The sequence below is a fragment of the Dama dama genome, chromosome X (genome assembly GCF_033118175.1).
Source record: "Dama dama isolate Ldn47 chromosome X, ASM3311817v1, whole genome shotgun sequence".
Classification (NCBI taxonomy): domain Eukaryota; kingdom Metazoa; phylum Chordata; class Mammalia; order Artiodactyla; family Cervidae; genus Dama; species Dama dama.
The window spans coordinates 102,121,180-102,192,393 of NC_083714.1; the positions used below are offsets into that span (position 1 = coordinate 102,121,180).

Here is a 71,214-nt window from a genome sequence, read left to right on the forward strand (position 1 = left end):
AGTTTAGTTACCAATGACCAATCATCTAATCAATTGTACTCTGTGCTGGAACCTCCATAAAACCCCAAAGGAACAGGTTCTGAGGGCTTCTGGGTTGATGAACACGTGAAGATTCCAGGAGAGTGTCATGCTCAGAGAGCTTGGAATCTCCTTGTTCTCTTCCATTTGGCTGTTCCTGAGTTATATCCTTTTATAATAAACCAATAATCTAGTAAGTAAAATGTTTCTTTGAGTTCTGTGAAACAGTCTAGTGAGGTGAGGGTCATTGGGACTCTGATCTGTGGGCCTGGGCCTGTGGGTCAGAAGCACAGGTGACAACCTGAACTTGGGAATCTGTCTGTAGTGTGGGGGCAGGGGTGGTGGAGAGGGTGCGGAGAGAGGCAATCAGGTGACTGAGCCCTTAACCTGTGGGATCTTCTGTGATCTGGCATTATCTCCAGGCTTCCCTGGTGGCTCAGACAGTAAAGAGTCTGCCTGCTGGGTTCGATCCCTGAGTCAGGAAGATTCCCCTGGAGAAGGGAATGTTTACCCACTCTAGTATTTTTGCCTGGGAAATCCCATGGACAGAGCAGCCTGGTGAGCTACAGTCCATGGGGTCACAAAGAATCGGACACAACTGAGCTATTTTCACTTTCTTTCTTTCCAGGTTGATAGTATTGTTGCAGAAACCAGTAATCGAGAAACCAAGCACCGCACTCGGAGAGTTGGAGAATTCAGGTTTATTATGCCGATGAGCCCAGAGGAGTTAACACTCTAAGCTCTGAGCCCCAAACAAAGGTGTTACAGAATTTTTATGGACCTACTATAGTGGGCAACACTAGCTGCTAATAGGCTGGTTTAAACTAAGGAGTTTCACGCACACGGGAACAGAAGTCAAGATGGGGAGGGGGATGCCTGACCTTTACATGGACAGGCATGATTAAGCAGGTTGGCAGGGGCTGGACAACTGCAAAGAGCAGGACAAGGGTGAGTGAGATAAACTTCAGTTCCTAGTATTGTAAGTCCCCACTTTCTGAGACTTCGTGACCTACGCGATCCAGACTTTGCAAGGAGCAAGCTGAGTTACAGAGGCAGAATGAGCAGGAGGTTATGTAAAATTTTAACTTTTCCTCTTCAGTATCAGAATTGAGTTGAATTGTAGGACACCCAGCTGATGTTGAAGAATTGCTTGGTGATGTGGAAAACCCAAGACACATACACTGCAACTGGTGACTAGAATCTTACCTACTATATGTACGTTTGAGGCTCTGGGAAGTCACTCGAAAGTGGGAAGTCACTCAGAAGTGCTTAACCTCAGTTTCTCCATTTGGGCCTCTTTGAAGTCAATTTAAGTTGGTGAGTCTGCAGGAATGAGTCTCTAGAGCCCCGTAGGAGTTGATGCCTCCTGAGATGATCTGTCTGGGAGTGCTCATGATTGTCATCACACATCACATTGTTTTCTGCTTCTGTTTTTTTGTATAGTTTCCTCAGCATTAAAGGCTGTTTCTTTTAGAAACACACTCCTATCCTCATCTACACAAACTTTATCACCTGGCAAAATTCCACTCAAACTTTGAGGTATTATCTCTCAGAGGCTTACCATAATCCCCAAGGCTGGATCAGGAACCCCCTCTGCTGGACTCACATGGGCCCCCGTGCTCCTTTCTCCTCTAGCATTGCACAGAGATGGACTTATCATAGAACTAATAAAATTAAAGCCTCTTCTCCTCACACTTGCAAAGACCACATTCAAGTCCTTGGTTGTTGAGCACTGTAAATTTGAAAAGTACTTAAGACTTGTCACTGTACAACAACAATCAAAATATAATGGAATTTTACACCTCACATGTAAAAAAAAACTATATAGAAGTTTTCCCAAATATAACAGTCTCAAATTTTGTATTACTAATAATGAACTGTGAAGTTGAAATTTTCCTAAACTACCAATAACAAAATATTTTGATCAGTTAAATGGAATTTAATTAAATTGAATTCTTTTTATTCTTTCTTGAAAATGTTATTATAAAATAATTGTTCTTTGCTTACAGAAGGATATCAAAGTGCACCCAAAAAAGAAAAAAAGGAAACATTAGTAGAGACATGAGTTAGGCAATTAATAACAATATTTTATTTTTCTAGTTTTGAGGATGTTTTGTGGCACTTTTCAGTTTTTTAAATTGGAATTTGTAAATTCTAAAATTTCTTTGATAAATCTAAATTGCTTTCACTTAAATTTGTACTATTTTTCTTAAAGACAGCTTTCAAAATTCTGTCAACCTCAGGCCTTTCAAAATCTGCATTCACCCTGAGCACTGATCATAGTCTATGGTCCTGACAATCTTGCACACCAGACTGTAAGCTCCTTGAGCATCTGACCAAACCCTGTGACCCAGCAGCACTCAGCACAGGACCAGACACAGAAGCATCAGTACTGTTTGCTAACCTAGTCTAGCCCAAAGTTTGCATCCTTTGCTGTGAGAGGGAATCACATATAACACTTTTCTAAAAACAATTTTATTTAGATATTATTTATATACTATAAACTTCACCCATTTATTTTATTTTTTTGGTTTGGCATAGTTTATTAAAAATATGGAACGCTTCATGAATTTGCGTGTCATCCTTGCGCAGGGGCCATGCTAATCTTCTCTGTCTCGTTCCAATTTTAGTATATGTGCTGCCGAAGCGAGCACAACTTCACCCATTTAAAAAGTACAATTAAATGGTTTTTGGTATATTTTCAGAGTTGTGCAACTATATTTGTTTGCTAGAGCTGCCATAAGAAAATACTCCAGACTGGTGGTTTTAACAACAAAACTTTATTTTCTCAAAGTTCTAGAAGCTAGAGGTTCGAGATCAAGGTATTGCTAGGTTTGGTTTCTTATGAGGCCATTTTCCTTGGCTTGCAGATGTGTGTTCACATGGTCATCTCTCTGTGCATGCATCTGGTGTCTCTCTCTGAATCTCCTCTTTTCTTTTTTCTTGGCCTCGCCACACTTCTTGCGGGATCTTAGTTCCCTGACCAGGGATCAAACCCCACTGTGTCCCCTACAGTGGAAGCTTGGAATCCTAAATGCTGGGCCATAATCTTCTCTTCTTCTAAGGTCACCAATCATATTGGACTAGGGTTCACTGTATGACCTCATTTTACCTTAATTATCTCTTTAAAGACTCTGCCTCCAGATACAGTCACATTCTCGGGGGTAGGGCTTGAACATATCAATGGAGGGGGGCGGGCGGGGAGGACAGGACTCAGGCCCTAACAGCAGCTGTCACCACATCTAATTTCAAAACATTTTCATTTCCACTAAAAGAAACCCTATACTCCTTAGGAGTCAGGACCCATTTTCCCCCTTCCCCTATTCCTAGGCAACAATTAATCTATTTTCTGTCTCTATAGATTGGCTTATTCTGTACATTTCAGATAAATGATACCATACAATATATGCGCTTTTTTTGACTAGCTGGGAGTGATGTCACCTCTTTCATTCCTGATTTCAGTAATTTGAAATTTCTCTCTTTTTTTTACTTAGTCTAGCTAAAACTTTGTCAATTTTGTTGATCTTTCCTAAAGACACTACTTTTGGTTTTACTGATTTTCTCTATTGTTTTTCTACTTTCTGTTACATTTATTTCCTCTCCAATTTTATTATTTCCTTCCTTCCTTCTGCTTGCTTTGGGATTACTCTATTCATTTTCTAGTTTCTGAAGGTGGCAGATCAGGCTATTCATTTAAGGTTTTTCTTCTTTTTTAATAGGGACGTTTATATCTGTAAGATTCCATTTAAGCATTGCTTTAGCTGCACCTCATAAATTTTGGTGTGCTGTGCCTTAGTTTTCAAATTATTTCAAGATGTCTTCTGTCTTCCCTTATGATTTTTTTCTTTGACCCATTTGTTACTTAGAAGTGTGTTAAAATACACATATTTGTTAATTCCACAAACATCTTTCTGTTATTGAATTCTAATTTCACCCCACTGTGGTTGAAGAACAATCTTTGTATGGTTTTAATCCTTTTAAACTTATTGAGGGCTGCTTTAGAACATAACATATGGTCTGTCCTGGAACATGTTCCACTTGCACATCAGAAAAATGTGTATTCTGCTGCTGTTGGGTGGAGTGTTCTGAATACATTATTAAATGCAGATTTGTAGGCATTGCTACCTGAGGTTGCTGTCCAAGGGCCTGAAATCTACATCCTTAATAAGTTCCCCACATCTTCTCTGCGCAGTACCCCTGTGTCCCGAATTCATGAACCTAGGCGTCCTCCACTCCTGGCTTCCTTAGATTTAATTACAGGTGAGTAACAGTGTTGGTTGGTGAAGGAAATGGCAACCCACTCTAGTATCCTTGGCCTGGAAAATCTCATGGACAGCGGAGCCTGGTGGGCTGCAGTCCATGGGGTCGTGAAGAGTCGGGCACGACCGAGCGACTAACGCTGACTTAACAGTGTTGGTGTCATCGATTCCTCGACAGACTTTTCTATTGCTCTTGTCTTGCTATCAGGTCAGCGGAAAAGCGAATCTGCATCCTCAAGCTCGGCTTCCGACTCCTTCTGTCTGGGCGGTACTGCGCAGGTATTGGCCCGCCTGGGGGTCACGTGGTCCGCGGCCGAATGATGGCGGACGCTGGTGAAGATTCGCGAGCCCTCTTCGGAGCTGCAGTCCGCGCGGCGCTGGAGGCCTGGCCCGCCTTGCAGGTGAGCGGAGCCGCAGCTGGGATAAAGATTAGGGACCGGGAGAGAACAGGAGTTGGTTTAGCGAGCCGCCTGAGGCTTGGTTGGGCGGCATAAAAAGGGGAATTCTGCGCCACTGCAGGCTGGCTCCCGGACTGACGTGATGGGCTTGGGTCTGTATTCGCAGATCGCTGTGGAGAACGGCTTTGGAGGTGTGCACAGCCAAGAGAAGGCTGAGTGGCTCGGGGGTGCAGTGGAGGAGTATTTCTTCCGCAACGGTGAGTGAATGTAAGGCTCTGGGACTTGTCTCTGGGGGGGCGTGAGGAGGAGGAGGCCGCCGATTCTAGTGAGTCCGCACTTGAGCAATTGTCGGTTGGTACCTGAGGGCGAGGTGGAATGAACGCAGGCTTTGAAGTCAGAATCCTGAGTTCGAATGCCTCATGGGCCGTGCCATTGACTCAAGGTATCATGCTGGACAAGGATTATCGCCCCGCCTCGGTACTCAGTTTCCTAATTTGTAAAATGGATGTAAAAGTATCTACCAGCGCGATCCTATAGAAACATGTTAGTCGCATCATGTAATTTAAAAATTTTCAGCCGGCACGTTAATAAAGTAAAAAGAAGCAGATGAAATGAACTGCCCACCTCAATAGATCCAAAATATTTCAACATGTAGTCAGTATAAAACGCTATTAATAAGATATTTTACATCCTTTTTTAGTATTAAATTTTCAAAATCTGGTGGGTATTTTGCAGCTTTAGCACGTCTCATTGTTTTTTTTTGCCTAGCCACATTTTAAGTGCTCAGTAACCACATTTGACTATTTGGACAGCAGAGATCTACATCTTTGATGCACCTTGAGGGTCGTATAAGAACAAAGGGTCCTACAGGGAGTCTTGTACAAAATAAGGTTTTTTACAGATTTCTTCGTTTAGTTTTTTAGTCTTGGAGGTGACATTAGGCGGAGTCCTTTCTCTCAAGAAAATTTACCATCTAGTGAGAGAGCCAGATAAGTAAATAGGCATTTGCAGACAGGGTGATAGGTGTTCTAATAATGAGGAGCTCAGGATGCTTGGGTAATGTGAGCTGGAGGAAAAGGAGTCTTTTGGAGATCTTTAGGGAGTGGTGGTGATTGGGCTGAATCTTACGGGATGAGAAGGAGTTAACAAGGAGGGGAGGCAGAGAGAGCAACACTCAGAAATAAGTCCTGTGGTATGAGGAGATTATGCGTTATATTTGGAAAGTGGTAGGGAGCTCAGTGTTAGAGTAGGGATGTGTGTGTGTGTGCTTGTGGGTATGTGGAAGGGAGGAGTGGTGGAGAATGAAGATGGGAGATGGGGAGCCTCCTGGAAAAAGAGTGAGACATGGAAGGCCTTATGTGCCTTTGATTTTTGTCCTTTAGGCCAGCGTTTGCCAGAATGCATGCTTTGGAAGACTAGTTCTATCAGATGTTCAGTGAAGAAAAAACTTCTCCAGTCAAATTATATAAGGAAAGCTCTTTTCTTCAGCTCTTACTTAAGAGTCACAGTAATCATTAACATGGTAAAGGCTTGGATAAGGACAAGAACCACCGAAAAGAAACCTGTTTACCTTTGTTTCCCTTTAGTTTTCTTTGAATAACTTCCCTTAAAATCCAGGAGGCCAGTTATTTTTCAAAAGCAGAATATAAAACACTGCAGTTAGGTGATTAAAAATTCATGAGCAGGATCTAATAGGATGGGGTTTTCTGGCTAGAAAGTTCAGAAAGTAGTCAGTGCAGAGCATGGACTTCAGAGGGAAAGACTAAGGAGAGGGCTGTTTCTGTCTAGAAAATGATGAGGCCAGAACTAGGACATTAGTCATGGGAAAGAAGGGATGGCTCTAAGGAAATTGTTTGACTGTAGATGGGGAGGGAAAATGGGGCAGGTTTCTAGTTTGAGTCACTGGGTGGCTTAGTTGCCTTTCATGGACTAGAAGGACACTGGAGAATGAAAATTAGGTTTGGAGGGTAAGATGATGAATCTGGCTTTGGATATGGAGGGTCTGAAGCACCTGTGGAACAGGTGGAGCGTAGCCTGGGTTGGAGACTGATTTGGGGGGCATTAGAATGGTAGGGAAAGTGAAGGGGGTGAATGAGTTCTCCCAGAGGGAAGAGAGAGCAAGGAGCTTTGTGGAAGACTTTCTTGAGTTATTTTCTAATTCAGAAAAAGTAGAGCATGGGCCCATAAGGTAACTGAAGCTGAGAGAGGAAGTCTCAGCTAAAGTCATACAATAGGACATTGAGGTCAAGGCTGTGATTTCATCATGGCAAGTACTGAACATCCATTTCTTCTTACCTATCCCATTGGTCTGTGGCCTCCTGTGTCGGTGGAAACACAGTTGTGAAGTCTTTACAATTCAAAAACTTCAGCCCTTGAGTAATGGAAATGAACATGGATTTCTGTTATTCCAGACAAACAATGCCTGTGCTAGGCATTGTTTGGGTGACTTCTCATAACAGACCTTCAAGGAGGTTACCATTAACCTCACTTTGCAGAAGAGAAAACAGGCTTGGAGATGAGTAACTCACATGCTCAAGGTCACGTGGAGAGGAGGCTGGTTAAAATAGGCCAGCTGAAAAGGTGAGTGTGGATGGAATGCTGCAGGAATAGAGGACTTGGAAGAATGCAGGAGATTGGAAATTAGGTATTTAATGTTTGTTTCTTTTTCTTTTTAAAAATCATGTTAAAACCTGGAATGTAGAACACTTTAGCAAATAAAAGGCTCATTAAATCTTTACCCACCAATCAGATGTGGATCCACCAAGTAGGTACTTAAGAGTAGTGGGCAAGGGTGATGAAGTTGGCTGGTCTTTGACCAGAGGACTTTATCCTTTCATACTCAGCTGACTTGGAGCTAGATGAGGTGGAGGACTTCCTCGGGGAGCTAATGATGAACGAGTTTGATACAGTTGTGGAGGATGGGAGTCTGCCCCAGGTGAGCATGTCATGGATACAACTACCATCTTCCTGCCTGCAGCCTTTCTTCTCCCTGTCTGTTTTAGATGAACACTTTTGGCTGTAACCATTCTTTTCTTGAGTCCTGTGCAAGAACTTGCTATGACCTCCTGTTGCCTAAAGGAAAGTCTAGTCTTCCCAGGCCTTTCAAATCCTACCTGTATTATTTCTCTCCGTGTATCATTCTCAGTCAGGTCTGTTTGTCACCTCCATCTCAGGGGCACAACCAGGCAGGTACATTTCCAAATGTTCTGGTTAACATCACTACTCCTGCTAGGATTGCCTTCCCTTTTTACATCTTCTGTCTTTCAAACCCAGTTCTAGTACCTTCCGTGCTAGGAGGGCCTCCTTCAACACTTTAGGCCCTTAATGAGCCCTTCATATGTGGTTGCTTCATTAGTCAACTCCTTGGGGGAGGAAAGATCCCCATTCACTTCTGGAAAATTCCAGACCCCTCCCCACTCTTGCTGCAAACACGAGCTGGTTGTATTGTAGGTTCTCTAGAAAATCGAAGTTGGTTGAATGTTTTCTTGGTAGGTGAGCCAGCAGCTGCAGACCATGTTCCACCACTTCCAGAGGGGTGATAGGGCTGCTCTGAAGGAGATGGCCACTCTCATCACCCAAAGAAAGTGCAAGGTCAGAGCCACTGCACTGACGACAGCCGGAGAGACTGATGAGGACAATGATGCGAACAGCATGGAGCAGATGGAGGTGAAAGGGGTGCAACTCTTGGGTGTGGAGATGTAGATATTTTCAGTCTTCTGGGAGATTAGCTAATTTCACAGGGAACTTATGGGGGTGGTGGTTGTTGTATTATTCATAAAGGGCAGGAAATTTTCCCAAGGTCACACAGCCAGTCCTGGCAAAGCTGGGTCTCCATTGGCCATAGCTGGGGGTTTATTTAGCTCTCTCTTGTATTTCTCCTCTAGGTTGCAGCTACGAATGATGGGGCAGCTACAGATGGGGTCTGCCCCCAGCCTGAACCCTCTGGTCCAGACTCCCAGACTATTAAGGAAGAGGATATAGTGGAGGATGGCTGGACCATTGTCCGGAGAAAGAAATGAACGGGGCTGGAAATGGTCTGGGTTCTTGTATGCTAGTTGTTTGGGATTTGTTTGTAGGTTTTTTGTTGGAGGGTTGCAGACCTGTGGACTGGTTATCCCATATCCACCCTTTCCCTCATTCCCTTGTCCAGCTTCTTCTAGGGAAAGAAGAGCCCAAGTGTTCTTGGACTTGGGGTGGTCTGAATGATGAGGCCTGATTTCCCAGCAAAGTGCCTCTTGGGTGCAACCAGTGTGAAGAGGGAGGGATGAGTGGGTGTGGGAATGACTGGAGGGGAAGCTAAATGCTGGTTGATAGTAGGCAGGTGAATGTATGAAGGGAGAGAGCCAGCAGGAGAACCAATATTTCTGCTGGGTAAGGAGTGGTGAGATGAGCTTGCAAATAGAAGAGAGATTAGTTGAAGCTATGAATGAAAGTAGCTGTGGTACCTCTCCCTCCCCCGCCCCCACATAGAGCAGCTCTGTGCTCCTGAACCTCCCAGGGATGTTTCCTTCCTGCAGCCCAGGGTCCAGCCCTAGGTTCCTTCAGGATGTCTAAGACCTTGTCTAGGCAGTGAGCTCAGGGGACCTGGGCTTTGTTTTCTGTCTCATCCAACCTCTTTCCAGACACCTCATCCCATCGAAGTCACCTCAATAAATAATACCTTATTGTTTAATTTGTGGCTTGACCTGTGAGTAGTCTTGGAAGCATCCTTCTGGGAGCTGAGCTTCAGAGCTCAACAAGGGAGCAGTTTCTGGGCCTATCCTAACAACCTGGTACTTTGGACAAACAGATGCACAAATGGAGCACAGCCACGCTCTGAAAGTTTCCATAAGCTTGAAATAAACTGTATTTTTCTTTAAAAAACAAAACAGAGTATTCTTTGTCCTCCCCCGTGTTCCCCTGTCCTGCCCAGTGGCCCTGCCATGGGTCTAGACGATAAAATACTGGGTAGCCCTGGGGGCCAGGTAGAAGCTGTAAGCCATGGGAGGCAGGAGGGGTCTGGTCACCACCCCACATAGCATCATACATATGAAGACACTGGTTGAAAGGGCAGGGGTGGGCCAGAGTCATGGGGTCTGTGGCAGAGCTGGCACTTGAATCCAGATCTCCTGCCTCTGGTGCTTTGGAGGGAATTGGGTGGAGGCAGGATCTGTAGGGTATTGAGGGGTTGGGGGAAAATGGCCTAATTCAGGCAGGTCTAGCAACAGCCCCCACCCTCCCTGGGGGGACGGGGTTTAAAAAAAATTAACCACACTGTACGAATATTTTTTAAAAGCCCAGGTTTTGTGAAAAGATGAATTAAAAAAAACCCGAGACCCAGCATTCAGGATTGAAAGTGCCCATGATGGGAGTTCAAGTATTGACTGAGCTGGGAGGGTGGGAGCTGGGGCCCTTAATTGGACATGGGCAGCTAGAGTGTGGGGCAGAGGGTCCCAGTTACCCACAAACCCTCTAGGTCTTATCTCGGGTCTGAGGGGCTTCGGAGGGTTCAGCAGTGGCTGCTGAAGCTGCCACTGGCACCTCCTCCATCTCCCTGTCCTCAGAGAGTGTGGGCCCTGGGCAGAACGTGTCCCCACGGCCTGCCCGGCCAAGCACAGCCATCCAGCGCCTCTGTAGCTCCTCTGTCTCAGGACTGAAGTACCAGCTCAGGTGGCTCTGGGTGATCTTGAAGACATGCCTTCTGTCGGGCCGCTCCCCTGCCTCAGGAGGCCCCACCTCAAAGCCAATGAGGGGCAGGCTGCGCTGCGCTTTCACATCCTGGAGAATAGGGACAGAGCTAGGGTCACCTTGGGGTTGGGCTTCTCACTGGTTTTGCATCTTCTAAACCCCTTTTTTTCTTTCCCTGCTCAAGAACCTTATGTGGTTGAACTGAGAAACAGGAAAATGTCTGAACTGGGGCTAGAACTGCAGGCTGGTTCATATACCTCTTTCCTTCCACACCCCAAGCCAGCTAGGCTAGTCTTGAGCATATAATGTTTTCAGGCCTTTGGGCTGTTGCCCTCTTCTCCATCTTGCCCACTCCAAACTGGATTAAGCAGTATCTCATCTCCATTTCAGCTTCCTTCCCCTATAACTCACCCCACTTAGCCTTATGTACGTTGATCCATAATCACTCCTTGTCTCGAGCCAGTTTTTGTCTCATAAGGGTGGGGGCTTCTGATTTCCCCTTAGGTTCACACTATCCTCCAAGGCCAAGGAGAGGTGAAGGACTGAGAGGAAAGGAGAGTAGCCTGGCTTTGCCAGGTGGCTGAAAGGACCAGGAGAAGGATGCATACCTGAGGAGCTCCGTAGATGTACAGCACCAAGGGTTCGTTCTCAGGGACCACAAACCATGCCTTGTGCCAGCCTTTTCCACCCTTCTCCATGTAGTGTAGGAAGCTGCAGATGACACTGTTCTCCGCAGCCACTGAGGCCTGTTTCTGTGACCAGAGACATGAGGGGCATCAATATTGATAGGAGGCCTACCTTGGCTCCAGCACCCCCTCAGCATAGGGATTGCTATTCACATGTCTCAGGAGGATCCTGAAGCTCAGGTGGCAGGAGTGATTTGCCCACTGTCAACCCAGTGAGGGAGAAGGCAATGGCAACCCACTCCAGTACTCTCGCCTGGAAAATCCCATGGATGGAGGAGCCTGGTAGGCTGCAGTCCATGGGGTGGCTAAGAGTCAGACATGACTGAGCGACTTCACTTTCACTTTTCCTTTCATGCATTGGAGAAGGAAATTGCAACCCACTCTAGTGTTCTTGCCTGGAGAATCCCTGGGACGGGGGACCCTGGTGGGCTGCTGTCTGTGGGGTCGCACAGAGTCAGACATGACTGAAGTGACTTAGCAGCAGCAGCAACCCAGTGAGATTTGAAATTCAAAGCCAGGCTTATCTGCTGGATTCGGGCCATGGCTACTGCCTCTAAGACTTGGTGGGAGGGGTGTGTAACTCTCAGTGGGGGCCCCTAAATGTCAGTCAGGCATTCTTCCATCAGTCCATTTATTCTTCAAGTCATTTATGCATTTACACTTCATCTTTTTTTCAATCTTCCATCACATGCATTCCCTACACTCAGTGAGAAGCAACTTAGTATTGTGGTTAAGGGGTGGGTGGCTAAGGCAGTCAGGCTCAGAATCCCACCCCTAGATGGAAATACTGATATACTCACTTGGAAGGAGAGCATATAGGGCTGTTCTGAGGATTAAATTAGTTACTATATGTAAAGTGCTTAGAAGAATGCCTGGCATGAAGTTAGCTTTCTTTAAGTGTTAAATAAATACCTCAATTTAGTTACAAAGCATAAGTTTATGTATGTGCATGTATCTAGAAAGATAGGAAGCATAAGCATTAATGGTGGTAATCTCTGTGTTAAAGGAATTTGTAGTAGTAGCATAGTCACTAAGTGATGTCCGACTCTTTTGCAACCCCATGGACTGTAGCCCAACATGCTCCTCTGTCCATGGGATTTCCCAGGTGAAAATACTGGAGTGGTTTGTCATTTCCTTCTCCAGGGGATCTTCCCAACTCAGGGATTGAACCCGTGTCTCCTGCACTGGCAGGTGGATTCTTTACCACTGAGTTACCAGGGAAGCCCTGGGTTAAAGGACTATGGTGTTTTTATTATTTTTGGCTATGACGTCTAACTTTCTTCAAAGCACATATCCATTGTAATAAGAAAAGGTATTTTGTTAGTTAAAAGAAAATCCCAGCTCTGCCACGCACTGTGTAACCTGGGCCTCAGTTTCCTCCTTTGTAAAACAAGAATAGGAAAAGCATTGATAGATAAGTTACTGTGACGATTAAACATCTAAAGCACTTAAATAAAAATTACTCTTTGACTCACTTTTGTACTCATTTTACTCACACGAAGCCTGGATCACTTGGTTCAGTGCATGCATGTGGTATTACAATTTCAGAAATGCCCAGGCCTTAGTCACCACTGCGTGAGTGGCTGGGGCCCCTGTGGTCAGTTGAGGGTTGAGGGGCCTGGCTCTTACCTCCAGGATGGACCTCCGGCGCTGGGGTGTATGCTGGCTGCAGGCTGGGCTGCTCCCGGGTACCCCATGCAAAGCCACGTAGCAGTCAGTGCACACACGGTTGGAACGGTTGTTGTCATAGACAAGGCGAGCCCGGAACTCGGAGCACTTCCCACAAACCACCTGGGATGGCAAGTGGGTAAGAACAGCCTGATTCCAGTGGGTCTTCCTCTTCAGTGTACCAACTCCCACAGTGGACTTCACAGCCTCCCCCTACTTAGAGGGTGCCCTCTTAGAAGTGGGCCTTTGGGTTGCCAGCCTGTCTGCTCCATAGCTCTGCCCCTGCCTCTCAACACTTACATGTCCGCAGGCCTTGCAGTGGTGCCTGCGTTTGGTGATGGAATTGAAGGGCTCCTGGCAGCGCATGCACATGGTGACTTCCTTTTCTCGGATGGGCGTAGGTGCCCGCTTTCCAAGATCCACATTCTGGAGAGAGAGCCAGGTCTCCAGTCAGAGAGTCAAACTCAGACTCCCCAGCCCAGTCCATCCAGCCCTCGCCCAGGCTTGGATCATCACTGGTAGGCAACAGACAGATTCAGAAGACCTGCCTTTGAGTCCTGGCTCTGCTCTACTTCACTGTGCTATTGAAGACCTGTCACTTGTACCAATACTTTCCAGGCATTGGTTTCCCCAATAATTTCTCTATGACCCTACCAACAGAAGCCTGTGCTTCTGCAGTCATCTACTGCCTCTCTGGGAAGAAGAGAGGAGTATCTCAAGGTAAGTTGGCCACCTGGAGGGGATCCTGGTGCAGGAGGGGATATGGACTCTTACCGGAGAGTTGGGGGGTGTGTCTTCATCTTCCCTGTTTGTGGAGTTTAATAGCTTGAAGGTCTCCAGCGTCTGTTCATGCTTCAGGAGGGTAGAGTTGATGGCCTGGGAGAAGTGTAAGAAATAAGAGGTCAAAACACAATTATCTATTTCCACCCTTACCTCACTTTCCTATAAACTAGCTTGGAGTCAGAAAAGTTGGATTCTAGACCCAGCTCTATACCTTGCTAGACGTATGACCTTGGGTAAGTCCCTTCCCAAAATCCAGGTCTCAGTTCTTATATTTGTGAAATGGGGGAAGGGGATCAGTGGCTGAAAAACCACAGAAGGCCTTCCTGGCAAATGTCTGGGATTAAATGTTTTACAGGGCTTAACTCACTGAGGTTACACCTTCAGAGGAGCCAGCTTTCTAAAGAACTGGGTAGTTTCTGCTTATCCTCTGGACCTCAGTTTGCTTATCTGTAAAATGGGGATGGTAAAATTTATTGGAAGGCAGATGTCCAGGCCCATTATGGTCAGATGTGAATATTAGGGGAGAGCCCACCACCCCCAGAAGACCTGTTAATACTCTTCCAGCCCCCTACCACAAAGCCTTCTTAGATGTTACCTGGACCCAGTCTTTCTTCTCTTCCTCAGTCCTTGGGTAGGGAAGGTGGTGGGGGCAGGGGGAAAGAAAGATGTTGGGTTAGGCAGGCCAACCAAAAGCAATTGGAGTGGTAAAGAGCAGATGTTTTGGAGTTGGAAAGATCTGAGTTTGACCTTGCTTCTTCACTTACCACTTATGTGACCTTAGGCAAGTCATATAACCTGAGTTTACTTATTCAACAGTTACTAATACTTTCCAGACCCTGTGCTAGGAGCCTGGGCCTCAGAGCAGACCCTACCATCAAGGAAGGAGCTCATGGGGGCAGACATGGACAATACAGGGGAATCAGTGCTGTGACAGAGGGAAAATGGGGCTGAGGAGCCCAGGAAACCTGTCCCATCCTGGAGTTTGGGTGGGGGCTGCTAAAGATGGTTTCCTCAAGGAGGTGCTAGCCCTCAAGTAGAGGGGGTCAGGATGAAGTGTGTGAATTAGCATACAGAATGTACAGGAAACCATGAATAGTTCCCTGTTTCTGCTAGAATGTCAAGTTTGAGAAAGGAGGGCAGTTTATTTTTTTTCACTTGTAAGAATGGATGATAATTACCAGCCTGAGTTGTTCTGAGCAGTAACTGGAAAGTGAAAGTTGCTCAGTCGTGTCCGACTCTTTGTGACCCCATGGACTATACAGTTCATGGAATTCTCCAGGCTAGAATACTGGGGAATTTCCCTTCTCCAGGGGATCTTCCCGATCCAGGAATCAAACTGGGGTCTCCTGCATTGCAGGCAGATTCTTTACCAACTGAGCTATCAAAGCAGTAACTGAGGTGATGTGTAAACTGCCCAGCACAATCCTTGATACACTAGGTACTCAATCAGTGTGTTGCCCCTTCCCTTTGCCTTCCTTCCCTAACTCTCCTGTCTGCCCTGGTGCAGGCCCATCAACAGCTCACTAGGAGTAGGGGCCAGCCTATTGGCTGACTCCTGCCTGGCCTCCTCTAATCTCCTTCCACATTTACACTCCAGTGAAAGCCACTCAATCATGTCTGACTCTTTGCAACCCCATGGACTATACAGTCCATGGAATTCTCCAGGCCAGAATACTAGAATGGGTAGCCTTTCCCTTCTCCAGGGGATCTTCCCAACCCAGGGATCGAACCCAGGTCTCTCACATTGCAGGCGGATTCTTTACCTGCTGAACCACAAAGGAAGCCCATCTACACTCCAGACATCAAAAGTATTTTTCTAATATGAAAATACGACTGTATCCTTAGGATCATTTCATGAAAAATAAGGATGGGAGTCAATATTTAGCTACAAGAATATCCACTGCAATGCTATTTATTGTCATGAAAAATTAGAAGCAATCTATGTGTCCAACAACAGGGGCTCAGGTTTTAAAAAAAGAAATGATGGTATATATCACTACTTCCACACAAGATAAGTGATAAAGCTGTTTATAATATGTTAACTCAAAACAACATATATAAAATAAACATAGCATTCCCTTTTTGTTTAAAAACACATGTGCCATGAGTGTTTACATTTGTCAGAACTCATTGGTGGTACACTTAAGACCTGTGCATTTCACTCTGAAAATTTTGCCTCAAGAAAATGGAGGAGACCTTAAACAAATATTGAATGCTAGTTAATGATATGCATGCCAAAGTCTTTAGAGGTGAGGTGTATGATATCTGCAACTTACTTGGTGAAATGCATTAAAAAAATAAGATGGATTGGTAGGTGGATGAAATGATCGATTTGTGATAAAGTAAATATAGCACAATATTAACACTTGAATCTACATGGTGAGCTTGGGTGTTCACTGTATTTAAACTTTCCTGTATTTTGGAAAATACTCATAATAAAATATGGAAAGGAAACATTGTGTGTTTCTGTGTGTGCATACATATGCAAATAGAGGAGAAGCCAGAAAGAGTTTCTTCCAACACATTAGCACTGACTGTCTCTGGGTGGTACAGTTCTAGGGGATTTTACTTTATTCTGATTGTATTCTTTTTTTACAAATTATTTTTTATTTATGTATATTTTCTAACTTCTTTGCACTAAACAATATAGCTTTTGATGTTTAAGAGCCACAATAGTGTTTTTGGCAGTGCATACTTAAGTATATAGGGGTGAAGAGTTATGTCTGTAATTTACTTTAAAATGGTTCAGCAAAATATTTATATAGCAAAAATATATACTGATTCCTAACTCAGTGCTTCTAAACCCTGGTGCCAGGTTGACTCATACGAGCAACATCACCTTCTTTGTTTCTGCTGGCAGAGGAAAGTGAAAGTGAAAGTCGCCCAGTGGTGTCCAACTCTTTGTGACCCCATGGACTGCAGTCCATGAAGTCTCCAGGCCCTGATGCACATAATATTAAAATCACTTGGGGGAGCTTTTGAAACTCCCCATCTTCAGGCTATACCCCAGACACATTAAACCAAAGTCTCCAGGGCTGGGTCCCAGACATCAGTATTTTTTAAAGCTCCTCAGTTGATTCCTATGTCACCAAAGTTGAGAATCAGCTAAGTGGTGGGCATATGAGTATTTGTTGTATTTCTACTTTCTGGTTATTTGAAATTTTTCATTAAAAACAACTTAAAGGGCAAAAAAGCAACCGCAAAGCAAACTCTGCATGCCTTCCCTCTGCTACTAGGAGAAAACCCTCCACTGCTCGGCGCACCTTCCGGGCCCAGCACCCCTCAGCAGCCCGCTCCTTCCCATCCTAGCTGGTGACCTGTCCTAGTCATGTGGCTTGTCATTTAGGCTCTGTTGAGCCCTGACTGAGCCCCACATCTGCCCTCCCCTGGCTGTGCCTGTTGTCACTTTTGTTGTCACTTTCCTGGCTTCAGGCCTCTGAGATGCTTAGTCTCTCAGAGCATCAAACCCAACTGCCTTCTCTCATCTTCCAGGACACCCTCTAGCCCACATTCATCTCTCTCCTGCCTCCATGTAGTCCCAGCAATGAGAGTTCTGACTCTGATTTCTTAATTCTTTGCAGCCTCTCAAAAGTAGATCATCTACCCACATGCATTCACTCTCTGGCCCTGAACATGGCCTTGATACCCTATCACCAATTCCAGCTCTGCTTCTTTCTAGCTGCGGGATCTTGAGAAAGGTGTATAACTCTTCTGTGCCTCAGTTTCCTCATCTGTAAAATGGGGTTGATAGTAACAGAGGCTACTTCAAGGGTTTTGAGAGTTCAACTAGTAAATTTAAACTTAACTTAAAATTAACTTAAAACTGTGCCTGAAAAAAAAAACAAAAAAAACTGTGCCTGGCACAAGAGCAAGTCGTCATTAAATGTGAACTATTATTATAATCATTCAAGTAGGGAATGGATATGAAGGTCCCTTTGTTAAATGGCTGGACATTATTTTAAAAGTTGTTCTTTAAAGATTTTTTTATTATGAAAAATTTCAAGCATACAGAAAAGTAGATAGGATAACACAAGTACATTAAATATATATTCACTACATAGATGCAAATTTAAAAAATATTTTGCTATATCTTATACATATGTGTGTATATATATATATATATATAGGCTGATATAAATCATTTAAAAATAAGTTACAGATATCATGATACTAAATCTTCAGCATGCATCACCAAAAAAAAGGCCATTCCCCTATATCCTCATATACCATTATCACACCTGAGAAAGTTAGCAATAATGCCCTGGTAGCTAATGCCCAGTTCACGTTTAGGATTTTCTCTACTGTCTTGAAAATGTCTCTTAGGGCTGTTTTTCTCAAACAAGACTCCTATCATGGACCAGGCATTGCATTTGGTTGTTATTTCTCTTAAATCTCTGAATCCACAATAAACTATTTGTGCTACTGTTACTCATGTTTGGATTACTATCTCATTCTTCCCTCTCCTCTAACAAAACCCAGCAGAAGAGCAAGCATCTTGGGGAAAGGGACCCATCCTTTCTCTGGAACACTCTCTCCCCTAGGGAGGTAGCCAGTCCCCTGGGACTAGGTCTAGAATGCCTCAGCATATCTGAAGGCGACAGGAGGCTGGAGAGAAGATATAGGCAAGGACAAGTACCTGGCCTGGAGCTCCAGGGAGCGCTGCTTTCCTGACACCAGGAAGGTCCGAGGCAGATTGAGGTTGGAACTTTCCTTCAGCTGAATGGAGAAAGAAAAGGGCTTGGTGAACTACTGAGATCACCTCCTGAGCGCCACAGGGCCCTCGCCCTCTGCACACATGCACACACTTGGGGTCAGAGTCAGAACATATTTGTTCCTCCCAGCGCCAAGGTCCCACTCTAGGTCCCCCTTTCCCACCTCCTGGTGCTTACCTCCATGCCATCTACATCAATGCGTGCCCGCACGCTAAACTTCTGGCCAAGGAGCCGCAGCCTGGGCACACAGTAAAGGAGGCGGTCGTTGAACTAGGAAGGAAAAGGTTTTGGATGTATGTGTGGAGGCCCCACAAGGGCTATGGCTCAGCTCCCTTCCCTTATAGGACTCCTGAAACTTTACTGCTAGGGACTCAAGGCAATAGATGGAGAAAACACTGACCAGACTGGGCACAAAGGTTGCAAGGAAAGAGCCTAGGCATGGGAGTCACTTCCTAGTTGGGTGACTTTGGGCAAGTCAGTTCTCCCTAAGTTTTAGTTACATAATCTGTAAAGTTGAGAAAAAAATGCCCAGTATAGGTAGTAAAAATACAATGCATTAGTAGAGGAAGGAATGGAGAGCAGGAAGTACAGCCTTGAGTGAGTACCGGGTCAATGTGGCATGGTGGGGTGGGGGTGGTGTGGCCCACTTGCACCCCTACCCCTGGCACTTACTAGTATGAGGTATCGGTCTTGAGTGGTCCCATTCTTTGCTGACAGCTTAAGGATATGGCCTTCTTTTATGAGCTCTTTGGTGGGGCTGACAATGTCTTCCTCACCTCCTAGCAACTCGTATACCTTCAGCAGCTTGTGCATTCGCTCCTGGTAGTGAGTAAAAGGCAAGGTTTGAAGTTCCAGCCTCCCCTCAGATGTCCACAAGTTGCAAGCCTCCCAACCCCCAGGATGGAGATAGGTGGCTGGCCAAGGAAAGGCAGGGGCTAGAAGGGCCACTCACCATTTTGCGGATGGCAGCATTAGAGTGCTCTGCTGCTGTGGCTATCAGTTCCAGAGACTCTGCAGACAGAGTGGGAGGTCAGATAGGAGCTAGCAGAAAAAAGGCTTTGGGAGCTTCTCTGCTCCCTGAATACCTCCTCCTGGCCTGACCACACCCTCCCCATTCCAGAAAGTGCCAGCCTCAAAGATGTCCATAGCAACATCACTTAAAATCAGAAAACGACTCGATTAATGCCACAGTAGTAGCAGAACCACAGGACATGAAATAGCGGGCAGCCAATAAAACGCAAGGTTAAGGTTATTATTTCCACAAACAAAATAACAGTAATAGTTACACCTGTAACTGGAAGGACATATACCCATGTTTAACAAGTTGTCTCAGGAGCTTCCCTGGTGGCTCAGTGGTAAAGAATCTGCAGGGTTTTATGGGTTCGATCCCTGTTCCGAGAAGATCCCATGTCACAGGATAACTAGGCCCGTGTGCCATAGCTATTGAGCTTGTGCTCTAGAGCAGTTAGCTGCAACTACTAAAGCCCACGCACCTACAGCCCATGCTCTGCGACAAGAAAAACCATTGTAACTAGAAGCCTGAGCACTGAAGCTAGAGAGTAGCTCCTGTTCACCACTAGAGAAAACCTGCCTGCAGCAAGGAAGACCCAGTGTAGCCAAAAATAAATAAATAATTTTTTAAAAAAGTCTCTGCAGCAAGAGAGACACAGATGTATAGAACAGTCTTTTGGACTCTTTGGGAGAAGGCGAGGGTGGGATGATTTGAGAGAATAACACTGAAACATGTAGATTATCATATGTGAAATAGATTGCCAGCTCAGGTTTGATGCATGAGACAGGCTGCTCAGGGCTGGTGCACTGGGATGACCCAGAGGGACGGGATGGGGAGGGAGGTGAGAGGGGGGTTCAGGATGGGGAACACATGTACACCCGTGGCTGATTCATGTCAATGTATGGCAAAAACCACTACAATATTGTAAAGTAATTAGCCTCCAATTAAAATAAATAAATTTAAAAAAAAGTTGTCTCTGGATGATGGGACTATGGGTGATTTCACTGTCTTCTTTTTCCGAATTTTTGACAAAGAATATGTATTAACTTTTATAATCAAAAAACAAGTCATATAAAGAAACAGAGACAGTTCTATTCTTTGTCTCAATAATTCTGATGATAGGAATCTATACTAAGAAAATACGTGTTCTATGTACAAATACACTTTTGTTGCAGTGGTATTTACAATAATGTCAAACCAGAAACAATACAACTGTAGGGGTTCAGTTAAACAGAGTAATGTGCATTCATATAACACAATACTAAACAACCTTTGCAAATGATGCTTTTGTAGGATTTTTCATGATCTGTGAAATGCTCAGGATATTTTAGGAAAAGGAAAGGATACAAACTTGTGTATACCACATGATCTCAATGCCACAAATATATGTGTATTAAAAATACCAGTAAGAAATTATGTCAAAATGTTCCTCACTCTTATTCTCTGGAGTTTTGCATCATAGATGATTTTCTTCCTTGCCTCTTTCAGCTTTCCTGTATTTCCATACTTCCTACTGTGACTAGGTATCAGAAAAAAATACAAAATAAATCCTTACGCATCTCCACACACTAATGAATCTTGTCCATGCTTGAGGCCCAGCTGCACTGTACCCAATTCTTGTTTGCATGGTGCTGGATTTTCCCATTCAGAAAATATGCACAGGTGCTTCTGAAGAGAGTCCACATGGTTGGCTAAGCAAGTGTTATTTTCCCAGGAGGCTGTCTCTCAATGACCAAGTCTTGGTGCTCAAGATCTGTGGTCCCTAACCCAGTTCAGGCCTTTCAGGTGCCAGTCTCCAAGCTCCCAGCCCTTTTCCACCCTAGCTGTCAGAGGGCGCGTTTTTACACACAGCTTGCTGTCACTCCTCTGTTCAAATCTGTCAGTGGTTCTCCTATGCCTGCAGGGTAAAGACCCAGTCCTTTAGCCTGACATTCTAAGCCCTTGGTCAACAGAGGCATCTGTTGACCTCTCCAGCCTTCTCCACTTGCACCTCCCTAAACGTGTTCTGTCTTGCTTCATCTGGCCAACTCAGTCTTCTGGATTCAGCTCAGCTCCTCCAAAAAGCTTTCCCTGAGTACCCAGGCTGGGTTAGGACACTGTCTGGGTTCCCACCTTCCCCTTTGCTCCCTTCTGTCCCGCCAGTCACATTATGTATTCATCGTGTATTTACCTATCTGCATCCCTCAGCAGACTAGGAGCTCCCTAGGATGGGAAAAAGGTTCTACCACCTTTTCCTGGGCTCCTGAATAGATGTTTTGCCTAACATTCTTCAACCCTCGTAACAACCTTATGTGCCTTGTTTGTCCAATGAGGAAACTGAGAATCAGAGAGAGAGGTGCAACCCTTGGCTGTGTGCCCCAGGAGGCAGAAGAGCTGACATTAGAGCTGCCCTTTCTTCCACACATTCTGCATGGGGTATGCTGGGTCGTGGAGGTGGGCAGTGCCCAGCAAAGGGGGCAGGAAGAAGACTCTGGCAAGCTGTGGTCATATAAGCTCGGGCCTGTAGAGGCCACTGGGCTCAGACTACTTTGCTATCCGGAACTCTGTCTGGAGATGTCCTGTGTTGGGGTATAGATGGGCTTTTCCAGGGGTCCAGTGGGTATAGGCTCTGTCTGGTGATTCAATGTGGGGATTTCAGTCCAGGATTTCTTTTGGGGGTTCAGGCTAGGGAGTGTGGTTTGGGGAGCTTTGTCTAGGAGCTTGGTAGTTTTGTCTGGAAGCTCTGATGGGGACTGGTCTGGGCTGGGCAGTTTAGGATCTTGGTTAGAGTTCAGTCTTGGGCTCAGGGGGGCTGCTCAGGCCAGGAGTTCCAGCTGGCCTGGTTTGGGGAACTCAGTCTAGGGTCCAGGCTCCAGAGTTCAGTCTGGGAAATATAAAGTAGGAGAGTCACTGTGGAACCATAGATATGATTCAGTGGGGCTCAGATCTGGAGGTACTTTCTGGGGCTCTACCTGGGGATTTTAGTTTGATGGGTAAAAAAAAAAAATAGGGAGGTCAACTTAAGATCTTGGGCTGGGGAGCCTAGTGAGCATATCTCAGGCTGGCTGTCCTTCAGTGATTCTCATTCTGAGCAGCTCAGAAAACTGGACTGGAAAGCTCTTTCTGAGGGGCTCATCTTTGGGCTCAGTGTGGGGAGTTCAGCTGGCCAAACTCAAGCTCTGAAGTTTATTCTAGGGACTCATATAGGGCTGAGATTGGTATAAAACAGGAAACTAAGTTAGGTGAACTCAATCTGAGGGCTGATTTTAGGAACTCTGTACCTGCTATTGCTTCTGCCAGGGACATGCTCCTCCCTACTCAGCACATGGCTCTCCTCTTCTTGTTCATATTTGATTCAAATATCCTCTTTTGAGAGGTCACCCAGTCTAAAGTTGGTTCCCCCAGTCACTGTCACATCACTCTCTCATTCTCTGAATCACACATAGCACCTATCTAATGTTCTCCTGTGTATTTATGACTTTTGTCTACTGTTTATCTCCCCAACTAGAACACACACTCCCTGAGATCAAGGACCTTGTCTGTCTTGTTCACCTTCCATATCCCCTGTGCCTAGGACAATGCACAGAGCACCAAGGTACTCAGTAAATAGATGAAGAAATGATCTATTATGTTAATGAAGGAATAAATGAAAATAACAGTCTGGGGAGAGAAAGCTGGGGAGACTCTGGGGAGCACTCTTGGGGTGTAACCTTGAGAAGTGGGTCCCATATTGAAAGAATCAGAATGAAACCCTTGCTAGTGGTTCAGTGTGTACTTGTCTAGGGAGGTGGTATTTTAGCCTAGAGATCCAAATCTGGGAGGCAGAAAATATGGAGTCCAGTCTGGGGTACTCAGTTATGGGGAGGTGATTTTATGGGGTTCTGATCAGACTTGGAGGTTCTTTTGGGAGGGTCATTCTGGGTAGTGACTGGTGGGTACAGAATGAAGCTCTAAATGTGGAGAATGGAAAGTCAGGGACTTGATGAGACAAGTCTCTTTCTGGGGAGCTCAGCAGTGAAGATTCAGTAAAGAAAACTTGGCCTGAGAGGGTCAGTCTGGGCTCTTAGCCTGTTGGCTCAGTCCCTGAGGGTTTAAGCTCAGTTTCATTTTGGATTGGGGACAACTTTATTTGAGAACCAGTCAAGGGGTCAGCCTTGGGGTCTTAACCTAGTGAAGAGATCCCTTTAGGGGATCTTTCTGAGTACACCCATCAAATTCTGGAGTTCCGGTTGGAAATTTCAGGCTGGGGGACTCGTGAATGTACTGTCTAGGTGCTCAGGCAGAGACCTCAACCTGGAGGTTCATCCTGGGGTCTCATTCCAGACACTCAAGGTGGGCCTTTCAGTTTGGAGGTCCTACTCTGAGATCTCAATTACATGGCAATGGAAGGCTGACCCTGTTAGTTGCCTTTGGTGGGGGGGGGTGGGGAGGAGGGCTCGGTTGTATGCACTCACTTTGGGCGTCCTTGCTGTCCGGGGAGCCATGGGGCAGCTTTAACAGATAGTCCTTGAGAAGCAGCTCATAACGGGGGATGCGCTGCACGGGCTCCAGCATGTGGTGCTGCAATGTCAGGTTGCCACAGGCTTCCTCCTTCTGTGACAGGCAGAAGCAGGAGGGTTCAGGTCTGGCCAAAAACCCCTGACCAGGTGCCCACAGACCTGTCCACCTCAGCCGGCCCCATCCAGCTTCACTGCTTACCTGCACCTCATGGATGATCACTTTAAACTGGGTGGAGCGCTCTGTCCAGGTGTTGACCAGCTCCACAGCTCGGTCAAAGTTCTTCACATACTCGCCATACATTTTGAGGAAGGGTGCCAGCTTCTGCAGGATGTCTCCGATGCGTGGGTAGCGGTCCCTGGGGTGGAAACAGGGGCTGACCTGGTCCTGCTGATCCTTGTCCCACACAGTGCCCCCACTCTACAGGCCATTCTTATCCCAGTCCTGGAAATCTACTTCTCAGCCAGTCTGTTCCTTTGGAAATGCTGCTTATATTATAGAATAAGTAGGCTGAAAGGCTCAGTGTGACCTAAGACCACAGCCTGGGCCCACCCACTCCAACTCTGCCCTGCCCTGAGCATAAGGGATGACACATCCTGGGACACCTGGAAGGGCCACTTCATACACTGCCTATTGATTCTGTGCCCAGCCTTGTACTGGGTTATTCTGGTGACACAAATAAGCCACACTTAGCTGATCCCTGAGAGGGTCATGGTCTGGTAGGGGAGTCAAAGTAACCAGACCTGGTTGCACTCCTCAAGAGTCACAGTCTATTGGAGGACACATAGGACCAAATCTTCATTGGTCACAGTCTGCTGGGGGAGACAACAAAAAGTGGCCTTGGTTCAGCCCTCAGAGGTCATAGCAGTTGGGGAGATGTAGGAAGTGACTTCATGCCAGTGACTTCATGTAGAATGAAGACGTACTTTATCCTGTGGGTGTGGGGAGCATGGAGATGATTTAATCAGGAAGTAACATGGTCTGGTCTGATTGTTGTTCAGAAAGACCATCATGGAAAGTGATATAGACACTAAAGGATAAATTGGAAGAGGAGAGCCTGGAAGCCAGGAGACTGCCTATGAACCTTGCCTTTCTACCCCAGGACTCAGCTCAGATCTCACCTCTTCCCTGAATCCTTTGTTAATCCCTAGGCTAGTTTTGGTCCCTTTGATTCCCACAGCCTCCCATTCTCAGCTCTATCATTGTACTGATGTGAAAGTATTAGCTGCTCAGTCGTGTCCAAATGTTTGTGACCCCATGAACTATAGCCCACCAGTCCTCTGTCCATGGAATTGTTCAGGCAAGGATACTGGAGTGGGTAGCCATTCCCTTCTCCAGGTGATCTTCCTGACACAGGGATTGAACCCAGGTATCCTGAATTGCAGGCAGATTCTTTACCGTCTGAGCCACCAGGGAATAACAATGACAACAATCATAGCACTGATTAAAAAATGGCTCACATTCACTTCAGTTCAGTCGCTCAGTCGTGTCCGACTCTTTGCGACCCCATGGACCGCAGCACGCCAGGCCTCCCTGTCCATCACCAACTCCCAGAGTTCACCCAAACTCATGTCCATTGAGTTGGTGATGCCATCCAACCATCTCATCCTTTGTTGTCCCCTTCTCCTCCTGCCCTCAATCTTTCTCAACATCAGGGTCTTTTCAAATGAGTCAGTTCTTCACATCAGGTGTCCAAAGTATTGGAGTTTCAGCTTCAACATCAGTCCTTCCAATGAACACTCAGGACTGATCTCCTTTAGGATGGACTGGTTGGATCTCCTTGCAGTCCAAGGGACTCTCAAGAGTCTTCTCCAACACCACAGTTCAAAACTTAGCACTTAACTATATACTGGGTACTATTTTAAGCTCTCTACATGTATCAACTCATTCAGTCCTTAAAATAACCCTACAAGGTAGGCTATTATTATTACCCTCATTTCACAGCTGAGGAAATGAAAGCACAGTAAAGTAAGAAACTTGCTTAACAGCACAAATTTAGCAAGTGGCAGAATTGGAATTTGACCCCAACCAATTTGGCTCCTAACCTTATACTTTTTAGGGCTTTGCTATTCTGTTGTAATTTTCTGAGTCCTGATCTGTGTTTCATTCTAGATTGGGAGGGCCTGGAAAGCAGAGTTCAGGCCTGATTCTTTTTGTGAAAGGCGATGAGGGGAGAGGGCAGGTAGGAACAAACTCTAGTGCACACATCGGGCCTGGGCTCAGCAGGCAAGTGGATAGGAAGGTGGGCAACCTAGATTTGGGGCCCCTCACCATTCCTCCATGCGCTTCTCTAGCTCAGGCAGCAGGAACTGCTGGTGGAAGCAATAGATGGAGCAGATGTTAGAGAAGATGCCATGGACGACGTCAGCTGGGAAGGAACTGCGGTTCCGAGCCTCTTCTAGCAGCCGAGCGCAGAACACCTGTGGGGCAGGGTATGTGTGCTCAGCCCAGTGGGGCCTGGGGCTTGGCTGGGAAAGGAGCAGCTTGCAGGTGAGGGCAGTGTTTGTGGGCAGCTCTATGGAGCTTTGGGATCAGCACTGATCTTGAGACTGAGGAGTGAGGGAATGGAGTGAGGCTTGTGTGTGGGGTTGATTTCAGGTTGTCAAGGTTAGGATCTGGAGGTAGACATTGGAACAATAAGTCAGGATCAAGGTCAAGGTCAAAATTAGACTCAGGGTCAGAGAGAAGGTTGGAATTAGATCCATTCATGTGACAAATATTTTTGAGTGCCTACTGTGTGCCAGGCAGTGAACAGACAAAAATTCCTACCCCTTGGGATTCTAGTGGATTTAGGGGTCAGGAATAGGGCCAGGTTTAGAATGAGGGTCAGAGTCTGGTTCACAGTCAGTTTAATTCAGGATCTGGATTAGAGTTGTAGTTAGGGCTTAGGAATGAGGGTTGATACAAAGATCAAGCTTGGGGTCATGAATCAGAGTTGGCTTCAGGGGGACAGGATCAGGGTCAAGGTCAAAGAGGAGCCTTACCACCTCTAGATTCTGGCCCCACTGATAGGGGTAGGCTCAGGCCCTCTCACTTCCTCTTTGGCACCCACCTACCGGATCCTGGTGCCCTGGTGTCCCTGCAGGACCATTCACCTGATCCAGGAGATGGAGCCTGGAAACGTAAGCCTTCTCAGTTTGCAGGAGTTCATTGGCAATGTGGAACACCTTCTGCTGCACAGTCAACTGAAGAGAGAAGAGGCAATTGCTGGTCTATCATCCTGTACCCTAACCTTCACCTAAACCCCTAGAATTCTCAGAATACCATAAATGCTACTCTATACCTAATGCCACTTAAAGATAACCGTACCTCCCATCCCTGAAGCCATAAGCCTCACAGCTTCACCCCAACTCCCCTGTGTGTCATAAAGACCACCCTTCAATTCTGATACTGTGTACTTCTCATTCAGCCACTCATTCACCAGGCCATCTGCTCCCTCTATTCACTCTGCATAGTGTAGTGGGTAACGTGTGGGCTAGAAAGTCAGACTTCCTAGCTAGGTTCAAATTGTAGCTCTGCCATTTACTAGCTTGAATAAGTTGTATAAATGTTCTGTATTTAAGTCTCTTCATCTACATATACAGATAATAATAGGACCTAAGTCCATTTGTAATTGAGTCAACTAAATGATTTAATGTAAGTGAAACATAGCAGACTATGGATTAAGTAGACTATAAATCTTAGTTATTTATTCACCCACTCAGTTCATTGTCAGTAAAGGCTTGCTGAGTACCTGAGGCATGAGGAAAACCCAAAAGAATAAAAATGTATAAAACTCATTGCCTGTTGGCCTTGCCTGTTTACTGGGCACATATTTGCTGAGTCCCAGACCTTGGCCCCCACATCTGAGCTGGGTTCTGGTGACACAGGTATTCTGCCTATGACCTAATTAAGTGCAAGGATACCTTGGAAGCAGTGTTAGGCTGCTGGGGCACTGAAAGGGGTTCCTGCTGCTGAGAGCTTTTGTCTCATAGCCTCAGGCTCCTAGGGGGCTCTAAGTTCTTGTGCCCTTCCAGAGGCCAGCTGTCTGGAAGTCTCTCTGGATGTGAGACTTTCCATTTTACAAATAAGGAAACTAAGGTTATGGTGGGGCAGCAGAGACTTGCCCAACCTCACATAGCTACTGAATCTGGGGAATGTCCAGCTGGAGCAGGACTCTAAAGATCCCAAACCAGAATGCCCATCTTTAAGATGGAAAAACTGAGGCCCAGCTGGTGGTTTTCAGATGAGGGTACATCAATTTTCCTCATGGGAACTTGGAACTGTGAATGGTCATTTTTGTAGTTAAGGGTGATACAGGGACACGGTACAGGTCTGCTACTGATATTTAGTACCAGGAGACCAGGGAAGCCAAACATTCCAAGTGGAAACAATGCCCTGTCTTGAGAAATACTGAGCTGGGGAAAGAACCAAGTGTAAAAGCCAGGCTTCTGGTTTCTCCACACAGTCCTGCCTCTCGGTGAACGTGGGTCAGTACCTCCACGGACTCCTGTCTCTCCATCAGGGGCGCTGGGACTTCTCTGTCCTTCTCATCCTCCTCCTCGTCGTCCTCCTCCTCCAGGTCACTATCAACCTCCTGGGAGCTGGGCCGGTGGGGGTCGGCCAAGGCAACAGGGACACTGGCCAGGGCAGGGGGCCCAGGGCAGAGGCTGTGGCTAGGGGGCCCGTCATCACTGATGAAGCAGGTCTCCTCGCTGTTGGATGGTGAGCTGATGCTGTCAATGCCGCTGTCCCGATTGGGTACCTTCTCGCCATCCCGGGGCCCAGGAGCCAGCAGGAACAGGCAGCGGGATGCCTCGCCCTCAGGGAGCTGGGGCACTGGTGGCTGTGGGGGTGGCTGTGGCAACATGGCTGGCTCTGTGGGACTTGGGCTGGGGCCAGGGGCTGGCCTATCCGAGGCAACAATCACAGGCTCTCTGAGGTGGGTGGTAGACACACATGGAGGCAGGGCATGAGCTTGACTGAGAGGCCTGTCTTACAACTGTCCTTTCTATTCCAGGCCCACCCTCCCCCCATAGGGTCCCCCAGGAGCTGGACTCACCTTTCAAATTTCTCAATCAGTGAGGATACTGCTGCAGAACTGGGGCTGGCCTCTGCCCTGGAGGCCAGGCCCTTGGCTACTCGAGGGTCTGCAGGCAGTGGGCGTGATGGTGGGGGTGGGATGGGCTCAGGTGGTGGGGGCATCCGGGGCATCTGCAGGTAGCTGGGCTTCGGGGGGACTAGAGAGATGGGTGGGATAAAGAGGGGAGATCCCAATGGGCTGAGTTTGAAGTTGGTTGTTGCAGCCAGGCCACAAGCCCCTCCACAAACCCCTGGTCTGCACCTTTGCCTGAGACAGGCACAGAACTGGCCTGAGGTGAGATGCCAGTATGTGCTCATTAGCCTCAGGTCACAGCCCTCTGCTCCTAGACCGCGGTGCTTCCTGTCCTTCTAGCAAGTCTTCTCCTCAGCCACTGGCAAACCTTTCCCCTCCTCTGTCCCCTCTCCTGGGCCATTTCTTTGTCCCCTCTCTGGAACCACTTACCCTGTGGTTTTGGGCCTGGTGCCCGCTTCAGTGGCGAAGGACGCTGGCTGGGGGTTTCAGTGGGGGGGCCTGGGTCTGAGCGAAGTCGCTGGGGACCTTCTGGATGAGGCTCAAGGCCCTGGCCAGGGTCAAGGGACAAACTTTTAACCAGGATCCGGTTTCCCTGGTGCATCCCTGCAGAAAGGGAGAAACTGGGTGTTAAGCAACTGATTATCCCAAAGGAGACTGGAAAGTTGTATGTCTTAGCAGGTACCTGTGGTATCGAGTTCCCCTGAACCCCTCTCCTGGCTACACTGTCTTTCTGGGAAACCTTTACTCCAGCAGTCAGATGGGGAGCCAGGCCCAGGGTTGTGGCTAGCTGTTTTCATTAATAGACGAGAGTTCTTTGTGGTTAGTACATTGATTTCTTATATGTCAGCAGGCATCATTACTAGGGAGTTTAACCAGGCTGGGGGCAGGCACGAGAAGCCTACGGTTTGTGTACATGCTTGCACTGTTGTTTATATAGCCACAGTGAGATGCTGAGCCTAAACCATTCTTCACATTTTCTCTTTAGTTCCTGAGGATATCTGGACTTCCTTTTCTACAATTTTATATAGCTGAAAATAATGAAATTATATTTCATGAATAAAAGTTTTGCTTCTTAAAATCCCAGCTTCTCACTAATCTGTACTGCTGCTGCTGTTACTACTGCTGCTGCTGCGTCGCTACAGTCATGTCCAATTCTGTGTGACCCCATGGACTGCAGCCTACCAGGCTCCTCTGTCCATGGGATTTTCCAGGCAAGAGTACTGGAGTGGGGTGCCATTGCCTTCTCCATTAATCTGTACTATCCTCCTCGATTTCTACACCTACACACACCCACACACAGCCAGCACGCAGAGTTCAGGTTACAGGAACAGCTTTAGGACACCAGGCAAAAAATTCAGGAAAGTGAGGCCTTTCTGCATTGTCCCTCTTCCTTCACCGTGGTGTCCCTAAACCCACCTCTGTCTTTGGTCCTGGGGGAGATGATGGTCACCCTGGGGTAAGAAGATTCGGTCTGGGAGGTGTGAGGGGACCTCTGCACCCAAGGATGACACATTCTAAGGGAAACAATGTGGTCTGCCTGGGCAGGGATCTGTGTGTGGCAGGTCTCAGATGATAGAGAAGTCAGGGAAAAAGCAGAGCAGAGTAGAGAGGGCAAGCCCCGGATGGCAGTTTGAGGAGCTGGATGACCAGCCTGTGGGCAGAGGAGAGCCATGAAAGACCATCGTATAGGGAAGGATGCAGCAAATAGGTGTCAGGACAAGAGAGGGAGTGGCAGCCAAGAGCCCCCAGAACTCCCACCCACACATGGTGCCAATTTTGCCATGCCACAGTCACATGACCTCTCATAGCCACTGAGAGTCTGTTACCCTGTGTCACAGTTTCATACGTGACCAGTCACAAATGGGTTCACTCAGTCACAGAGACACAGGTGTTATTCACACTGTTTCACTTAACTTTGGGGACACAAAATTCAAACATCCAATCGTGCCATCACGCTTCTGAAAGCCTGGTCACACACAGTCACAAAGACCCACAGTCACAGCTTCACATATTATCACACAGCCTCACAGTATTACATTCACTGGCAAACATGGCCATGCACAGTCACAAAGACACACGTCACACAGTGGTAAATCTACAATTTCACACATAGCCTCATATAACAATCACCTAACCACTTACCATCATATACCCACTTATATACTCCTCAAATATGGTTCCACTGAGTCACAAAGATATACAGTGCCATTTACACTGTATCTCACAATCTCAGGGCCACAGTGTCATACACACCAGGATATGGTGTGACAGGTTCACACCTGCAAATGGTTCACACAGTCACAAGACTATAGCCATTGGGAGTTATTATACCATGTCATACACAACCTTGCACAATGACTAAACAATACAAAGTCACCTGCCACCATGTACCCAAAATCACAGACACACAATCACACATGGCGTAACTTACTATGTCATACTCATGAAACAAACATGTCCGTGGAGTCCCTGGGTCTTAGGGGCTCAGGTATACACATGACACTTGCCTCCTGGTCTACATAGTCATGGTGTCACATGCAGCCTCTGTTGCAAAAACATACAGCTACAACACAGAAATACTCTACTGGGTAACAGGCAAAAAGAGCAGCAGGAAATTTCAGGTCTTCTAGTCCTGGAGGGAGGGAATAGCCCAACCCACAGGGTTCCAACAGCTTCCCAGGATCTCTGACTCCATCAGGCCACAATTCAGTCACAAAGGCCCTGGGGTCTCAGGCCATGGTCCCCTCCCAGCCCTGAAGGAACAAGGTGCCCTAGGCCCTGGGCTGAGCCCCCCTCCCTCACTCAGTACCTGGCTTTGGGTGCAGTTTCCTCATTTCCTTTCCCACAGCAGGCAGGGCCCTGGCTGGGAGGGAGGAGGTGCTCCTCTCAGCTCAGCTGGGCTGCTTACCCTGCCCTGCTCAGCATATCCTGGCCTGGTCCTGCCCTGCCCTCCCCCTGGGCGTGGGGTTGATGAGGATGAATCACCTTGAGGGCGGCACATGCAGAGACATAACTTTGAGAGACCACATGGCCAGAGAAAGTGAGAGACAGAGAGAGAGCAGCAGACAGGGCCAGAGATCCACAGAGCAAAGCCAGACACCCCACCATGCAGACCCCTCTCAGGGTAACACACACACGGGTGCCAGGGTCCCAGCAGGTACCTTTTGTCTGCCTCCTTGGGCCTGGAGGCACGCACCTGGCCCTGTCTCCATACCTCAAAGCAGGCAGGCCTCCCTGGGTAAGCCCTCCCTACCCAGTCCATCCAGGGCGGTCGAGCCCCTCTCTACTTAGGACCCCTCTCTCTTCACTGTTTGTCCTAGGGATAGGGTAACCTTGCCACCCTCTGTGGCCCTGCTCTGGCTCACTCTCTGCTCCCTCCTCACCCACTTCACCTGGGAGCCCACAGGTGGGCTTGCCTCTCCTTTCTCTCTGCCTCCTTGTAGGCAGCCCTGCAGAATGTGACTGAAATATTCAGGGACACCCTGGATTCCTAGGTGAAAGGGGCAGATTCTAGCGAAGAGATGAAGGCAGTGAGAAGGGCAGTGACTTGCCCAAGGTCACATAGCAAGTCAGTGACAGACTTGCAGCAGACTGATCTGAGACCGGACTTCTTAACTCTGCTCTCCAAGAGGAAGCTGGGAAAGAGGGGAACCTACAGGGGCAGAGGTGTGCCCCAGTGCTTCAGAAAGTCAGGAGCCAGTGCAGCTGGTGAGAACAACACCCCCAAGCCTGCCCACAGATTATGACAACAGGGCTTCAATTCAGGAGTCTGAGCCTGGCCAAGAACCAGGCAGGGCTCCACTGAGGGAAGAAGATAAAAGATCCCTCTCTTTCCTATTGCAGTGTTCCCTCCATGCTCCTTTGCCTACATTTTCCTGTCTCCTCCTAGGTTTCCCCTTAGTGTCCCCCATAGCTCCATGTGTCGCTCCCTCTAAGTGGCTAATGGACCTCCAGCTCAAGTCATACCACTTATCTGCACAAGAATCTGCAATGAACTCCCCATTGCCCATGGGGAAAATAGAAGCTTCCCAGCTAGTTCTCTATGGCCCCTCATGATCATGCTGAACTCTCTAGCTTCCCTTGGCTTAGCTTAGTCGCCCAAATACTTCTGAGCCCTGCTCTGAGCCCAGTAGACTAGGTGCTGGAGAAGGTGAAAATCCTATGTCTGCCTTCAGGGAGCTCCCAGGGGAGGCTTCCCCTGCCCTAGATACCAGAGCTCTTCCCACTGCCCCATCGCATCCCCACCCTCTTAAGTCCTGCATTGATTTTCTCCAGTCCATTTTTTAAATTAAATTAATTTTTTTGGGCCAAACTGCTTGACATATGGGATCTTAGTTCCCTGACCAGGGTTTAGACCTGCACCCCTTTATTGAGAGAGTAGCACTGAAACATATGCATTACCATATGTAAAATAGATAACCAGTGGGAATTTGCTGTATGATGCAGCAAACTCAACCCGGTGCTCTGTGACAACCAAGGGTGGGATAGGGTGGGAGGGAGGTTTAAGAGGAAAGGGACATATATATATACCTGTGGCTGATTCATGTTGATGTGTGGCAGAAACTAACACAATATTGTAAAGCAATTATCCTCCAATTAAAATTAAATAAATTAAAAAACAAACAAACACTTGCGCCGCTTGCAGTGGAAGTGGAGTCTTAACCACTGGACTGCCAGGGAAATCCTCCAGTCCATATTTTATGGTTGATAATCCATAATATTCTCTCTCACACTTGCACCCACACCCACACACCTGACAAGGTCTTCCACCAGCACTGTCCCTTGACCACTGGGTTTACCAGAGCCCCCAGTACCCATAAGAACAGAGGCCACAAAGGGCACTCCCCCCATAGAAAGTCACTTGACCAAAGGCTTCCACTGCAGGGGGCACAGGTTTGGTCCCTGGTCTGAGTGGGGGAGCAGTGAGGAAAACTGCAAAGACCCAGTGAGAACCACAGAGCTGCTCACAGGTCCACATGCAACGTGTGCAGCACAGGGTGTGCACACACACCTACACTCAGACATCTCTTGCTGCTAACAGGAAACACACTCTGGGCACCCCAGGATGCCTAGGTGCAGCCCCTGCTCTGCTGTGGGATGGGGCAAACCCTCCAACAGGCCCTCAGCAGGCTGAAGGGCAATCTTGATCCTGACCCTCAGGGAGCTCCCAATCTCAAAGACAAGAGACTCTCATTCAGGAAAAGCTAAGTGCGGCTCAGGAAGTGCAAGGGGGTCAGCCTGTCGGGACTGGGGAAGCTCAAGGGAGGGAGAGGCCAGGGACAGGATGGCCAGATAAAATACAGGATGCTTAGTTACGTCTGACTTTCAGATAAGCAATGAATAATTTCTTAGTATAAGCATGTGTCATGCATACTTAAACTAAAAATGTATTTGTTGCTGTTGTTTATTGTTTTAGTTGCTAAGTCATGTCTGACTTTTTAGCGACCACCATGGACTGTAGCCCACCAGGGTCCTCTGTCCATGGGATTTTCCAGGCAAGAATACTAGAGTGGGTTCTCATTTCCTTCTCCAGGGGACCTTCCCGACCCAGGGATAGAACTTGCGTCTCCTGCATTGGCAGGTAGGTTCTTTACCACTGAGCCACCAGGGAAGCCCCAAAATGTATTATGCTATACTAAAAATTTTTTGTTGTACATTTGAAATTCAAATCTACTTTTTTGGGGTGAATTCCAAAAGCTCTAGTCAAGAAGGGATTCTAATAAATGAGGTGGAGCCAGGCCTCTGAGGTGGCACCAGGCAAGCTGTGGGTTCTACCCAATTTCCCTGCAGTGGGTGCCTGAATGCTCATGACAGTGACATTATTTCAGGTATAACCTTGAATCTGGTCTTATTTACTAAAAAAAAAAGTCAACAATTAAAAACCTGTGGTACTTGACTATTCCAAAGAAGGGTGGCTTGATCACACTTGCCGACCAAACTGCATGGATTAAGATGTTGTGAAGCCTTCACTAGGAATATCTGGCTCAGGAGTAACACAGACCTCAGTTAAATCCTAACACCCTCACTTACTGTGTGACCCTGGGCAAGCCTCTCCATCTATCTGAGCCTCAGTTTCCTTGTGTGGAAAATAGGATAACAATCACAGCCCCCTGGTTTTGATGAGTCCATGACACAAAGAAGGGAAAGCAGATAGTGCCCCCAGCCCCCCGGCAATGTGGCTTGAACTTGAAAGCCAATAGAACTGTACATCCACAAAGAAACAAAACTATGCACACAGATATATAAACCCACGGGCCACAGGCTGCAACCCAACACAAAGCTATCAACACACCAAGAAATATGTGCAAACCCAGTCACAGATGAACACAGAATCCAGCCCCACTCTCTGACAGTTCCTCAGATCAAGGCAGGATTTCTACTAGAGACAGAATGGCAGAGAAAAGACAGTGGTACCTCATCCTCCATTCAAATTCAATTAAAATATAAAAACCAAATGCAATCGTAAGTTTCAAGAAGTATAACACAGTTTGGAATTTTCTCATGACGACTTATTGGTACTGAAATAGCAAAATCACTCCAGAAATTGTTTCTGGTAGTTTCACGGCACTGATTGGCAGGTGCCCTGAGCATGTGCTTCTGGGCTTACTGGCAGAGCAGATCTACCCCATAGCTGAGTTTGAGGACAAGGACTTTTCCACTGGAACTGGACCCTCACCTCTTTCTGGGAATTTCAGCTCCCAGTTCTCCCCTTTCCTGGCCAGCAGCACCCCCTCTCTCTTCTCCCAGCTATAGCCTTGGCTTAATCTCAAGATAGCTAATAGGGCCGCAGACTGGAACTCAGCCATTAACTCCCTGGTGACCTGGGGGATTGCTTCACATCTCTGGACCCCAATTTGCCCATCTGCAAAATGGGGACAGTATGTGTGTGCTTCTCATTGTGAGGAACTGGTGAGATGCTACTGTGGGCAGAAGCCAGCCCTGGCACTCAGGTCTCCTGACCCCCAGTGTATGCTTCTCTCAGCAACCCCCAGATCCCTGCCTCTCCAGGGTGTGAGATAGGCCCCTGAGACAGCTGAATTCCTGGGGGTGGGGTGGGGTGAGGAAAGAAGAGGGAGTGGAAAAGAACAGCAAATAAGAAAGTGTCCTTTGGGAAGCCAGCTCTGTGGGGGGTGGGGAAGGGGAGCCCCTCAGCTTGAGAAAAAAGCAGAGGATAAAGGTGGGGTAGCTGCCCCACCTCTTTCCACCAGCCCCTTGAATGTGAGGTCCAGCCCAGCTGCACTGTTCTGCTTTTGCAGCCAAACTTGTTTGGCCTGGCAGATGTTCTCTCTGAAAGTTTCAACACAAAGCTCTGTCAAGTAGGAGAAGTGCAGGGGGAGCTGTCTATAGGAACCCTGTGGCTAGCTCAGAGTCCTTCCTTGAAGTGGACTGGTCTTGTGAACATAAGGACTCTGCAGAAAAATGGAGGCATCTTCTGCAGAGTGAAGGCATTTTAGGAAAGTGGGAGCCATTCTGGCAAGTAAGGAGCTTCCTAGAATGTTTCCTTTTGAAAACTGGAGAAACATTATGTAAAATGGAGGTCTCTTTGATAAAAAGGGAAGAAATTTCTGCAATTTCTTTGCAATATTCCATTTCTGCAATGTGGAGAAGGTTTCCTCAAAGTGGAGCGACATTTTATAAAGTGAGGAGCATTCTATAAAGACCCTTTTGTGAAATGGATGACATCTGTAAATGGAATCTGATGAAATACAAGACTGTTCTGTAAAATGGAGGAACTCTTTTGTAAAATGAGGTTCCTTTTGTAAAGTGAAAAACATTCTGTAAAGTGTGGACCCTTGTGTAAAGTGAGAACCTTTCTGTAAAATGGGACAACGTAATGCAATAGAGGATGGTGAGGGTGGGGGTAAACTAGAGAGTACATGCCTCACTTAAAGCAGGGACAGCAGCTTCTCCCCTTTATCTAATTGTCACCTTGCAGTAACAGGGCCCCTGCATTTTCAGGTCTTCCAATATTTCAAGAAAATCAGAAATCCAGACTTTTGCATGAAATCCCTTAATTTTAAAAACACTGAGTAGGTCAAATGAAATGTGTGATTCAGATTCAACTTGTGGGACACTACTTTGCAATATCTGAGTTGGATGGTCCTTAAGGCCCCTTCCATATCTGCCATTTACTTCCTGCTCTATCTGACCTGCTATGGCCCTGGGGCAGCAGCTTTGGAGTCTCTCCTCCACCCTCTGGAAGGGCCCAGTCTCCTATGGACCTAAGTAGTTTCAGAGAGCTGGCTCATGCAATACTTGTCAGCAGTTCCCTGAACTGGAATCTGCTTTTTGTTCTGTCTTGTCTTCTGCCCTGTTTAGGATGCCTGGTGAAAAAAGCAGGAGATTGCAAGAACTTTTAGAACTCTCTGGAACTCAAGGTGCTTACTTTTTTGTGAAGGATATAAGGTATGAGGATTCAACTGTGTGTTGAGCTCCTACTCTGCTCCAGGCATTGTTTCCTATATGGCACCCTCCTAACAACTCTGTATGCTATTAACTCCATTTTACAGATGAGGAAACTGAGGCACACAGAAACAAAATAACTTGCCTGAGGAAGTGGTTGAACTGAGATTGGATCCCAAGTGTGTTTGTGTCCAGAGTCACAGAGCACATCCTCACTCAATGTCTGCTGAATTGGGAAAGAAATCACATTGAGGAGAGGCGGAGGGAAGAGAACTTTCTAAAGGAAATGGGTTTTGAGTCCAGTCATCCAGGAAGTGTTTTTTCACATACAGATGGACTGGGCACAGTCCTGCAGGCAAGGGAAGAAAACTGAGCAAAGGTGTGGATACTAGGGGTGGGGCGGTAAAGCATGTGTTTGAAGGGCACAGTGAATAGAGTCCTGGGCTTGTAAGACTAGGAAAGAATAGAAGGAAGAGGCCGAAAAGGCCAAAAGACAGGCAGGCACTCTCCTCCTTCACCAACCACTACCACCAAGATACAGACCCATAGGGGCCACGCAGAGATAGGCACTAGCACAGAAACACACACACAGTCTACATACAGAGAGACCCACATACAGAAACAACTGGAAAAGGTCCAAGGGCTCAGACAGAGCCAAGGTAACACAAAACAGGAATACAGGAACACTTAACATATACAGACCTAGAGACACACACAGACACACATGGATGTATAACATACACGTGGAAATACATAATAATAAGAACATTAAGATATACACAAAACAGACCCATGGAGACAAAAACAGTTAGGCAGCCAGGCACATGTGCCCTCATGTGCATACATACACACACACACACACACACACACACCGAAGACGCAAGGGAGCACAGACAGCCCATCCCTCTTCCAGTTTCTTGATTACTGTGAGGGCCTAACCACCTCCTCCCAGCGTCTCCGGACCTGAGGCCAGAGAAGGCTGGGAGTGGTAGCTCCACCCCCAGGGAGGGGCTGGGGACTTAGAGGACAGGAAGGGAAGGGAGTGGAGCTGCAGCTGGGAGCACTGGGGGCAGTAATTACCCGGCGCTGGGGCTGCCACGCTGGCTGGGATTTCCCTCCCCTTGAGGACAAAGCCACTGGGGAATGGCCCTTCTGACCCCTGCTGTGTGTGACCCCAGAGCCCCCAACACTTACCCATCCCCCCTCCCCACTTCCCTGAGGCCTGGTCAAAATTGAGATGTGGTGACAACAGAGAAATCATGAGGGGAAAAAGACAGAGAGAGACCGGGACAAAGACAGGAAAACTACAGAGACCCAGAAATTTGGACAGCTTAGAGAGGGAGTCAGGAAAAAAGGGGTGGGGCGAGTCAGAAGAGAGACAGTGACACTGAGAGATGCAGGCCTAGAGAGGCAAAGGGGACAAAAAGGGCAGACCAGGGCCACTTGTTGAACATGGTTACAATGTGCTCTACTTGTGGCATTTAATCCTAACAACCCTAGGAGGTGAGGATGCTAACTCCATTTTGTAGATGAGAAAACCAAGGCTCAGAGGGGTGAGGTGATTTGCTCAGGATCACATAAAAGTAGAAAGTGGCAGAGCTGGGGCGACGGAGTGGGGGCTGCCTCTCACCACTGCCTGCCCCTGCCAGGGACATGGGAGAAAGGAGTTCTCCGGAGACAGAAGCTGTCTGGAGACTCAAAGTCCTGAAGTCCCGAAGAGATGGCAGTGTGAAAGAGCCCAGCACCTTCCCTGCCCCCCTCCCCTGTGTCCCCGGTGGGGGAGGGGGCTGTGGCTACACCTGGAACGCATTAGGCAGGGAGGCCCAGTCTAGGCGAGCTGGGAAGATGCAGAAGGGGGAGCAGGGAAGGTGAAGGTGAAGTTGAAGGCAGCAGCGTGGGAGGTGGCAAGGGCCTAGAAGGCCCAGGCAGAAGAGCTTCTATGCCAGCTTGAGCTTCTTGGGGCTGTGCTGCCAGTCCCGCCCTTCCCGCTTTCTCCAGGAGCCCTCCCTCCCTGACTTAACCCCTTCTCAGTGGAAGTGCTGCTGAGGGCTGAAAGCTGCCAGCAACAGCAATGGGAAAAGCCTTCAGTTCCCTCTCTGGGCCTCAGCCACACACCTGTGCCCCTCACCCTTCCGTCCTTAGTCTGGGGCCCAGATGGACACAGTTGACACTGACTGGGCACTGCCACACAGATGCCCCTTTTCCAGGCTTCTCAGACTCAGTGCATTCTAAACCCCAGCTCTACCCCAGCCCCTAGTGGCTCCTCCTCCTGCTTCCCCACCCCAGGAACTGCACCTCCAGCCACCCAGTTCCCTAAGCTAGTCCCTAAGCCAGAGGTTTGGCTTTCTTCGAGACTCCTCCTGCTCCTTCAACTCACTTGAATCCAGCCAGACCCCAAGTCCTGTAGACTCAACTTCTTCAGAGGGCAGGAATCCATAGGCTATCTTTCCCAGTCCAGCCTCCTAACTGGTTTCCTTCCCATCCTCAGGGTCCTCTACAAGGTATTCTCCACACCACAACCAGCTTATGAAAACACAATCCCCTTCAATTTTTGCAGCCTGGTGATGGGCTCCCCTTGCCTCTGGAGTGAACTCCAAAACTCCTGAGCTCAGGGACAAGTAAGGCCAAGCTAGAGAATACTTCCCCACCCCCACCCTCCAGGCACAAAGGCCTCTTGTCTGTTCCTCGAAAGTGCTCTCCTCAGCCTGGGGCTTTGGCACATGTCATTCTCGTGGGCCTGAAGAGCTTTTCTGCTTCTCCTTACCTCTGGACTCCTATTTATCCTTCAGATCTCAGCTCAAGTGTCCTCTCTTTTACCTGCCTGCCCCCTCCTCATCTGTTCCTGCAGCATCTGTGCTTGGAATTACCTGTCATGTCTTCCCTGCTAGAAAGGAGCTCCACGAGAACAGGGACTGAGCCTGCCTTGTTGCCCAGCCAGCAACTCAGAGGGCCAAGCAACAAGTAGGTACTCAATAAACATTTGTTAAATAAAGAAATGTCCTCCTCCCTCCTCTCTTTCAGTCTGCATTATCTGCTCACCAAGAACTTATTGATGCCCTATTATATACCAGACAAATGTGATGAGCAGGTCCTCGATGTTACAATTGGGGAAATGAAGGTGTTGTGGTGGGAAGGGAAGCCTGAGGGCACAGTGAATCAGGAGTGCTGAGTTCCTTCTGCTGCTAGCCTCATCCTTGTCTCCAGTCCTCTGTGTTGAGGTACATTTTGGAGATGTCACGCCTTCCAGGTCCAAGGAACTGGGTATTGGACCCTGGAGAGGCTGGACTCACTGCTTTAAGGAAGACTGCTCTCTACAGTTGAGGGCAGTTAACTCTTCCGGGCTGGGCATCAGGAGACTACACTTCCTGTCCTCTTTCCAGACAGGTCCTAGCCACACCCAGACAGCGTCTGGCCAGCTCCACATCTGCCTAAGGCATTTAGCTAACTGGCCTCCAGAAAGCCATGGCTGGCATCTGTCTGGGGCACTGTTAGCTACCATTCACCCTTGCAGGACCAAGTAGCCCCAGCCAGGCCATCCCCTAGAGGCAGAGGAACCTGAAAGGCTGGAGGAATGGGGGTGCCAATCATCTGCAATTGGAGACTTCAATTCTTTTAGTTCTTTTTGTAGCTACCTTTGTTGTATTTGTTTGGGAGGTCCCAGGTGACTAGGAACCAAATCTGGGTTCTTTCTCAGACACTCCCCTGGAATCTCAAACTGCTGCTCTCCAAAAACCACCAGCAGAGCCTACCACCCCCTCCTTTCAGGAGTCCTCTCTTCTCCTTTCCATGAGCAACCTCCCTCTAAGGCCTCTCAGGATGCCCTCAACAGGGAAAACATGGAGGGAGTCACAGGAATTTACTAATGTTTGGTTTGCTTTTCAGTACTCCCTTCGTTCTGTGCAACAGCCAATATCCTGGGTATATGTGAAATGGGTCTCAGCTTTATGCAAATATACTTTAAAAACTGCTCCTCCCCCCATCCCAAATGGCATTTCTAAGGCAAATTTTGGGCAAGTAATGAATGATCCACCTGAAGATGACTCTGCTGACTTCACTATATATGTCTTCAAGGAGGGGACTGGCCCCCAGAACCATGTACACTCTCTCCATGAGCTGCTGTGTGGCTGGTGGTACTCATTGGCGGTGGAAAAACGCCCAAACATCTCTGGCCTAGACCTCTCTTCAGAGCTTTCCAACCCTACATCCAAATGCCTGTTGGCCACATCCACCCAGGTATCCCTCCAGGGCTCTTAAATGCAACTGGTTTCAAATGTACCTCAGTATCTTCCCTCAAACCTGCTCCTTCTCTTGCAAGTAGGTGGCCCCACCACTATCCACCAGGTCACTGTAGTTGATTTCAGAAAACGACCGAGAAACATCCTGGACTTTTCTCTCTTCCTCAGCCTCTATATCCAAGATCTGTCCATGTTAGCACTGAAATACTTCTCAGATCTTACCTTCTGCACCTGCCATACCATTACCTCTTGCTTGGGTGACTGCAATCCCTACCTGCCTGTCTCTGACCCCACTCTTGTGCCCCTACCATCAACTCTCCACATACAGTCATGGGGAATTCTCAAACACCCATATCTGAGCACATCATTCCCTGTCAAAATTCCCCTTTGCCCTCAGGATAAAGTTCCTTCACCAGCCTTATCTTTCTGCTTCTCCCAATGTCTGCACCGTCCCAGGATGCCTCATATCTCAGTGCCTTTGCTCATACTGAACTTCCTACCTGAATTGCCTCCATGTTCCTCCTAGCTCTGAAAACCTTGCTGACACCCTTCTAGAGCCCTTCCTTTGGGCCAGGCCTTGTGCTGGATGCTGCTGATACCAAGGTTTCCTCTGCCCTAGAGTCCCAGAACTATAACTGCCTTCCAACTTGAATGATATGGCAGCCATTCACAAGAGCTGGGCATAAAGGGTAAACTGAGGCTCCCAGTGTCTTATATGGGTGAGAGGTTGACTCATTCCCTTTAGTTTAGATCCCATGCCTCCCTTCAGGGTTGGAAGTTACGGTGAGGCGGCCAAAAAGGGGCCCTGGGAAAACAACGTCAGAGTAGAGGCTGATGTGGTATCCTAATGATACTGACTCACTGTAGGATCACAGCTAAACTGCCTCTCAGAGTCTCCATGGTCCAAGCTCAAGAATGGTGCCCATTCTAGGCTATATATCAGAATCACCTGGGGAGTTTTCACAATAGATTCCTGGGTTGCAACCCCAAGATTCTGGAGCTCTGAGTTAGAGTCTGGGAATCACATTTACTTTTTCAAAGTCAACAAGGGATTTTGATTTTCATCTAGTTTAGGAAACCCAGGACCAGATGGTGACAAGGGACCTTTCCAACTCCAATTCTAACTCTTAAGAGTGTCAGATGATGCCCTAGGCTCCAAATCAGGAGAAGCTAGCCCCTCTTGCTGCCTCCCTCAACTCAGTCCTTCCACTACCCATGAAAATGCTTTAACACCAGACTTTAATGCTTTGCAACTCTTTCAACTGAGCTAAGGTCAAGTCCCAAGCTATCTCCCAACCAGCATCTAGAAAGATATTCCCGAAGCTGAGAAAGAGGGTAGGGTTCTTCCCAAATCTCTATGAACAAACCTATACTTGGGAACTCCTTTCTGACTCTCTCAAAGCACTCTCTTGTATCTCAGAGAGGTTGGGTTATCTCAGTAACCCAATAAGGCCTCACATTTTATTAACCTGGGAAATGGCCATAAAAACAATCATCCAACCCCTGGATAGGAATCAGGGTAACTAAAAGACAAAGCACTTTGAAGCAATTCAAAGCTTTCCCATGGATAAGATATTAATATATTATTTTAAAAAGCACCCCCCCCCCACATACACCACCAGGATGGACCACTGGCTCCTAAGGATGGTGATTCTATAAAGGCTTCAGCAGTCTAAAGGAGGAAGGCAGGAGGCACACAGAAATCTTAACATATGGACTAAAAATGTTTCAACCCTTTAATTGAAACTTAAGACTCTCTCTCTCTCTCATACACACACACACACACACACACACACACCCTACAATCACCAACCCTGCCCTCTTTGGGCCAATTATAGGTGAGTCCTGTAGAGAAAGAAGCAAGTCACTTGTGCCTACCCCTGGGTTGGCCAGGCAGTGGGGGAGGCGGGCTCTCACGCCCCATGCTGCTGTGAATCACATGGCTCAGTGCTTGTCTTGCCAGGGCCTGAGTAATTCCTCCGCCTCCACTTCAGAAGGTTTTTCTTATTTTTTTTTAAATTTTATTTCATTCTGCAGGCTTTGCAACCACATAGACTCCTCATGGCATTCTCTAGATGAGGAAATTTGAGGCTCAAAGAAGGGAAGTCACTCACCCAGGGTCCTACAGTGAGTTAGTGAGGAATGGTTGAATGAGACGTCAGGTCCTTCCCTGACACCTTTCTTATTCCCACTCTTCATCTTGAAGTGAAAAAATAGAAAAAGACACCCACCAATGACTAAGGCCTTTTAATACTGTTTGTCAGTCCTAAAAGAAATCAGCCCTGAATATTCATTGGAAGGACTGATGCTGAAGCTCCAATACTTTGGCCACCTAATGTGAAGAACTGACTCATTAGAAAAGACCCTGATGCTGGGAAAGACTGAAGGCAGGAGGAGAAGGGGATGAGAGGATGAGATGGTTGGATGGCATCACAGACTCGATGGACATGAGTTTAAGCAAGCTCAGGAGTTGGTGATGAACAGGGAAGCCTGGCACACTGCAGTCCATGGGGTCACAAAGAGTCGGACACGACTAAGCAGCTGAATTGAACTGAACTAAACTACTAAGGAAGGGACTTCATTGGGAAAAAAAGAGTGTAGGAAATCTGTGCTGCTGTTTGGGGGGAGGAGGGGAGTGATTCATGATGGGTACTGTGATTGTAATTTGGAAGGACTGGTGGAGTGGGAAGAATCACTGCTGTGTATTGATCAGAGGCCAGAGACCAGGGGCCCAGATGCTGCCCAGCTACTGACTCCCATACCAAGAGTATCTGGAGGGCAAGAGTCCAGTTGTCCTTCTCTTAGACAAATAGTTACTGAGGTCCTACTATGTGGCCCCTTTGTATCTGTTTAGGCATTTGTTCAACAAGGATTTATTAAGCATCTACTGTATGCTAGCCACTATGCTAGTTGCTGGGGATCCAGTGATGAACAAAACAGATACAATCCCCTTGCCCTCATGGAGCTCACATTCTAGTTGAAGAAGACAGGCAATAAATAAGTAGACACATAGAATAAGATAATTGCATATGTACTAAGTGCAAGGATGGAAGTGCACTGGCAACTTCGATGGACACCCACAAGGGCCCCTACCTAAAGTGATCAGGGAAGGTCTCTCAGAGGAGATGACATTTGAGCTGTGACCTAAGGGTAAGAAACAAGCCAGGTGGAGAGCTGGGGGAAGAGCTGCCAGGCAGGGGGAAAAGCAGATGCAAAAGCCCTGAGGTGGTAGTGCTTGTGGCACGTTTTGGGATCTGAAAGAAGGTGCTGCAATAAAGTGGGTGAGTAACCTGCTCCACACAGTGTCTGTCAAGGTGAGTTTGGAAAGTCAGCAGGAGCAACATGCAGGCAGGGTGTTAAAGGCCTATTGTTAGCTGATTTATCTCCAGCCCATTTGGAGGGAGCCCCTGAGGTTCCACGACTAGCTCAAGGTCACAAGAGCAGCAAGGGACACATGTTGCTCATACTTTTATGCTTTGCTAATGCTACCTGGTGCTGGTCCACAGTCCCCTAAATCTGAGGAGCCTGGGATGTGGGCCCTGGGAGGTCCCAGAGGCTCAACAGCTCCTTCATTGTTGCCTAGTGGAAGGCACTGTTTTTCCTCCATGGCTCCTGGGCTCAGGTCCACATGGGATGTTCCCAGATAGAGGAGGCCCTGCTGGCCTCCTCAGACACTCAGGTCTTTGCAGCACGAAGGCCTCTCCAGGCAGTGGTCAGTGGTCCCAGCCTGGCCTAGAGCCGCTCCACTCTGCAAATCCAAGTTCAAGCATCCTGACTTCTCACAACCAACCTTGTAGTCCTGCACCTCTCCAGCTCTGCTACAACTGGCTTTTGCACCGCTCCCCCGCAACCATCACCACCTCCAGCCCTTCCCTCCAACTTGATCTCCAAGGCCCACCTCTTAAGACCACCTTTCTCTCTCATCAGCACCTTTCACTCCCTCCTTCCCTTGTTCTCCTGCCACACGCACTGGCAAAACCCCAACCTTGGATCAATCCACCATCCCTATTTTTTTTTTCCACTCATACTCCAGAGCTGCTGAATAGTACAGGAGAAAATCACATAAGCAGAAGGCTTGGCATTACTTTCATGGTCTCCAAGCTCAGTTTGGGGAAGCAGAAAGACCATAGACTTTGGACTCAAACAGATTTGTTTTGGAATCCTGTCTCCATACTAGCTGTGTGACCTTGGACGGGTTACTTAACTTCTCTGAGCCTCAGTTCCCTCATCTACAAAATGGGGCTAATGATATCTACTTCACAGGAGGCTCCTGAAGATGAAATAAAAACCCATGTAAAGCACCCAGCCCGGTGCCTGGCACAAGGTAGGTGCTTGGCAAATGGGAGACTCCTTTTCTCCCATTCCCCCAAACAAGCCCTGGTTCCTCCAACCAAATCCCCCTTACTGCCTTGCAATCCTACCCCTTTTTCTTAGAGTGCTCCCTCTCCCATTAGCCTCAGAAGATAGAAGAGAAGGGGGTCGGAATGGTTGAGAGGGCACAGCGGACAGAGAGGAGGCGGGAGTTGGGGGTGGGGGTGGGACTGGGGTTGAAAGAATTAGAAGGCCGAGGAGCGAGGGAAGCGGTTGGAGGTTGAGAAGAGTCGAAGGGCTGTGGTGAGCGAGCCGGCCCTGAGAACAAGAACCCGCTCCCAGGCCCATGGCTGGGGCTCCCATTCTCTCTCAATCACTCACCAGGTCGGGGCTGCGAGCCCTCCAGGTGGTAGGAGAAGCGTAGGGCCCGGTGGTGCTGTGGACTGGGGCCGCAGGGCAAGACCCGGGGGCCTGGAGCGACGCCCAGGCTGGTGTCCGAGGGTCCGGGAGACTGGGGATCCAAGAGGCTGCCGAGAGCCGAGCCTGAGCCCCTGGGCACCGGCAGTCCGGGTTCCGAGGCTCCAGGGTCCGAGTCAGCATAGGCCGGTGACGCGGCGCCGGGGGAGTTCGCAGTTGGGTGTTCGGGCTCTAAAGGCCCGGCGCCCCCCGGGGCTCGGTGGCCGTGCATGGTCCGGGCCTGGGCGCGGGGCCCGGGCTCCCCGCTTGGCTCCAGCTCCTGGGGCGGAGGCACGGGCGGAGGAGGCCCGGCGCCCGGCGGAGCAGCGGCCTCAGGCTCGGGGGGCGGGGCTGCGGGCTCAGCCCCACTGCGGAGACTCAAGCCCCCAGCCCGGGCCCGGGCCAGCAGCCGTGGCAGCGGTGGCAGTACCAGCAGTAGCCGCGGCCACCGCCGCGGCGGTACCAGGCATCGCCGGCCCCGGCCCCGCGCAGGGAGTGGGTTCGGCGGGGCCGGGGGCCCGCTGGGGAGCGCTGTCTATGCGGCAGCGGCTGAGTGAGGGTCGGGGGGTTGCGCTCGGCGTGGGCTCTCTCGCGAGCAGTGAGCCACTTCCGTGGCCCCGGGGCGAGCGGCGGTCTGTTCCGAGTTCAGGGTCTCTTCTCTCTCCCCAAATGGGAATCGATCTAGGCTCTCCTGGCTGGTCGGAAAGGGTTCTTCCTCCCGCCGCAGCGGAGGCTAGGGGGCGGAGGGGAGGAAAGGAGAGGGAAGGGGAGGGAGGGAGGAGAGGATGGCGGTGGCGGGGGGCGCGCCTCTGCGCCGCGCGCTCGGGCTGCGGGGCTCTCCCTCAGCCAATGCCTCCAGACGAAGCTCCAGCAGCGGGGGCTGGGGAACAGTCTAGGCCCGGCTCCACCGTCCTCCCCAGCCTCGGCCTGGGTCTCCGCGGTGGCGGGCGGGAAGGAGCCTGGAGAAGGGGGGTGGAGAGGCGGGAGTCGTCGCTGAAGCAGCCACAGCCACTGCGGCGCTGGGACCCAGTTGCCCGGGTCCCGCCCCCTCGCTCAGGATTTGCGCCTGGCCACGCCCCCTAGCTAGGGCCGGCCTCTATTCTCGTTACGACCGCCCTCTAGGCCCTCCTCCTTAAAAATTCCGCCTCAGCCTGCAGTACGCATCTCCCCCTGGTCCAGCATAGGCAAGTCAATGGGCTCAACCTACCCAAATCTGCCTTTCTGTCCCATCTCAGGTCTGTCTCTCTCTGCTCATCCTCAATCTCTTTTCTATCAACCTTTCCAAATGTTCCAGAGTTTCTCTAGAGCTTGGCTCATAGGGGACTTGCCTTTCATGCTCTTCACTCAGCTCAGATCAGACCTCGTGGTCATTTTGCCACCTTTGACCAATAGCCTCAATTCCCGGGATTGTCGCATCTGCCTGTTAACATCCCAACCTTGAATCAGCCCAACTGTCCATCTTTTCTATGCCTGTCCCCAGGCAACTAAGCACTGCAGGAGAAAACTGTTCAACCTCATAGATTTGTGCCACTATAAACTCATGGTTCCCAGCTTCTACCAGGCCTTCCGTTCTGATCCACAACCCTTCTATGCCTTCCCGACAGCCCCCTCTCCCATGCTCCACAACAGCCATTTCTAACCTCCCTTCTCCTCAGTCCCCCTTCTTCATCTAATCCCTGACCCTCAGCAGATGACCCCACCTCCTACTTCATAAAGTAAACAGAAGTCACCAAAAAAGGAAGTTCCGGACTTCTCGCTACCAAACCTAGAGTCTGTCCTTTGCTCCTTCCTATTAGCATTTAAACATACTCAGGTCTCTTCCTTCTAAAAACAATGACCAAAACATCTTCCTCTCCAATCACCTCCCTCTCTTCTCTCTATAAATGTCTCAAAAGAGTCACCTGCACTTAACTGCCTTAATTTTCCCATTTCCCACTTATTTTAAAACCCACTCCATTCTGCCTCTATTTATTTGCCTGATACTGCTCTCTTATGAAGGTCTACTGTGGCCCATATCACTAAATCCAATAGAATCTTTTCAGAGGTTATCCTTTTTTTTCCCTACCTGACTTCTTGGTAGCATTTGGCACTAGTGAACATTCCCTCCTCTTTAAACCACTTCTGTGACACCACACTCTTGTTTTCTCCTACTTCCTTGGTAACCCCTTTTTACTTTCCAGTCTCCTTGTCTGACTCTTGAAGCTGGTGCTCTTTAGGGTTTGCCCTGAGCTCTCTTATCTCTCTCTCTCTCTGCTCTTTCCTGCATTACATTCATTCCCATAGTGTCAACTATCATTTATTTGCTGATGACCCCCAAATTAATACAAGTTCAGATATTTTTTCTGACCTATGCATTCAATAGGTTAATAAACAGCTCTACCTGAATACCCTGGAGACACCTAAAGCTTCAGCTTCTCTCCAACTCAAGGCATCCTCCCTGAAGCCTTTTTGTCCATCTTTGTACCTTATCTTAGTGAATGACTCCAGTTAAGACAGAAACCTGAGCTATACCCTGACTCTTTTCTCTCCTCCACCCCCAATGCAATCACCAAGTCCTGTCATTTTTATCTCCTGAATATCTCCCAAATTTATGTAGTCTCTTCATTTCTGCTGACACTACTCTAATCTAGGCCAGCACTATTTCTAACCTGAATACTGTCATAGCTTGTTTCATTCTTGTTCCCTGGCATCAAGTCTCTTCACTGTAGGCAATGTGATTTTTGAAAAGGTAAACCAAATCATATTACTCTCATGTTTAGAACGCTTTAGTGAGTCCCTACTGGCTCAAAAGGAAAGCTGCTTTCCTCAACAGGCAAAATTAAACTGGGCCCTTCATGATTTGACTCCCACCAGCCTTTCCAGACTCCATGCTTGAGTCAAAGCTGAAATTCTTAGACTGCTCCTTAGTCTGTCTAGCTTTGAGGGCTTTGCATATGCTATTGCATCTGCAAGAAATTTTCTCCACATCTCCCCAATTCCATTTCATCTGTTCTTCAGATCTCTGCTCATTTGATGAATGCCTTTTGGGCACACACTTGGGGCCAGGCACACTGTGAGGCACTATTTATGTAGTGGTGAATAAGACAGATATGAACAAGATCGTGGTGAACAAACGTGGCTCTCAGAATTTCAGTCTGGTGCTGGAGAAGACTTGAAGTAAACAAATACATAATTACAACATATAAACACACAAAATTACAAATTATGATAAGGCTATAAAGAGCCAGGACAGGATGATAGGAAAGAGAATATGGGGGCAATTTAACCTGAGAGTCAGGCAGATCCTGATATTTAAGCTTAGTGAAGTGGGAGTTAGGTTATGAAGAGTGGAGGCAAAAGTGTCCTAGGCAGAGGCCACGGCAAGTAAGAGGGCCCTGGGAAGAAACCAGTGTGGCTGGAGCATAGAGAGCTGAGGGCAAGAGGATGGGATGTGAGGTTGAAGAAGTAGGCTGGCAGAAACCAGCTTATGTTGAGATTTATAGGCCATGGTAAGGAGAACAGATCTTATTCTGTGAGCAATAAAAAGGTACTGAAGCAGTGCTTTTAAATGTGGGTCAAACTGAAGAAGGTATTGAAATCAATTTGATAAAAGAATAGAAAATATCAGAATGTATTATAGGGTCATGAAGGAAGGGTAAGCATGCCTCATGAAACTTTTGTTTCAGTTTGTATCATGTATAATCGTGATGAAATACTATCTCTTTTGTAGATACTTCACACCCCACAAATGCTGAAATACACTACATTGAAGGGTTTTAAGCTTGGGGTTTACATGGTATAGCTCTCTTGTCACTCAGTCGTGCCCGACTCTTTGTGACCCCATGGACTGCAGCCCACCAGGCTCCTCTGTCCATGAGATTTTCCAGGCAAGGATACTGGAGTGGGTTGCCATTTCCTTCTGCAGGGGATCTTCCCAACCCAGGGATCGAACCCGGGTCTCCTGCACTGCAGACAGATTCTTTACCGACTGAGTTACAAGGGAAGCCCATAGTTAATGTTTAAAAAGATTACTTTGGCTGCTGTGAATTGAATTGGAGATAGACAAGATTAGGAGTCTACTGCAATCAGAGATGATGGTGAGTGTGACTAAGGTGGTAGACTGTGAGATGAAGAGAGGTAGATAGATTTGAAAGATACTTAGAATTGAAAGGGCTTGGTGTGCTGGCTTGGGGGTGGGAGGAATCAAGGATGCCTCCCAGGGATCTAGTGATGTGAAGCCAGGCCATTCATTGAGATGAGGAAGATGGAAAGAGGAACAGGTTTTCAGGGGATGATCAAGAGTTCAGTTTTACATGCCCTTGAGATAGCCAAATGAAGAAGTCAGGCAGATAGTGGTATATAGTGTACAGAGGAGAAGTATGGTTTCAGATATAATTGAGAGTTGGCAGTATAGAGATAGTATTAAGAACCATGAGAGAAGTCAGTCTGGGACAGAGCAAAGAGAAAGGAAGAGGACCCATGACCAAGCTCTGAGGAATTTCAGCTTTAGAGGTTTGACGAAGTAGGAGGTGGCAAAGAGACTGAAAACAGGTAAAGAGATAGGGACATAACTAGGGTTAGGAAAACCAGAATGGATAAAGAATGGATACACCATTGGTGGGAGTGTAAACTGATACAATCACTCTAGAAAATGCTGGGCATTTTCTAGTAAAGCTGAATGATGCACAAACTCTAGGACCAGCACTTTTAGGTGTCTATCCCAGAGCAGTAGTTTCCATAGTGTGGTCTGGGGATCCTGAGGGCAGGGATGGGGAGTGGGGGGGCCAAAACCATAACTCTAGAAAGATGTTATTTGCTTCTTTACTCTCATTGTCTCAAGCATGGAGTTTTCCAGAGGCTAACATGTGAATGTGATATCATAACAGATTGAATGCAGAAGCAGATATGAGAATCCAGCTGTCTTCTATTAAGCCATACAGTAAAGAGATGTGCAAAAATGTAAAACAATGCCACTCTTCTCACTACATTTTTTTGGTTTGGAAAATAGTTATTTTTCATAAAAATGTTACTTTTGTTAAACATAATGGGCTGATTTAAAATTAATATATTTATATTTTCTCAGTTTTAATTTCTAATACAGCAAGTATCAATTGGTATAAGCCAATACATCAAAGCTCTTTGGGGTATGCAATAATCTTTAAGAATGTAAAGGAAGTCTTGAGACCAGAAAGTTTGAGAATTTCTCCCCTAGAGAAATCCTTGCACGTGTGTATTGGGAGACACTACAAGTGTTCACCAAAGCCTGTTTGACAACATGAAACAGAAACAAGAGCATAAGATTAATAAATTGAGACATGTTTATACAGTGGAATACCACAATGAAATAAATGAATGAAGTCCAGCCACATGTATCAACATGGATGAAACTTAGGAAACCTAATACTGATTCCAAAAAGTTATGGAAGAATATGTTTCTATAAATTTGAACAACATGCAAAATTATACAATATATGGATGCAGTCATATGTTGTAAAACCATACAGAAAAGCAAGGCATGAAAAATGACAGTGGTTGTCTCAGGGAGGGAAAGGAAATGTGATTGGGGAGGACTATGTGGTGGGTTTTGTCATTCAGAAATGATTTTTTAAAATAATTTTATGTATTTATTTTTGGTTGTGCTAGGTCTTTTGTTGCTGTTCAGGATTTTCTCTAGTTGTGGTGAGTGGGGGCTACTCTTCGTTGCAGAGCACAGGCTCTAGGGCATGCAGGCTTCAGTAGTTGCAGCATGTGGGCTCAGTAGTTGTGGTTCCTGGGCTCTAGAGCACAGGCTCAATAGCTGTGATGCACAGGCTTAGTTGCTCAACGGCATGTGGGATCTTCCTGGACCAGGGATTGAACCTGTGACTCCTGAATTTGCAGGTGGATTGTTTACTGCTGAGCCACCAGGGAAGTCCAGAAATGATGTGTTTTTGAAGCTGGGTGATGGGTACAGGTACATAGGTATTCTATAATTTATTCAAACTGTACAGACATGTATATTCTGAATGTATATGTATTATCATGAAAAATAAATAAAGTTAAAAAACAGGAATAATTGGATAGAGTGATGGTGGGAGGGTATATTGTTTTAGGACCCTCCCTGAGGTCAGAGGGAATAAAACACTGCCCTCTATCCTGCTGAAGTGGAGCTAGGTGTGTAGGCAATTCCCTTTAGAAACATGGCTATGAATGGGAACAGAGCCCAGAGAGTTCAGGTGATGGTAGGAGGGGCAAAGAATGATTCTTATTAAAGATGGGAGATACTAGACTATGCTTATTTGCTGCTGGGAATGACCCAGAGATCATAGAGAGGGATAGGATGGGAACATAGAAGAGAAAGCGAAGAATGGAAGGGAAAGGAGGGGCTGGGATCTGGGGCACTGGGCCTCAGAGAGAAGGAAAGGTCCTCAGGCCCTTCATTGTAATAGAAAGGAAAGAGACAAAAGATGAACACAGATACTGGGAGGTTTAGAGAGTCAGTGGAGGGAAGAGGCAGGTCTTGGAACAATGTCTGATGGCTTTTGTCACCGAAGCATGAGATAAGATCAATTTTCTGTAGAGAGACTCGAAATATTAGTCAGTCTTTCTTAATAGCATGGTTGATAGAAATTTTTTTTCACTATTGATAGTTTAGAAAAGTTTCAGCTTTACAATAATGTACATTTTTAGGACTATTATCAAATGTGGGAAAACCTCTATTTAATTTCTTTCAAATATGAACTGTAAGATGTCAGGGCATTTCAGTTTTTTTGTAGAGTGAAGAGTACATATCTTCAGTACACTTTGATTTTTCCCTTATTGTTAAGCAGGGCCTTGGAAAAGACCTGTGCAAATAAGGGACCCTGAAGCTTCGTTGACCACTATGTAAACCTCTCTTCGGCCTCTTTGAGGCATTCTCCTCCAGGAAGCATTCTCTGCTTTTCCCTGGCTGAGGTTCTCCCACGGGGCTATATTCCTACAACTCACAGGACTTTTCTCAGTCTCTCTGAAGTAGCCAGGTCATCCTTTTTGATAGAGGGAACTCCAGAGGGTAAGGGGTCAGGATACGCTTACCTTGGCTCAGCAGTCTTCCATTAGTCTGTGAGTCTTCACTGGAGTAGTGCGGCATGGTGGTCAAACATGTAGGCCTTAGAGTCAGGCAGAGTGGATTTTGATTTTTTGCACCTTGGGTGCACAGATAGAACAGGGTTCATTCTAGTCCTTTGTTCATGACATAACTCTCACCATTGGCCCACGCAGGGGACCAATTGGTCCTAGCTCCTCTGTGTGACCCTGGGCAAGTTACTCATCACTCAAAGTCTCAGATTCCCCATCTGTAAATTGGGGATGATAATAGTATCTACCACATCAGAGTTGTGAGGATTCGATAACATAATCCATGTAATACATGCACAATCCCCAGTACCTAATGTTTAATAAGCAGTAGCCCTCCACAAGATTGGGAGTATATTGTGGGTGGAAGATACATTATTGCATAACAAAGGCCCAGGCCCTGACTTCCTGAATTCACAGCCTATTGGGCACCACACAGTCCAGTGCCAGCCCTGATATATCCGAGACTTGTGAATGGTTGTTGAATCAAATGGTTGCTCATCTTGTGTCTCTATTTCTCTTTTATTTTTTACTGTCACCTCAGTTCACCATCACTGTCACCACTTCTCAGAGGTCTCCCATCTGTCTTACGCTGCTCGCTTGCCTTTCCATTTACACCTCTCTGGTGGTTTCTCTTCCCTGTCTCTCCTATTCTCTCTCTATTTCTCCCCTTCTTCCTCCTGCTCTCACTTTCTGTTGTCTCTGCTGCGGGTTGACTTCTCTCCATTTTATTCTCATTTAACTTATGGTTCTCCTCTTGGTCTGTCCCCATCCTCACATACATAATACCACATTACCCTTCCTCATGTGCTTCTGAATTTGTGTTCCAAGATTTCAGTCTTTTCTGTGTTTTTTTTCAAATTCCCTTTGGCCCCTTGGCCTCTTTTCTGTCTGCCCCTCTGTCTGAATCACACTCTACCTATTTATCTTACCTCTGGCTGTCTCCCAGTCCTCATCTTTCTATTTGTACTGCTGCATCCATCTGTCTCTGTTCCCCACCTATCTTTCTCTATTTCTATTCTCACCTTTCTGTTCCAATTTCTGTCTTCACCCCTGCCCCTGCAACTCCCCCTAGAACTAATATTTACATTCTCTGTTTCTGTCTTATACACATACCTCTGTGTTGGTCTTCTTATCCTTTTTCCCTCTTTGATGCTCTCAACTATCACCCCTTTTCTACCTCTGTTACCATCTCTCTTGTTGGGTGGCTCTCCTCATGTGCCTGTCTCTTGCCTCCATCTTTCTGTCCCTATGTGTTTCATCTGTGTGCTATCTTGTCTCCAGTTCCCTGTCTGTCTCTATCTGTCACTGACAAAGTTGAGAGCATGGTCACTGGTGTTAGATTGTTTGGACTCCAATCCTAGTTGTGTCCTCATCTGTAAAACAGCAGTACCTACTTCAGTGTTACCAAGAGCATTAAATGAGCTAACACACGTAAAGTTTGTAGAACTATGCCTCAGACAACAAGTGCTCAAAAATATTAGCTCCTAAAATTAAACAACAAGGACCTATGGTATAGCATAGGGAACTATATTCAATATCTTGTAATAACCTATAATGGAAAAGAGTCTGAAAACACACACACATATATATACACAACTGAATCACTTTGTTGTACACCTGAAACACTGTAAATCAACTATACTTTCATCAACTTCTTCCTCCTCTTCCTCAATACCATCTCCATTTCTGTCTTTACCTAATCTCAGTCACCCTCCCCGTCACTACCTGGCTGTTACCATTTCTGTCTCTTTCTGTCCTCATGTTTTACTTAACTGCCTTTCTGACCCCAATCTGTCTCTGTCCCCCCCCCACCCCGTACATTCCAATCTAATTTCTGTCAGTCCCTCTTTTTCTACCCTGCCCCTTCCATCTGTCTATACATCTCTCTGTCTCCAATCTTGTTTCTTTATCATCATTTATTAGTATCTGTTGCTACCATTCAGGCCCTATTTCTTGGTCTCTGTCTCTTAGCCTCCTGTTCTCATTTCTCTACCCCTTGTTCCCACATCTATTTTTATTTATGTATTTGTTTTAAAAACCTTATTCTGTTTCTTTCTCTTCATCTCCGTGTGTCTTCTTCTGGCCTCTCTGAACAATTTAGATCAGAATTGGTCTGGTAGATAATGTAGAGCTATAAAAGGGTTTAGGAGGAAGAAGTAGGCCTGGCAAGAGGCGAGTGGCAGGGTGTGGAATTTCATGGCTCTGCCAGATCCTCCTGAAAGACACTGCCTCTGAGGTCAAGGTTAGCATAAACCTCCTCAACTCAGTCTCTTCAAGAAAGACAAAGAATGCTGCAGTTATTGGGAGGACCAGGAAGGGGTATTTTTCTGAGCGAAATTCCATCCGGAAGCTGGAATCCAGAGCATTTCCTGTTGTAATGTTTCTTCCAGACTTGGAGAGTCTGAACTTGCCACGTAGCATGTACACTGCATGCATATATTTCTACAGTAAAATACAGAGATGCATACATAATCCCCCACCCACAGGCATGTACAGAGACATAAAGATACACATAGAATGACGAACCCTCACAGTTGCAGATACTCAAACACATGGAAAAACACACAGAATGAATTACCAGCTGGCAGAGATGCAGATGTACACAGGGATATTAGAGACCCATGGAAATACCACCATCATGGCTCATGGACCCATGCAAACAGATACAGAAAAATGACTACCCAGAAACATTTTTGAAAAATTATTCATTTTCAGCCTGGCATTTTAATATAAACAGAAACAAACCAGAGCATCATGTATAAAAACACACCTTTATAGAAGTGTACATATTCATTATATAATCACAAATAATCCAAAGCAACAGGGAATCACAAATAACCATTGCTCTGCTGTAAATGCAGAGGTAGTCAAACTTCCTCTGTCCCCAAAAGACAGACATGCTTCTCCTCTTGTGCCCCTCTCTCTGTGAAGGCACCGTCAGGTACTAGACAAATAACTGGAAAGATCTAGGTAAAGTTTTTTCCTAGAAAATTTAAAATGATAAAAATGGCATAGAAGGTAGAGAACTTGAAAAGGCCACTAAACATTAGTGAAATTGAAAGGGTAGGTAAGGACCTCCCTTTCCTCCAAATCCTGACCCAGATGGATTTACAGGTATAGTGTGCTGGATTCTCAAGAGTTATTTCTCTTCTTACACAAGTTATTCGAGAAAATAGAAAAGGAGAGAAAGCTGCCTAACTCATTTTATTTGTCTAGTAAAATCTTGAAATCTTGATTTTAAAACCAGATAAAGACAATAAAAGAAATCCATAAGCTCATTTCACTTAGGAATATAGACATACAAGTTTTAAACAAAATATTAGCATATCTAATTAAACAGTATGTTAAAAAATACATCACAATTCAAGTGGAGTTTATTTTAAGAATGCAAGGAGAATGCATTCAATCTCAGAAAATCTATCAATGTAGTGGCAAGCCCCCACTTGCCACAACTAGAGAAAAGTCCGCACACAGCAATTTAGCCAAAAATTAAAATAAATCACTTTTTAAAGGTCTTGCTATTTAAAACAAATCAACTTATAAAACTCAATAACATTTCTTTACCATGTGAATAGACTAAATGAGAATAATCATATGATTATCTCAATTAACATAGAAAAAGTATGTTACATGCCTACTTATGGTGAAAACTCTTTAAAAGAATAAGAATAGAATGTAAATTTCTTAACTTGTGAAGGTTACATACCAAAACCCAACATCATATTTTGCTGTAAATGGAGAAACTTAAGATGCATTTCCTTGAAGATTAAGAATAATACTAGATACACTTTTACCAAGTACTGTTTAACATAGAACTGGAAGTCTTGCTTAATACTATTAAGGGAGAAAAAGAAATGAGAATTGTAAGGATTAGAAGAGATAAAAGCAACAGATTCAATTGACATACTATTAGAATTTAAAAGAGTTCAGCAAAATCAACTTACAGGACTTTCCTGGTGGTCCAGTGGTTAAGAAACTGCCTGCCAATGCAGGGGACATGGGTTTGATCCCTGATGCGGGACTATTCCACATGCCATGGGGCAACTAAGCCCGTGTGCTATAGCTACTGAGCCTGTGCGCTAGAGCCGGTGCTCCAGAAGAGAAGCCACTGCATTGAGAAGACTGCGTCCCACAACTAAAGAGTAGCCCCCACTTGCCACAACTAGAGAAAAGTCCGCACATAGCAATTTAGCCAAAAATTAAAATAAATCACTTTTTAAAGGTCTTGCTATTTAAAACAAATCAACTTATAAAACTCAATAACATTTCTTTACACTAGCAATAGATAATTAGAAGAAAGTAACAAAAGATACCTAAAATCAGTCACTAGACTAAAATTAATCATGGTGGACAGTGACTGCAACCATGAAATGAAAAGATACTTGCTCCTTGGAAGAAAAGCTATGATAAACTTAGCATATTAAAAAGCAGAAACATCACTTTGCCGACAAAGGTGCATATAGTCAAAGCTATGGTTTTTCCAGTAGTCATGTATAGATGTGAGAGTTGGACCATCAAGAGGGCTGAGTGCTGAAGAATTGATGCTTTTGAACTGTGGTGCTGGAGAAGACTCTTAAGAGTCCCTTGGACTGCAAGGAAATCAAACCAGTCAATCCTAAAGGAAATCAACCCTGAATATTCACTGGAAGGACTGATGCTGAAACTGAAGCTCTAATACTTCGGCCACCTGATGCAAAGAAATGACTCATTGGAAGAGACCCTGATGCTGGGAAAGATTGAGGGCAGGAGGAGAAGGGGGCGACAGAGGATGAAATGGTTGGACAGCATCACCAACTCAATGGACGTGACTTGGAGCAAACTCTGGGAGATAGTGAAGGACAGGGAAGCTTGGTGTGTTGCAGTCCATGGGGTCACAAAGAGTGGGACATGACTTAGTGACTGAACAACAACAATCATGAGACCAAAATATAAACTTCTCTAAATGTCAGGACAACTGAAAAAAACATCAAAACAGACTACATAAGTAACATGCTTTTTTAAAATTTGTAATATTTGCAAAAAGTTTGTCAAACAAAAAATAACCTAAATGTCCATTTAGATGAACGGATAAAACAATTGTGCTATGTCCCTATGATGGAACGCTATTCAACAATAAAAAGGAATTAACTATTTATACAGAAATAACACAGATGAATTAAAAATAATTACACTGAGTAAAAGGAGCCAGACAATAAAGAGTACATAAATCATGATTCCATTTATATAAAATTCTAGAAAGCACAAATCAGTCTATTATGAACAGAAGTAAACCTGTGACTGCCTAGAACATGCTTTTAATATACAAAAATATAGCTAAAAATAAAATAATTTGACAATATTAACATCAAACATCCTTTGTATCAATAAAAATAAATGATCTTAGCTTACATATTTAGAGAAAAACATTTTTCTATTGGATCACTGAGCAAAATCCAACTACTATATTCAAGAGAGTCAACTAGAACAAATTGATTCAGAAAGGTTAAAAATACAAGAAGGGCAAAGGTATACCAGTCAAATGCAAATAAAGAAAGCAGAGGTTGCAATAATTATCAGACAAGTTAGAAACTCAAAATGAAAGGCATTAATTGACTGTCAAGGTCATGAAAAGACTGAGGAACTGTCCACAGTTTGGAGGAGATATGATGACTAAATGCAATGTGGGATTTTGGTTTGGACCTTGGAACAGAAAAAAGGACATGAGTGGAAATACTGGTGAAATCTGAATAAAGTCAGGAGTTTAGTTAATAGCAGTATACAAATGCCAATTTCTTAGTTTTGACAAATGTAGTCATATAAGATATTAACATGAGGGGCAACTAGATGAAGGGTTCTATAAAACTAAAATTATTCTAAAATAAAAAGTTTATTACAAGAAAATTAATTGAGACAACAATGAAAATATAAAGTTATGACTATTTTTGTATTAAATAACACAGCAACTTTCACAAAGCTGAAATGTTAAGAGAGACAAGGAGAAATAGATAATAGATTGAAACACTCTAAAAACAGGAGAAATTTAACTCACCTTTTCCATTCCACGACAGATCAATGAAATAAAGTAACAACAAGAGCCCAGTAAGAATACAGAAAACATAAACAAAATCAATATTAGGCCAAGAAGAAAATCTCAGTAAATTCCAAAAGGTAGAACTAATATTGATAAAATTCTTTGATCACAACTGGATAAAATAAGAAATCAATGTAAAATCTTCCATCTAAATATATAAAACTTCTCTGTCAAACAATTATTGAGTCAAAGGGCAAACTCAAACCAAAACTGCTGAATTTCTGGACAATAATGATAATGAAAACATTACATATCAGAATCTATGGATACAGATAAAGCAGCAGTCACAGAAAAGTACATTACCTCAAAATATTTGTATTAAAAACACGGAAAAAATTAAATGTATAAGCACTCAACTCAGAAAGTCAGTGAAAGAGAAAGAAAATAAATTTAAGGGGAACAGAAGGAAAGAATTAACAAAAGTAAGTTCAAATAAAGGAGTTAGAAAACAGATAAAAGTAGAACTCTGCTTCATGGATCACTGCTTTGTTGTGGCAAAGAGGCTTGCGTTAACGCAATGAAGCTACAAGCCATGCTGTACACAGCCACTCAAGACAGATGAGTCACAGTGGAGAGTTATGACAAAACGTGGTCCACTGGAGAAGGGAATGGCAAACCATTCTAGTATTCTCGCCACTAGAATCCCATGAACAGTATGAAAAGGCAAAAAGATATGACACCGGAAGATGAGCTCCTCAGGTTGGCAGGTGTCCAATATGCTACTGAGGATGAACAGAGGGCTAATAATAGCTCCTCTGTTTACTAATTACTAATTACTAATAGCTCCAGAAAGAATGAAGTGGCACTCAGTTGTGGATGTGTCTGGTGGTGAAAGTAAAGTCTGATGCTGTAAAGAACAATACTGAATAGGAACCTGGAATGTTGGGTCCATGAATCAAGGTAAATTGGAAGTGGTCAGACAAAGACAAAGATGGCAAGAGTGAACACTGACATCTTAGGAATCAGTGAACTAAAGTGGATGGGAATGGGTGAATTTAATTCAGATGACCATTATATCTAATACTATGGGTAAGAATCCCTTAGAAGAAATGGAGTAGCCCTCATACTCAGCAAGAGTCCAAAATGCAGTACTTGGGTGCAACCTCAAAAATGACAGAATGATCTTGGTTTGTTTCCAAGGCAAACCATTAAGTATCACAGTAATCCAAGTCTATGCCCCAACCACTAAAGCCAAAAAGGCTGAAATTGACCACTTTTATGAAGCCCTACAGTACCTTCTACAACTAACACCAAAAAAGATGCCCTTTTCATCACAGGGGATTGGAATGCAAAAGGAGGAAGTCAAGAGATACCCAGAGTAACAGGCAAGTTTGGCCTTGGAGTACAAAATGAAGCAGGGCAAAGGCTAACAGTTTTGTCAAGAAAACACGCTGGTCATAGCAAACACCCTTTTCCAACAACACAAGAGATATCCAACCAACTGTGGAAAATTCTTAAAGAGATGGGAGTACCAGACCACCTTACCTGTCTCCTGAGAAACCTGTATGTGGGTCAAGAAGCAACACTTAGAACCTTATGTAAAACAATGGACTGGTTCAAAATTGGGAAAGGAGTATGACCAGGCTGTATATTCTCATGCTATTTATTTAACTTCTGTGCAGAGTACATTGTGTGAAATACTGGGCTGGATGAATCACAAGCTGCAATCAAGATTGCTAGGAAAATTTTCAACAACCTCAGATAATCAGATGATACCACTCTAATGGCAGAGAGTGAAGAGGAACTAAAGAGCCTCTTGATTAGGATGGAAGAGGAGAATGAAAAAGCTGACTTAAAACTCAACACTCAAAAATCTAAGATCATGGCATCTGGTCCCATCACTTCATGGCAAATAGAAGGAGAAAAAGTGGAAGCAGTGACAGATTTTATTTTCTTGGGCTCCAAAATCACTGCGGACAGTGATTATAGCCATGAAATTAAAAGACACTTGCTCCTTGAAGGAAAGCTATGAGAAATCTAGATGGCATATTAAAAAGCAAAGACTTTGGGACTTCCCTGTTGGTCCCATGGCTAAGACTCCCCACTCCCAGTGCTGGATTCAATCCCTGGTCAGGGAACTAGATCCCACATGCCATAAGTAAAGATCCTATGTGACACAACTAAGACCCGGTGCAGCCAAATAAATAAATAAATATACAAAGCAAAGATATCACTTGCTGACAAAGGTCCATATAGTCAAAGTTATGGTTTTTCCAGCAGTCATGTAGTCACGTATGGATGTGAGAGTTTGACCACTGAATGCTGAAGAATTGATGTTTTTGAATTTTGGTGCTGGAGAAGACTCTTGAGAGTTCTGTGAACTGCAAGGAGAACAAACCAGTCAATCCTAAAGGAAATCAATCCTGAATATTCATTGGAAAGACAGATGCTGAAGCTGAAACTCCAATACTTTGGCCACCTGTTGCAAAGAACTGACTCATTGGAAAAGACCCTGATGCTGGGAAAGATTGAAGGCAAAAGGAGAAGAGAGCAGCACAGGATGAGATGATTAGATAGCATTACTGACTCAATAGACATGAATTTGAGCAAACTCCAGGACATAGTGAAAGACAGGGAAGTCTGGTGTGCTGCAGTCTATGGGGTTGCAAAGAGCTGAACATGACTTAGCAACTGAATAACAACAGTAGAAGTAATACATAAACAGATGAACTAATTCTGTGAAAAAGAAATATATAAGCCATAAATAATAATCAAGAAAAGAAGAAAGCACAAATACAAACCGGGAAACAAAAAGTTGGACATAACCACAGTACGAGGACATTTTACACATTATAAGGGATTCCTCATACAACTCTATTCAAATCATTTTAAAGACCTTGAAGGAATGGGAAACATCCTAGGAAAACATAATTTACCAAAACTCTAAAAGAGCAAAGTTCATATAGACCAATTTCCATGGAAGAAACAGAAAAAGTTATGAAAAGCTACTTTCCTCCAAAAGCACTGGGCCATTATGATTTCACAGGGGAAGTCTGCTGCTGCTGCTAAGTTGCTTCAGTTGTGTCCGACTCTGTGCGACCCCATAGATGGCAGCCCACCAGGCTCCCCTGTCCCTGGGATTCTCCAGGCAAGAATACTGGAGTGGGTTGCCATTTCCTTCTCCAATGCATGAAAGTGAAAAGTGAAAGTGAAGTCGCTCAGTCGTGCCTGACTCTTAGCGACCCCATGGACTGCAGCCTACCAGGCTCCTCCGTCCATGGGATTTTCCAGGCAAGAGTACTGGAGTGGGGTGCCATTGCCTTCTCCACAGGGGAAGTCTACTAACACTGAAAAGCAGATGATTTGATGCTGTTCTTATTTTTCTGAGCCTAGACAAAAGTGGAACACTTTCAAATTCCTTTTATGAAGTGAGTATAACATTGATACCAAGATCTAACAAAGATTCCACAAAAAAAAAGAAAATGATAAAGAGCAATTTTTACTTATGTATATTGATACAAAATCCTAAACAAAATATTAGCAAACAGAATCCATGATTATGTGGCATTTATTCCAAAAATCATTCAATATCATTAATACAATCTAACATTGTGAATCTAAGGAGAAAAATCATATCATCATTTTCAGAGATCCCAGAGAACCATGTGACACAATTCAATACCCATTCTTTATTAAAAGAATTCAGCAGAAGAGGAATATATGGTTTCTCCCTTAATATAATTATGTGTATGTATATGTATTTATATTTGTATATGTATGTATATGTATTTATATACATCTCCCCAAATCTAGCACTTCACTTAACTGGGGAAACACTAGCAGTGTTTATATACTAAAATCACAAGGGTATCTACTCTCTCCACTACAAATTAACATTATAGTTAAGGTAGCAGAAACACTGTGAGTAGAAAAGAAAAAGAAATTACAATTGGAATGGAGGAAGTAAAGCTGTCATCACTTATAGGTAAGACTGTATAGTCAGAAAACCCAAGAGAATCAATAGAAAACAATTACAAACAAGAGAACTCAGCAAGGTAGCAGGATATAAAATTAATTATAGAAATCATTCAGTTTAGATGGTTTAGATGATGTACAGAAGAGAAGTCCATTTATTATAACAACAAAAAGACAAAATATTGTCTTGGTCTGTTGGGGTTGCTATAACAAAATACCACAGACTCAGACTATAAGCCAACCAAAACTTACTATTCACAGTTCTGGAGGCTGGGAAGTCCAAGATGAAGGCACTCATAGATTTTTATGTCTGGTGAGGGCATGCTTCCTGGTACATAGACAACCATCTTCTCACTGTGTCCTCACATGGCAAGAGTGGCAAGGGAGTTCTCTTGGGTCTCTTTTGTAAGGACACTAATCTCATTCATGAAGGCTCCAATCTCATGATCTAATCAGCTGCTAAAGCTCCTACCTCCAAACAGTATCACCTTAGGTTTCAACATATAAGTTCGGAGGATGGGGGCAAACACAAACATTCAGTCTACCTAGAAACAAACTTATCAAGAAATGTTTAAAAGCTTCAAGAGAAAACATTTATAAACTCTGAACAAACAGAACAGGTAGGAACAAATAGAAAGGCACCCCATTTTCTTAAGACTAAAAATCATAAAGATATAAAGTTAATTTCTAAATTTAGTATAAGCTAACTAAAAGTACCACTTTTTCTTTCTCTGAAACTAGACAAGCTGATTTAGAGTTCAAATGGAAAAATAACAAACAAGCACAACCAGGATATCTCTGAAAAGTAAGAATAATGATGGGGGACTATTGCCACAATAATTCTCTGTAAAAAACCAAAATGAATATTTAGATACCCAAACTTAGACAGAGTCTATGGTCAGCTGAGAGGTTCTGTGCTCTGGGTCAGGCTCTGTTGATGTCACTGCTAGTTCATGTGTTTGCACTAAGTTGGTGGCTTGGCTAGAGGTTGGTTGCTATAGGATGCCTTGGCTGGGAGGCCCAGGCTCATTTCTAAATGTCCCTCACTCTAGTAGGCTAGCCTGGGTATGTTCTTGTAGCAGTTGTCGGGGGTCCAAGAGAGGAAGCAGAATATGCAAGGGCTTTCTCAGGTCTCTGCTTATATCAAATTTACTACTATTCTGTTGGTTGAAGTAAACTGTATGGCCAAACTCAGTCAGTATGGGAGGGTACTACCAAAGGGTATGGAGACACATGAAAAATTGGAGTCATTAATCCAATCTATCTCAGAAGTACAAATCAAAATCTAGAATCCATTAAAGAAAACATGGATAAATTTGTTTACATAAAAATAAACTAAAATTTGCTTGGAAAAAATACAATGGAAAAATCAAAAGAACAACAAACAGGGAAAAAAATATTGACAACTGATATCATTCACAAAAGTCTAACCTCTCTAATTTAATAAGCTTGTAGAAATCAAGGAAAGGCAAATAACCCAACAGAAAAAAACAGAGCATATAAACAGACAACTCACAGAAAAAGACAAAAATGACCCTTAAACAAATGAAAAGATGCTCAATGTCACTCATAAAAACTTGAAAATCTTTAACAATATACACTTTTGAATGAGGTTGTGGTGAAACATAAACTCATATATGAATGGTAAGTGCAAAATGGTACACCAATGGAGGGAAATTTTGGCAAAGTTACAAATGTGATTCTTACAGCTAATTCTATGGATATATATCTGCATACATATGAAATGTCTGTTCATCATGGCACCATTTTTAATACCAAAGGACTAAAATACCCTGAACATCTATAAGTAGGGTATTGCAGTCATTAAATGAACTATTATACATCCACATAATGTAATAGTTTGAGGAAGTACTCTATCTTTGCACTTCCATATAGTGTCTATGTACTGGAAACTTTCTAATGCTCTGATATATAAGGACCTGCAGGATGTATCAAGTGAAAAAAGCAACATGTATAACTATATATATATATATATATATATATATATATATATATATATATATATATATATGGTATGTTAACTTTTGTGTAAGAAAGAGGGAGATAGAACAGGATATACATTTATACTTGTTTGTAAGTACATAAAGAAACATAAAGAAACTGGAAGAATAAAAAAACTGGTAACTGTGGGCAGTGTGTATGGTGGTAACTGGGTAGAATGCAGAAAGGTTAAGTGACAATCCTCAAATTATAATTTTTATATAAGTTTGCTTTCAAAATGCATGTGCATTATCTATTCAAAAAGAAATACTCACAATAGTAACAAAAACCAGGGGATAAAGCTACTAGAAATTAAATTAGTAAAATACATAATAATTCTAAAGAAAAAACTTTAAACTCTTAATAAAGAGCACAGCTAAAAGGTGAACTGAACAAATGAGAACATTCCATACTCTTGGATGGGACAAGTAAATATTTTGATGGTGTCAACTCCCCTAAATTAATCTATAAATTTAGTGCAATCCTAATAAAAATTACAGTTGATTTTTTGAAGAGCTCAATAAACTCTTTTTAAAATTTATGTGGATAGTTAAGACAACCCAAAAGAAGACTAAAGAGGAGGGACTTGCCCTATCAGATTTAAGATACCTTATAAAATATTAAAAACAAGGTGGCATTAGTACAAGAACAGAAACAATCTATTTGTGTACATTTCATAATATATGAACAAGATGGTTTGGCAAATCAGTGAAAAGGGAAGGACTGCTTAGTATTTGGTGGTGGGAAATGTGATGTGGAAAAAATAAAATTGCATACCTACCTATCACCATATATGAGATGGATTCTAAATGGATTAAAACCATGGAAGGTAAAACTATAAGGTTAATAGAAAAAAAAAACAGGAGAATATCTTTGTAACTTAGGAGGAGGGAACTACTTTTTAAGTCTCCCCCGAACCCAAAACCATAAAGCAAAAATGTGATGAATTTGTAAAATTAACAGTTTCTGTTCAAAGATGTCTATTATGGGCAAAGTTAAAACAAGGGAAGAATATTAGTCCCCTGAAACTGACAGAGGACTAATAGCTAGACTATATATGGAACTCTAGCAAATCAACAGGAAAGATAGAAACCCTAATAGAAAAATGGACCAACAATACAAGCAGGCAATTTACAGAAGAGGTATTTAACATACATCTAAAGAGATGCTCAAAAATTAATTAGTGGGAATTCCCCAATGGTATAGTGGTGAGGATTCTCTACTTTCACTGCTGAGGGTGCAGGTTCAATCCCTGGCCAGAAATAAGATCCCACAAGGCGCTCGACAGTAGCCACACCCAAATTAATTAGTAATCAGAGAAATGTAAACTAAAACAAGGTAAGATATTACTTTACACCTATTAGACCAGCAAAAACTAGAAAGGTGGAAAATGTCAAGTGTTAGCGAGGATGGAGGGGTCCAGGAATCTTTGTACACTGATGGTAAAACTGGACTGGTGTAGCCATCCCAGAGAACCATTTAGTAGTATTGGTATTCTTAGTTAAACTAAGTATATGCACACTATGATACAATCATTCTGTTCCTGAATATATATTTCAAAAGAAATTCTTATACAGGCCAATAAGGAGACATGTACAAGGATGTGCATCACAGTATTATTTGTGGTGTCATGGAGCTGGAGGCAATCTTGCTGTCCATCATTGGGGTAATATTCAAGAAAAATGTGGTGAAGGCACAGTGTGGTTAGATGGTGGTGGTGGTTTAGTTTCAAAGTCATGCCCAGCTCTTTCAACGCCATGGACTGTAGTCTGCCAGGCTCCTCTGTTCATGAGATTCTCCAAGCAAGAATACTGGAGTGGGTTGCCATTTCCTTCTCCAGGGGATCTTCCCAATCCAGGGATTGAACCGGAGTCTCCTGAATTACAGGCAGATTCTTTACCAACTGAGCTATGAGGGAAGCATGAGCAGTTTCTAATTGTATTAGCATGAGCAGTGGTTAGCATGAACAGTTTCTAATTGCATTAGATGTATATACAGCAATATGGATACTTTAAAAACAAAGGCTGAATGAAAAAAAGTAAGAAACAGAATGAAATGCCATTTATATAAAACAAAAATACATAGACAGAAAGCAGTCTCCACAGTGGGACAACCTGATGCTATGTGCTCCTGAGAAGATACAACATGAAGTAAATGAAACCCTCTATGTACTGTTATTGCTGAAATTATTGAACCTGAATCTAATCATGTGGAAAGAGGTGAATCCAGATATTCTGTGGGACACTCTATAAGAAACTGGCCTGAACTTCTGAAAAGTTATCAGTGTAATATCAAATGCACACAAAATATAGGGGTACTATTCTAGATTAAAAGAGGCTAAAGTGTTACAATAACCAAATGTAATGCACAAACCTTGATTAGATACTGGGATCAAAAAATCAGAGATGGAGAAGCTCTATACAGTCAGCAAAAACAAGACCAGGAGCTGACTGTGGCTCAGATCAAGAACTCCTTATTGCCAAATTCAGACTTAAATTGAAGAAAGTAGGGAAAACCACTAAAACATTCAGGTATGACCTAAATCAAATCCCTTATGATTATACAGTGGAAGTGACAAATAGATCTAATCAAGGTATTAGATCTGATAGACAGAGTGCCTGAAGAACTATGGATGGAGGTTCGGGACAGGAGACCTAGACCAAGACCATTCCCAAGAAAAAGAAATGCAAAAAGGCAAAATGGTTGTCTGATGAGGCCTTACAAATAGCTGAGAAAAGAAGAGAAGTGAAAGGCAAAGGACAAAAGGAAAGATACACCCATTTGAATACAGAGTTCCAAAGAATAGCAAGGAGAGATGTCCATCGGCAGACAAATGGATAAGAAAGCTGTGGTACATATACACAATGGAATATTACTCAGCTATTAAAAAGAATGCATTTGAATCAGTTCTAATGAGGTGGATGAAACTGGAGCCTGTTATACAGAGTGAAGTAAGTCAGAGAGAAAAACACCAATACAGTATATTAATGCATATATATGGAAATTAGAAAGATGGTAATGATGATCCTATATGCGAGACAGCAAAAGAGACACAGATGTAAAGAACAGACTTCTGGACTATGTGGGAGAAGGCAAGGGTGGGATGATTTGACAGAACAGCACTGGGATGACCCTGAGGGATCGGATGGGGAGGGAGGTGGGAGGGGGATTCAGGATGGGGAACATGTACGCCCCTGGCTGATTCATGTCAGTGTATGAGAAAAACCACCACAATAATGTAAAGTAATTAGCCTCCAATTAAAATAAATTAATTAATTAAAAAAAAGAAGAGGTGGCAAGAATACACAGAAGAACTATACAAAAAAAGACCTTCATGACCCAGATAACCATGATGGTGTGATTACTCACCTAGAGTCAGACATCCTGGAATGCAAAGTCAAGTGGGCCTTAGGAAGCATCACTACGAATAAAGCTAGTGGAGGTGATGGAATTGCAGTTAAGCTATTTCAAATCTTAAAAGATGATGCTGTGAGATATGCCGTGAATCTGGAAAATTCAGCAGTGGCCACGTAAGTGCTCATAGGTAAGTCAGTTCTCTGACCCTATTTTTTCATAAACGTCTGAAAGATGTCTTAAATGTCACTGCTATTGTGAAATGGATTTTCATGAATAAACTTCAGGGTTGGTGAAGGACTCCAAAACAGAAAGAAAGAAAGAAAGAAAGAAAGAAAGAAAGCCTTCCTCAGTGATCAATGCAAAGAAATAGAGGAAAACAATAGAATGGGAAAGACTAGGGATCTCTTCAAGAAAATTAGAGATACCAAGGGAACATTTCATGCAAAGATGGGCACAATAAAGGACAGAAATGATATGGACCAAACAGAAGCAGAAGATATTAAGAAGATGTGACAAAAATACACAGACAAACTAAACAAAAAAGATTTTCATGACCCAGATAATCATGATGGTGTGATCACTCACTTAGAACCAGACATCCTGGAATGCAAAGTCAAGTGGGCCTTAGCAAGCATCACTATGAACAAAACTAGTGGAGGTGATGGAACTGCAGTTGAGCTATTTCAAATTCTGAAAGATGATGCTGTGCAAGTGCTGCACTCAATATGCCAGCAAATTTGGAAAACTCAGCAGTGGCCACAGGACTGGAAAAGGTCAGTTTTCATTCTCCAATCTCAAAGAAAGGCAATGCCAAAGAATGCTCAAACTACTACATAATTGCACTCATTTCACACGTTAGTAAAGTAATGCTCAAAATTCTCCAAGCCAGGCTTCAACAGTATGTGAACCAAGAACTTCCAGATGTTCAAGCTGGATTTAGAAAAGGCAGAGGAACCAGAGGTCAAATTGCCAACATCCACTGGATGATCAAAAAAGCAAGAGAGTTCCAGAAAAACATCTACTTTTGCTTTACTGACTATGCCAAAGCCTTTGACTGTATGGACCACAAGAAACTGTGGAAAATTCTTAAAGAGATGGGAATTCCAGACCACTTGACCTGCCTCCTGAGAAACCTGTATGCAGGTCAGGAAGCAACAGTTAGAACTGGGCATGGAAAAGCAGACTGGTTCCAAACCCAGAAAGGAGTACGTCAAGGCTGTATATCATCACCTTGCTTATTTAACTTACATGTAGAGTTCATCATGCAAAATGCCAGGCTGGATGAAGCACAAGCTGGAATCAAGATTGCCAGGAAAAATATCAATAACCTCAGATATGCAAATGACACCACCCTTATGGCAGAAAGCGAAGAACTAAAGAGCCTTTTGATGAAAGTGAAAGAGGAGAGTGAAAAAGTTGGCTTAAAACTCAACATTCAGAAAACTAAGATCATGGCATCTGGTCCCATCACTTCATGGCAAATAGATGGGGAAACAGTGGAAACAGTGACAATTTTGGGGGGCTCCAAAATCACTGCAGATGGTGACTGCAGCCATAAAATTAAAAGACACTTGCTCCTTGGAAAAGCTATGACCATCCTAGACAGCATATGAAAAAGCAGAGACATTACATCACCAACATAGGTCTGTCTACTCATGTATGGATGTGAGAGTTGGACTATGAAGAATGCTGAGTGCTGAAGAATTGATGCTTTTGAACTGTGGTGTTGGAGAAAATTCTTGAGAGTCCCTTGGTGCAAGGAGATCCAACCAGTCGATCCTAAAGGAAATCAGTCCTGAATATTTATTGGAAGGACTGATGCTGAAGCTGAAACTCCAATACTCTGGCCACCTGATATGAAGAACCGACTTATTTGAAAAGACCCTGATCCTGGGAAAAATTGAAGGCAGGAGGAGATGGGTATGACAGAGGATGAGATGGTTGGATGGCATCACTGATGTGATGGATAAGAGTTTGAGTAGGCTCTGGGAGTTGGTGATGGACAGAGAAGCCTGGTGTGCTGCAGTCCATGGGGTTACAAAGAGTCGGACACGACTGAACAACTGAACTGAACTGAAGAACATTTTGGGCTTAACTGGAAAATCTGAGTATAGGGTATCATTTATGATATTATGGAATTAGTAAGTTTTCTTAGGTGTGATAATGGTACTGCAGTTATGTAGGAAAATGTCCTTATTCTACAACATATGTGCTGAAGTTTTTAGGGGTGAGGAGGTGTTATATTGCCTGCAAGAAAATGTATACATACACATATAAAGAAAAGTAGAGCAAATCTGGCAAAATATTGAGTATACTCTTTCACTTCATTCTACTTCTTCAACTGTTCTGAATTTTGAAAAATGGAAAAATGACAATTTGGGGGAAATACATGCATGTAAAACAATACACATTTTGCAAGAACACATATAAAGAAAGAGATATGCACAAAAGACTTTCAAATGGTTGTCTACATGAGGGAAATAAGAGTGGGAAGTAGAGATGAAAAAGAATGTAAAAAAAACAACAAAACCTCTCCCTAAAGTAACATATGCTCATTGAATACATGAAAAACAGAGAAAAGCACAATGAAGAAAACTAAATTCATTGATAACTTCATT

General features: G+C 45.0%; 2 protein-coding genes and 1 non-coding gene across 3 annotated transcripts; 1 reads left to right on the top strand and 2 right to left on the bottom strand.

Annotated features, from left to right (window-relative positions):
• Positions 1 to 2,565: 2,565 nt before the first annotated feature.
• Positions 2,566 to 2,672, bottom strand: LOC133053184 (U6 spliceosomal RNA). Its single transcript, XR_009692119.1, has one exon. It is a non-coding gene; the product is annotated as a U6 spliceosomal RNA (small nuclear RNA).
• A 1,880-nt stretch (positions 2,673 to 4,552) lies between these two features.
• On the top strand, positions 4,553 to 9,543 carry TSR2 (TSR2 ribosome maturation factor). Its single transcript, XM_061137824.1, has 5 exons — positions 4,553 to 4,678; positions 4,842 to 4,932; positions 7,519 to 7,610; positions 8,168 to 8,341; positions 8,560 to 9,543. The coding sequence occupies exons 1-5, from the start codon at positions 4,595 to 4,597 to the stop codon at positions 8,692 to 8,694; spliced, it is 576 nt and encodes a 191-aa protein (XP_060993807.1). The 5' UTR covers positions 4,553 to 4,594; the 3' UTR covers positions 8,695 to 9,543.
• FGD1 (FYVE, RhoGEF and PH domain containing 1) lies at positions 9,498 to 46,681 on the bottom strand. Its single transcript, XM_061137823.1, has 18 exons — positions 46,105 to 46,681; positions 29,204 to 29,377; positions 28,721 to 28,898; positions 28,157 to 28,595; positions 26,775 to 26,864; positions 25,951 to 26,099; positions 23,881 to 24,037; positions 23,637 to 23,775; positions 19,144 to 19,202; positions 18,864 to 19,010; positions 18,369 to 18,461; positions 18,116 to 18,195; positions 14,075 to 14,105; positions 13,471 to 13,572; positions 12,997 to 13,122; positions 12,658 to 12,819; positions 10,951 to 11,094; positions 9,498 to 10,432 (listed from the first exon to the last, which is right to left on the bottom strand). The coding sequence occupies exons 1-18, from the start codon at positions 46,409 to 46,411 to the stop codon at positions 10,127 to 10,129; spliced, it is 2,883 nt and encodes a 960-aa protein (XP_060993806.1). The 5' UTR covers positions 46,412 to 46,681; the 3' UTR covers positions 9,498 to 10,126.
• Positions 46,682 to 71,214: the final 24,533 nt, after the last annotated feature.

Excerpts from the sequence above, each read along its gene's own strand:
- TSR2 (XM_061137824.1), top strand. The coding sequence starts at position 4,595 with ATGATGGCGGACGCTGGTGAAGATTCGCGAGCCCTCTTCGGAGCTGCA. Across the intron at positions 4,679-4,841 it reads AGGCCTGGCCCGCCTTGCAG|ATCGCTGTGGAGAACGGCTT; the intron begins GTGAGCGGAGCC and ends CTGTATTCGCAG. Across the intron at positions 8,342-8,559 it reads ACAGCATGGAGCAGATGGAG|GTTGCAGCTACGAATGATGG; the intron begins GTGAAAGGGGTG and ends TTTCTCCTCTAG.
- FGD1 (XM_061137823.1), bottom strand. The coding sequence starts at position 46,411 with ATGCACGGCCACCGAGCCCCGGGGGGCGCCGGGCCTTTAGAGCCCGAA. Across the intron at positions 14,106-18,115 it reads TCCCTGGAGCTCCAGGCCAG|GACTGAGGAAGAGAAGAAAG; the intron begins GTACTTGTCCTT and ends TCCCTACCCAAG. Across the intron at positions 13,573-14,074 it reads AGAAGAAAGACTGGGTCCAG|GCCATCAACTCTACCCTCCT; the intron begins GTAACATCTAAG and ends CACTTCTCCCAG.